Source organism: Mytilus edulis, chromosome 5 (genome assembly GCF_963676685.1).
Source record: "Mytilus edulis chromosome 5, xbMytEdul2.2, whole genome shotgun sequence".
Taxonomy (NCBI): Eukaryota; Metazoa; Mollusca; class Bivalvia; order Mytilida; family Mytilidae; genus Mytilus; species Mytilus edulis.
In genome coordinates, this window is record NC_092348.1 from 18,365,838 (window position 1) to 18,437,926 (window position 72,089).

General features: G+C 30.7%; 1 protein-coding gene across 3 annotated transcripts; it reads right to left on the reverse strand.

The window, feature by feature from the left end:
• Nucleotides 1–663: 663 nt before the first annotated feature.
• Nucleotides 664–41,125, reverse strand: LOC139523135 (uncharacterized). Of its 3 annotated transcripts, none has more exons than XM_071316935.1 (8): nt 40,949–41,125; nt 15,115–15,252; nt 10,475–10,623; nt 5,246–5,358; nt 4,147–4,350; nt 3,036–3,129; nt 1,933–2,035; nt 664–852 (listed from the first exon to the last, which is right to left on the reverse strand). In XM_071316935.1, the coding sequence occupies exons 2-7, from the start codon at nt 15,249–15,251 to the stop codon at nt 1,938–1,940; spliced, it is 795 nt and encodes a 264-aa protein (XP_071173036.1). In that variant the 5' UTR covers nt 15,252; nt 40,949–41,125; the 3' UTR covers nt 664–852; nt 1,933–1,937. The 3 variants fall into 3 exon arrangements, with proteins under 3 accessions (XP_071173036.1, XP_071173039.1, XP_071173037.1); XM_071316938.1 differs by lacking the exon at nt 40,949–41,125 and adding an exon at nt 20,248–20,497; XM_071316936.1 differs by lacking the exon at nt 40,949–41,125 and adding an exon at nt 20,118–20,237.
• Nucleotides 41,126–72,089: the final 30,964 nt, after the last annotated feature.

Genomic DNA, 72,089 nt, shown 5'->3' on the forward strand with positions numbered 1-72,089 from the left:
CAACAGAATCACTGATTTTCTATATCGTTTTCTCTGTTTAGTTTAGGCGAGGATAACAATTAATATTGTCTACATTTCAGAACAAATTTCTTCTGCATACGTGTTCAGAAGTTTTCGTGTATTGTCTGTTTTGATATTTTACTTGTACACAGCTACTTTAGTACAAGTAATCTTGATGTACAGTTCTAAAGATGCATATCAAATGTACATCTGTAAAGCTGTATATAAACTGTATATCTCTTTAGCTGTATATTAACTGTACATCTGTAAAACTGTATATAAACTGTACATTTATAAAGCTGTATATAAACTGCAACAATGTACATTAACTACATTTTTTTTAAATCTGTGTAAGCTAAAAATATAGATTCTGCCACTGCATATTGTGTTAAACGAAATATATCCACAGTTTATATACAGCTTTACAGAGTTGCAGTTTATATACAGCTTTACATATGTATAGTTTATATTCAGCTTTACAGATGTATAGTTTATATACAGCTTTACAGCTGTACAGTTTATATACAGCTTTACAGATGTACAGTATATATACAGCTATAAAAATGCACATTTGATATGCATCTTTACAACTGTACATCAAGATTACTTGTACTAATGAAGTAGCTGTGTATGTTATTAAAATTAAGAAAAACAAATAACATAGAAGTCTAAGCTTTATTTTTAAATGATAAATAACTTCAGATTTTTAAATTAAACACAGTAAAGTACCAGTTCATATATCACGTTATTCAGATGATCTTTAAACGATCATCAAATATCTTAAAGTTTGATATGTACTTCAATTTCCAATCCAATCAGTAATTTCATTCGTGTGCTCACTTCACTTTCCATCTGCAAAGATACATGTTTATAACATAAACAACAAATAATGCATGAAACTTTTTTAAATGGATTTGTTCTAAGATATTGATGCTTCCTCCATGAAGTTTTCACAGAATATTTTTTTCATGATAGTTGTCATATTACACCATGACCCGATGAAGGTCAAATTTCACACGTACGCGGACAGTAGAGAAATGAGTTTAAGCTATAGAAACAGTGTATTTGTATAAGTGCAGATTACCTTTGATAAAAAGTTGTTTGACGGTTTTATCGGATTTTTAACGAGGTGGTCATAATGCATTTGTTTAGTGTATGTTTAATGCAATTCATAATACCAAACATTAATAATATTCTGCAATATTTAAGCAAATATTGCCATTTAAATTTTGGTGGTGTTTAAGCTTTGGCCGACTATATATATATATATCCAAAAACATATACTTGCATTTAGCCCGTTTAGCTGTCATTTGTTTTAAACAGTTCGTAAAAAAGACATAAACATTTATTTGGTAGGCTCCGATGAAACAATCAAGAGCATGTCTTACACTAGAGCAGACTCAGTGATTGATATATACTTGGGAGGTGGGGCTTATTCATCGATGAAATTGTATGATTTCGATTACCCAAATTTTTGGGTCATGCATTCCTAACATTTACATATCATTTACGTATATCGCTATATATCAACTGTAGTATTTGCTTCATTTGTTTTAATATTTTGCAGATGACGATATATCTGTAAGGACCAACTGTTAAAATAATATGTCTATGAAGAAATAACATAAATATTGTGTTGAACACTGAATTATTGAAGAGCGGGATATTTGAAAGTGTGCACCGATTTTTTTTTGAAGTTATTTAGAATAGACGGTAAAAATACTGCGGCCGTTCCATACATTTTAATTGTAAATTATTTAACTCATTATTTAAGGAGTAAATCGTGAACAAAACGTTGATAACGTCACGGTCAAATAACAAACGTATGTCTTTGAGCTGCTCAACAAAAAACTGTCAGCCTATCAGAAGACGCGTTTCATCCAATATTAAATTATTATTCAAGATACATGTAATTCTAATTTGTTTGTCTACCTGAATTACAACGTCCCATAACTTGTCGAATTATCTGTAATTAGTGTTGTAACGTCTCCACTTGATTTGTAACTGACCAGCGTATTGATACTATGTCTCGAATCTATAAAAAGGCAAGGCTTGGATAAAGTTGTTCAAATTGTCAAATTTTGAGTTAACTAATAAATAAGTAGTTAGATAATATACTTTACCGTGCATTGCTTTTATTAATTAATCATTTTTGTAAACTTGCTCGAAATACTCAAGTTATTTCGCAATCTAGACTTCATTTGATGAAATGCATCAAAAACATGTAGTTCGTTACTTTTTCCATAAATTGTCATCGCAGTATTAAGAATTTTCACTGGTAGTTAGCAATATAAACATTGCTATTTGTTATATAATATAGTGTGAAAGTTTGCATGAGAAAAGTGAGATGCTAGCTAAAAAAAACAACAACAAAACCCATTTGAATGCATGAATGTTGTTTTTGGATTGCTGTTCCATTGACGTGTACCCTAAGTAAATTTGCTTACAATATTATCTTTTTTAAACTTTCTTTTGGTTATAAAACGAAATTCGTTGAATATGGTGTATTTCAAGGCATTTCTGTTGTTTCTTATATTTATTGTTCGTTTATTGTTTTGCTTTTTTTTTTCTTATGTTAAGCTGTTACACCAATGACCTAATCAAGGATGAAGGGAGGTGGTATGGCACCAACATACTTCCGCTACATTCTTTATGTGCCTATCCCTAGTCAGGAGCATACCAATCAGTGGTTGTTGTTTGTTGCTGTATATCCTATTTGTTTGTCATTAATTATTTTGTACTTAAATCGGGCCGTTCATTTTCTACTTTTAATTGTTTAACATTTGTATCTGAATCTACCATATGGATGTATCTCATTGTTCAAGGGCGATTAGTGACCAATAGTTAGTAATTTCTGTGTTATTTGGTATCTTCTGGAATGTTATCACATTGGCAATCATAAATAAACTCACAAAAGTACACATCAGTGACACTCGAATCAAAAAATTTAAAGAGACCAAATTATGTGCGAAGTTGAAGAGCATTTTGGACCAAAAGTACCACATTTTTTTTAAATTACCAACATTGCCGCTTACCACTTTGTCCTAACATATGACCATAACCTCTGTACGGTGACGTGTCAGCAATCAAACTGTATCGCGTATCTTTACAGCTAAGCTTTCTGTGTAACTAAAAAAGAAAGTTCGATATAAACAATAATTCTGATTCAAATAAAGTATACGTATGCTCTATTCATATAACAATACGTATGTTCATAAGTGTGGTATCTTGTGGTCATAATTTTTCTATATTACTTGATTTATTTCACTTGACTAGGCATAGTTTAACGGCTCGCTTATTAAAGACAAGTCCATCTATAGACAGGAGTTTCGGGATAAACTCATCAATGAGGTTTCCAGTTATTCGTCCCATATCATACACTCGGTTCTTTTGTATATCCGTTGAGGGACACTGATAGGTGATTTGAAATCAATAATAATTATAACAGGAATCATCCTAATCGCATACATCTTCAAATAGACTATCCTTATTTAAATTGAAACGTGAGCTCCGCCAGATCAGTTGACATAACACTAGTAATACTCGTACTCATGCTTGTACTCAGAAATAAAACAATACGCATACTTGGTTTGATGTTTCGAGCAAACAATTTTTATCTGAGTTCTGAGTAAAGTTTCATGACTGAAAGGCCTTGACTGAAAGGCCTGTTATGTATATCAATAAGATATTATCACATATGTTTAAATTTATATCATTGAAAAAGTATAAAATTATGCCTTTAATTTGTTTTATCAAACGTTAGAGTCTGTGTATTAAATAACTTTGAATAAGGAATTAAATACCTATTTTTGAAAATATTTCAGATGATTGTTATTATACAAATCGGAAACGTATGACAGAATTAATAATTCTTTTTTAGTAAACAACAGAAAAAGTAAAATCACAAAACGGTTTATATAAATGTGAAAATAAATATTTTTACAATTTCAGTCAAAATATCTGAAGTCCTAAAATAAAATGGATGTGTCTGTTGTAACGGGTGAATGTGATACGGATATACTTTTAGAATATTCTACACATAATCCCTTAAAAAACGAACAACTTAGGGTACTTTCACACATAGTTTGGAAGTCCCTCTAGTACATTTTGAAAACAACTAAGTTATGATCCGAAATAAGTACTTACGAAATACCAAGGAGCAGACAGTAACCAACATGGTCCGAAAAACAACCACCATCTCGGACTACAGTCAAAACAATGCATATATGGTTTATAATTTGTTAATGTTATTCTACAGTTTTTTGTTTTAGTTGTTTGAAAATCATCACAACCGGAGAGAACTTCATTGTGCTGTAAATACCAGGCTTCTACTATATCTGATAGGTCAATCTGTGAAGAAGAAAGAAAAAACTAGTTAAAATTTAAGAAATAACCATACACGAAAATGTTGCCATACGTTACAACGAGATAGCAATCCAAAGCCAAAATACGAATTACAATGACGTCGCTTTCATGGTCCTGACAAATGTGAACTGTTGTAGTGATGGTTCTATCCTAATATGTTTACTTTCTTAAGTGTGTCGTTTTCTTTTTAGATTTGATGGCGCGACAATTAGATTTATGTTTATCTTTTTGTTGTTTCATATTTAGTGTCTTACATGAATAGAGGTATTTAACTGATCAATATTTGTTCACTGGACATGGTTATATCTGTTTTTGCCACTTTTCTGGACTTGCTATCTCTTACTGGGTTTAACCCTAAAATCTTAAGATGTATAGTGCATCTTTACCCGGTGATGTTAATCACATCGACCCCTTAGTGCGTTTTGGGCTCATGCGATTCATTACATATTGTGTTCGCTCTTAGGCTTTTCTTCAGGTAAATTCCGATTACTGTGGATTCATTTATTTTCGTTGATACCAATTTTCGTGGATTGATGAAAACTTGCATATTCGTAGATATGTAAATTCGTTGTTTTGGCAAATTATGCATACATTCCTTTAGAAAATCTGTATTTCGTTGATCATTTAAATTCGTGGTTCCTTTATCCCCACGAAATCCACGAAAATTGGTATCCAACGAATATTAATGAATCCACAGTATGACATTTTATTCGACAGAGATGTATCTATATTGGTAATTACATGATTATAGAGTAACTGACGTTGATAGATTATATTTTTAAAAGTAAGTCAAGGCCTTGCAATTTAAGAAACGAAAACAATTACAACGAAATCTTTAAAACAGAAGACATAAATGAATGATACGAATTTTACCAGTAACCTCTACACTGTAGTTCCATCCAGTGTCGATATTAATTCTGGCATCGGTGAACACTTTATCAAACTGGTTCTGGACTTTGGAATTCTTTGTGTTTATAATAACTGCATAGTCACCTGCAAAATGATAAAGACAAAATGGTGTGGAAACAAATTCTTATGAATAATCAAAATAGACTTCAATTCAGTTATGTTCAATAAAGAAGTATATGTAGTACATAAGGATACGATTGTACGCAATAATTTACAAGAACACGGGTCCAATAAATGCATCTTGCGTTGTTACGATACATCATCATAGGGACATATAAATAAGTATCAATTATAAAGTAGTTATTTTTAAAACACATTAGTTCCGTACAATAATCAGCTGCCATTCACAATATGCAGCTTTTGCGCCAAGCAGCATCTATCTAATATGAAGATAATCATTTATTTAATTGTTATATATTATGTTTTTTATTATAGAAACAGTATTGTTTTCCAACCCAAACATAATGACAATAACCGGGTCTTAGATGATAAGGCCGGGTCAAAATCAATGAGGCCGTACCTAGCGTATTTGACGCAACAATACTGGAATAAACAATTAGTTTTATAAAGAACTCAGCAAAGTCATTAAGGCAAATTGCAGACCGATAATTATAAAGATCATACATAAGACTTCACAGGAAATGGGATAATCAAACGTTTTAACCGAGGAACGAATATAGTAAAATGATATATAAGTACGGTGAACAGCTCTGTTACGTCGATAGCATTACAAGTTTTTTTTAAATCAAAGTACACGGTTATGTTTTGGTTCATTAACATTTCACATGCTTGTATTTTCTATCACTTTGATTTCCTTGCTAGAGAGTTCCTGCTTGTAACATGTACAAATAGTCTCAAGCGGGACATTCCCTTTTGAAAATTTTACGGAAACTTATCAAGAATTGGTTGACCGTTAGGGAATATATTTTTCAAAAATGAAGAATGATATGTTCCAATTGGTAACCACATTCTCGACTACATTTACCACATTGTTAATAACTGGGTCCGAATAAGGCTTTGACGGGTTTGTACTTAAAAGAGCATCACGACGTGTGAAACAGGACAAGCTTACCTTTCCAGAGCACCTGGGGTCAACCAAGGTTTTCAGAGGAGTTCGTATTACCCAGTTTTCATTTTGTTTTCTGTGTTGTGTATATGTTAAATGTATTATTGTTTGTCTTTTCTTCTGTTTCGATTTTAGCGTTGGCATTTTCAGTTTGTTTTCTACTTATGAATTTAAAGATCCGTTTTGTATCTTTCGCCTCTTTTGACTTCAAAAACGATAACATGTGTTTTGTTTACGTGGAATCCACAAAAAGTGAACTCAAACACAATTTGAATAATTCTTTGATCGACAAAATGATTGTTTCTAGACAAAAACATGCGGAACATGCCACAGAGATATTCCAACTCAAAGTCGAAGATAATTTGACAACTGAATGAAAAAGAACGAGAGAGAAAAAAGAAACAATCTACAAAACACAACACGGAAAACTGAAACCTGAACAACGCAAACTCCACCAAAGTCCAGAGTGATGTCAAGTGTTCCTAGTCAAATGTGATTTGTTTTTATTGATTGCGAGATATTGGCTGTTTTTGCTAAAAAAAAAATTGACTTCATGTCCCAATCAATAGAAAGACAATCACACAGGACTTCGGTGGGTTTGTGTTGGTCTGTTGTTTTGTTAGTTGTCTATGTTACTTTTTAGTCGTTTGTTGATGCACTGTTACATGAATTTGTTCATTTTTTAAAGTCAAATGGCACTATATGAATTCCCTGTCATTATTTTATGCTCATACAAATATCATAAAACTAACTACAATTATTTTTACTGTTTTAATGTATTAAAAAAAATAAACATTGGTGTTGAACATCACTACCATTTTGTGTAACTAAACACCTGTTACATTTTTGTTTGCCGATTTCCTAGATTTATTTACCGTTCACTGTTTCTCTAAAACCACATTAACGGCTGTATTCAGGATATACACTTTTTCAATTAGTATAAATTGACAGAGAAGATGCTACTTGTTGTCTATACTACATTACTAAAGTACGTCTGTATTTATAGTTCCATTAGATTTATTACGTTTAGTCATTTCCACATTTATACGGAGATATATTTATTATTCAATTACTTTGGTCTCTAAAAGGATTACTTCAAGTCTGCTTTTGTGTGATAATCACATATTCTCGTATGATAGAAATACGAATTATTTGCTATGTGGAAATAATTCATTATCCTTTGTTTATTCAACTGACAATCAAAATTTAATCTCTGCATGATTTATACATAGTCTATAACGTAAGTCCTAGGATAATTGGCAGCCCAAATTAAGTGGAAACATCTCGTCAATGAGAAAATCGTTTAATATTATGCTAGTATTAATAAACCCTTAAATAGAGATTAAACAAAATTTATCAAGTTTTGTATGCACTGGTTAATAAATGACAATATAAAAGCAATCAAGCTTCTATAACAAGCAATAATTAAATGAATTAAAGGTGACACGGTGTCAACGTCAATGAAACAGCAACCTAACAAAAAAAAAATACATATACAATTAGAGAAGACATATGTCTGTACAATATGTCAGGCTATACCTCATCCCAGTTCTCCTAAAGATGATATTAAAGAAACGAGAAACAATTAACGATCTGCCATCACCAGCCTTCTTTAAATAACGAAAACAAAACATTTAGATAAACAACAACTATTTAAGAGATTCCTGACTCCGGCACATGAAAATGCAGCTTTGAATTTCTTTAGGTTTATAACATAAAAGCTTTATTTATAATTGTAGACTGTATTAAAAGAGATCGATGCTAGTAAGATGATCAATAAAACGAAAGAAACTATCATTCATTATTTAGAATGCAATCATCACTGTGACTTTAAGATTTCAAATTGATGGTTATATTTCATAGGAGCTTAAAACATATAGTTTTCTTATCATATAATATCTATGGTTTTAAAGACAAGAGGGAGTATGTCGGTTTTAATCTTATCGAATTGCGATATTTGAAGACAAAAAAACATTATCTTTCGAGTCGCTTTACATGGAAAATAATCACATTGAAATAATTAAAAAAAACAACTATATTTTGATAAATTTTCGGATCACATAAGCTTACACTTGGGTCAAATAGAATACGATTAGATAAAAAAAGAAAATTTCACCAAAATCATTTTGAAGGCGGGTATAAAATATGTGACGAGATTGTAAATTTTAACATTAAAACGAAAACAATCCGAAAATAGTGTGATGTTTGGTATTTTTGTGATTTTACTTTTTGCAAAAATATTATTTTCTCGTTGTTGTCGCATGTATTTCATTTGATGAATGGCCAAATCAATTTTTAAAGTAAAGGTAATAAACATTTCAAATAAGATGCATAAAATCAGGCCAAGTCATTTCATGCTTGTTAACATCAAGATACCGTATGCTTAGGCAGTTATTAACTGGTTCTATAGACACTTTTGATCGTTATGTGCGTCCTCAAAATTGTATTCTTATAATTGACCGACTTTTAAAAAGTCGTAATTTTTTCGCTTAGTAAAAAAATTTCGAGCTCATAATGTATACTGGTATTTTTTCTTTATTTTCTTTACATAACCAAGATATATGTAACTATACTGCCGAACGATTATCTGGAATATAAATATTGTCAATTTATAATGTAGATATTTGGAGTGACAAAGCGAAACTCTATTAAAAGTTAGAGGCACCAGTAGATTACCGATGTTAAAATCTCATCAACTCAATCAGAAGATATAAATCAATGCTGAAACATCAACAGAGATACTCGCACGAAGCCTGACGGCGCAAGAATGGGTTCGTATACACGGTAAGCGTTTTCTGCAGCGCATTTATTAATCAAATAACAATTAGGAATAGGATAAGTGTAGTTAAATAAGCAGATTAGAAAATGATTTTGGTATCTGAAGATAGTGAAAATATGTTAAGAATGATTTCAGTTGGAGATATCGTATCGGTCAACAAATTAATACTTATAATGGCTGAAATTTGTTTTTAGTAATGATAATCGTATTCCTAAGGAGCACTCTTTATGACAGATATACACACATATTAATGAAGTCCGTAAAGTATCAACAGTCATTAGCGTAACGTATGAATAGTTATAAACCATCCAATGGACCGTTTTGTTTTAACTGTTTTCTTTCTGTTTTTTTTTTTAGAATTTTGACAATTGGAAAGTTGAAGTTCAAATTCTTCAATTTGTGTCAATATCGAGGGAAACACAAGATATGAAGCAGACCATTTTTCTTTCAGAAGTATTATTAATTACTGCACCGTATTCACTGGGATATGGCAGATGCAAGCATCCATTTAAATATTTATCATGTGAAGCCACTGTAAGAAGACAGTTATAAGTTGACAAGAGGGTGAGGGTACAGCTAGCACAGTTGGTCAAATGAAAGTAGAGACAAACATCTACCGAAATGGGAAAAAAATAAAGTGTTTTCAAAAAAACAATTAGACATCATAATGATGTAAAATGCAGAAAACTTTAAGCAACGACTATGACTACCTTTTTCGGAAAAAAGCAACTTATATATGCATATGTAATTTGTACGACGACAAATGTTGGACTGGTTATTTAAATCCGTCTTTTAGTGTGCATTGATTATTAATTTTTGTCTTATGCCTGCACCGCTTGCCAAATACATTTTGTGTTTACCCTTTTCTTTATATCTGATTTGCATTTTTAAAATTACATTTTAACCTAAAATGATTTCAACCGTAACACGATTGAATTGCTCATTTATGGAGAGCAGATCTAGAGATAAAAGGAACATAACAATTATTGTTTGAAAAGACACACATACATATGGAACACCAGAATTTATAACATTAATATATGATGTAATGTTTATATGGCTAGTATTGATTCACCAAATCTAGGAAAAAAAACTTCACAAAACATATGTATTCGCTTATCGCAAGTCATGAACCTCAAGCTCTTGGTAGTCTTGTGCATTTTTATATTCAAGTTAATTTTTGCGTGTTGGTGCCCATTATAATGAACTAATATATAACAAATATATAAATGTGAGTACAAAAGAGAATTTATCCTTACCGTTCTTAGAAGATAAAACCGACTATGTAAACACCAAACAACACATAAACCATTACAACATGAATGTAGCGTAGCTGTGGTAATTATTATATGTACCTTCCCATATGGTCACACTATCACTAGCGTATCTGCTGCCAACTTGTGTATGTATGAGAGTCACCCTTAAGATAATATATTTACTAAGCAGTAAACTACTAATGTCTTCTAAATCAGATTTTGTGGAAACTCTAAATACAGCACCATTTCTTTAAATATATAAGATAGAAGTTCATTATTAGATTTATATTCATGTATTAAATAAGTTAGAATTACTAAATCAATGATACATGTTCATATCACTATCTATACAAGTTGAACTGCAACTTAACTAACTATAATAATTTAAATAGTTTACAATTGATATGAACTTCGTATCACGTTTTTCTGCAGTAATTAGTATACGTTTTGAAGCAATAAAACAGATGACAGACATTAAAAAAACAAACAAAAACAAGCAAACAAACAAAATAACCAAATTGACCACAGTAAAACAGTCATAACAGACATTCTTATTATCCAACATTGCAATTTACCATGAATGGAAAATAGTTAATAAATAAAATTTATCATTTGAATAAACAAATATAGTAAAAAGCGAAGTTACCATTATGCATAAAGACAAATCTAAAACTAAGAAAAATGTTTCATATAGAGTCGGTGCCTAAATTATGTTTTAAATTTTGTACTTCTGTAGTCTAGTAGTGACATTTTTTTCAAGATTGAAGGTAAATTAAAATATTGTTACATTTTAATATTATTAATTTGCTTTAAAGCAAACACACTAAGATGTGATTGAAGTTGTTATCGTCCTTCCCTACGCCTATATCACCTTGCTCTGTCGCTCCGTAATTAGTTTATCAAGACCCCAAAACGAGACCAGCCATTATCAGCGACGTCGCAATGTGAGAGGAAAACCTACCAGCGACGTCACAATGCGAGAGGAGACGTTATCAAGTTTGCTTTTCGACAAGCGTAAAACTGTCTTAGGAAGAGAGAAAAGACCAGAAATATAGAACGATAATCAGATAATCACGTTTTCTACGTATAGATATCGTAAAATATCAGCCGCGAGCCACAATGTAAACCTTTTTGGCGAGTGAGCGCAGCGAACGAGCTAAAAATTTCACATTGTGTCCAGCGGCTGATATTTTACTATATCAATGTGTAGAAAACCCGATGATCTATGCTTATCACGAAATGCAATTTCCGTCATGCACTTTGAAATAATACCTTTTATTGATACAAAACTTCATAGAAGATGATATTTATAAACTAGCGTAAACAAAGTCAGGATAATAAGTTATTGAAATTGTGTATTTATGGTTTGTGTATTAATTCGGCAAATTGCAATAATTAGATATGCTTCAATGTATACAATTATAAAGCAGAAAGAAACCATGTTAGTAGGACGAAAGATGTTAGAAGGACAGTCAAACTCATAGATTGAAAATAAACTGACAACACCATGGCCAAAAATAAAAAGACAAACAGACAAATAATAATACCAAAGACTGTCCAATGTTTGGATTTGAGCGTTCCTGATGAGGGTTATTCAAATAAAGATCGTATTGTTATTCGTTTACTTTTCTACATTGGCTAAAGGTATAGGGGAGGGTTGAGATCTCATAAACATGTTTAACCCCGCCGCAATTTTGCGCCTGTCCCAGGTCAGGAGCATCTGGCCTTTGTTAGTCTTGTATGATTTTTAATTTTAGTTTCTTGTGTATAATTCGGAGTTAAGTATGACGTCCATTATCACTGTACTAGTATACATATTTTTAGGGGCCAGCTGAAGGACACCTACGTGTGCGGGAATTCTCGCTACATTGAAGACCCACTGGTGGCCTTCGACTGTTGTCTGCTCTATGGTCGGGTTGTTGTCGCTTTGATACATTCCCCATTTCCTTTCTCAATTTTATCGTTGATCAAATTCATTTTAGATATTGTTTTTTTGATTTATTTGCTTATGAAATGATGGCTTTCTCTTATAGTATATTTATAAAGAGTTATTTTTCTTAAAATGTTTAGTTGCGTGCTTTCTATATTTGTATACAAGAAAGATGAAATGTATTGACAGAATTATTGTAATATTTTCAAGTAACTTTTATATATATCTGGTACTTAAACGATGTTAGGTCAATACATATGACATCTTGTACAATTATGTTTTTGGTTGCTTTAAAAGAACATACCTACAAGCAAACAATTACATGTAATAATCCATAATCCTTTATTTCAAGCAGTAGATGTAGCCGAAATAACAATCATTTTGTAATTACTATTGATTTATGTGAAGAAAAGAAAAAATGAAATGTTGTAAATAATCCGCTATCAGTTCATATAAGTTCTTGTTCAATTATTATTCATTTTTCTCGTTTTCTGATATCTAATCTAAGATTATATCAAATCATATTATAAAAATAAGTCAGTGATATGAATTGTATGTTTCAAAATAATTTTTCGTTATATTTATAATCCGAGTATTGCTTTAAGTTTTTAAAAATATGTTGCATTAAGGTGTCTTCAATTGAACGCAATATGGTTTTATTCCGTATAAACCAAAAAACTTGTATGCGCATCAAAATGTAATCTACGTCATTTAATCTCTGGACGATACATGTTTTATTAGCAATTATATCACAAGACATTCTTCATTTATATGCATAGTTGTAAATATATGGGACAATGCACGAATGTGAAGCTGTACTAAAGCACATTATGTGCAGGATTCAGATTCATTATTTAACTGACAAATATTTAATTCGTAGTATTTCAAACTTATTAACATACCGGGCCTGCATATTGGAAACGAATGACTCGTATTTCGTCAAAATGATACTCATCAATGGCGCCCGCATTAGAATGGTTGAAAGGCAAATTAATACGAAGTTGAACAGCATTTAAAACAAAAATTTCAAACAAATATCATAATAAAATACCACTTTTAGTTTAAACATATTTTATTTGTTAAAGTACAAATTGGATAAGACACAAGTCAAACAGACTTATGAAGTCCTCTCCATTTAACATTTATAGCAATAAAATACAAAAATATATGTATGAGCATGCATGTATAGAATGGTATATCTATTTAGTAAATATATATATAAATATGGATCAAAAGACGGATAATTGAAGAAAAGAAAACAATAATAATACAGAAAAAAAATTAAAAAATAAAAATATATAAATCATTATTTAGAAAACAGAAACACAAAAAAAACAAAAAAAAACAAAAAAAAACAAATAATAATAATAAAAAAAAAACAAAAAACAAAAAAAACAAAAAACAAAAAAAAAAAACAAAAAAAAAAAAACGAAAAAATAAAAAGGACAAAAAAGGAGAAAAGAACTTTAGATGATGATGTGTGTGCAATCATGGTTTGCTACCTAGACAATTTGAAATCTTTCCGAACTTTTAATAAACTCAAAGACATTTTTGAAAATGGTTTGGTTTTGCTCTAGAGAAAGAAGACAACTACCCGAGGTAAGTAGTTCTATGTTAATTTTACAATCATTTGGAAGCCAGCGCAGACTTTCATACATTTATACCACTATGGAGACATAATGCGAGATTTCGAACTGTTCTGTTATATATGTCAACTTTTTCTAAACATTAATTTAAAGAATGTTAGCATTTCAGGTATATTTCATGTCAACAAAAATAGCCCAATTTTGGGCTAATGATACCTGTCGGGATGAAACTTTCACCAGCAGTGGCATAGACTCAGTGGTTATTAAAAATCATCAAAATACCAGGCTCATAATTTTGAACGTGCGACACAAAATTCGTCGTCATAAGACTCATCATGTGCATCACACCATAATTTATAAGAACTTGAAACACCAGTATAGTCAGATGATTTTTGATTTGAGAATAGTGTTCTATTTGCTATTGAAATATATTTAAGAACTTCTGGATCCGTGAAAGATGATATAATGTTTATCCTGTGGACGCATCCAGTTTGACGTTTGAAGTGTTTGTAAATGTTTTTTCTCATTGTTTGTACATTCAGGATGAATTTCTGCGTTTAAAACATCGATAGACAACTTTCTTGTCTTATTGTTTTGCCCAGTTGTCTATATTTGAAATAGAATATTAAGATTAAAAAACAAAACAAAACACATTATGAAGCCATGGTTGAAATATATTATATATTTTCGCTGTGTTTTCACGTAGTTTTAATTGATATGCTATTTTATATTAAATCTTGTGTCACATGTATGCATAAACAAATTTGCTGTTTATTAACGTCTCGAGCATAGCAGAATGGAATCATATTGTCGTGATTGTGATATGCGTGTTCTAAAATTTTAAAATCGTAGTCCTACTGTTCTGGAACCTTTTTTTGTTTTTTAAACATATTTAGAATATATTTTTTTTCTTTAGTTTCTAAGGACTTTGAATCTTGATTTCTGAAATACAATAATTACATCGAAATGCTGCAGTGTTAATGATCTTTCAGTTCTCCTACGTTGTCATGTTCTGCTGAAAGTCTATCTGCTATTTATTTAACACAACCAGGAAACATGGCTGGAAAATTGATATTCAGTTTCCTCGTTATTGTCCAAATAATTAACTTGTTCAACATTTACGATGTTTGAAATTAATGCATGGGTAAATAAAACTTTAAAATGCATGTAATTGATTAACTAATAGCACGAAAGTTTTGCTTGTTTATGCTAAAGTAACGTACTTATCTGATTTTATCCTGTGTTTTATGTCCGGTGTTTCTTTGGATAAATCTAGTCTACCGTCGCGATCACACCAGGCCCTAGTTGTATTGCACGTTAGGTAGTCACACCATGGAATTATTTCTATAGCATGTTCCATTCTGAAAATGAAGAGTTCTGTTTTCATGATAAGTTATGCAATATTAAATATACATTGATAATACGGATCGGCTGAGAACTTAACTTAGCAACAAACAAAGTGATAGAAACTTTCCAGTTGATATATTCAGTTCTAAGTAGCCACATTTCAACAGTGCGTGCATATGAATAATCTATCTTCAAGGGGTCAAATTGAAAAAAAAGACTTTCCTTTTGGAAGATCGTTTCAGTATTTCGTTGTGCAAAAGGACCATAAATAAGTGGTAAAATAATATCCATAGCCCCATCCCCTTTTCCTCGATTTTGACATTAACTAAAGCGACTTTAAACTTACATCTAACCTGCCATGACAAATAACAACCGTTTAAATTACTTAAAAAGTGTTAAGTTACCGTTCCAAAAGCACCTGCAATCGTCAAGGTTTGTTTGTGGGGTTTGTGTAGCTGAAACTTCTCTTTGTAGTTTTTGGAAAACTGTTGGGTGCTTTTCGGCGATTATATTATAAGTCTTGATGATGAATTTTAGGAAAACAACACAAATTAAAAACAGCCTTATACAAAATACATTTCAATAGTATAAGACGCTATAATATGTATGCAGCAAAATCATGTTAACTGTACTATTGCAATTCATATATATATATATATATTGGTAGATTCTTATAGACTATATATATATATATATCTATATATATGTATTTGCAGTTGTTTCTTATTATCAAAAGCAAGAAATTATAAGCACTTAATCACCTATAAAAGGTTTCATTTCTAAGGCAACAACAAACACTTCTATCTGACAAACCATTGTCTTGTGAACATCTCGGGACGGCTTGGGAAATTGATTACGTTTAGACAATTTAAAGTGGTTAATTCAAAGTAGTGACTTTACCAAACATTCTGCAATTTGCCTGTAGCATGTTTTTCTTCTATGTATTTAACATAGCAAGAATCGACACCGAGTGCTAGCAAGATAGAAGAAAGAATACTAGTTTGACAACATGATCTGCACTGTTATTCTGGATGTGGGTCGTTCTCTATATCATAGAAAAGAAAGTATAGTATGTTAACGCAATAATTATTAACACAAAGGCAAACCAGCAAACAATACAACCGAGAACAAAGGGAAAATTCATTAACTGTTGTTCAGCATCAAGATACACTGAATTTTTAATAAGAAGAAAATTAAATTTTGCACTTCACTTCAATAACAAGACTGAAATTGCCACTTTTATTATTTGCTAGAAATTGATGATGTTTAGCACATCAATGTAGAGTAATGATAAACTATATCGATTGCATCGGACAATGAAATGAACAATGAGGAGAAAATTAAAACTCGCACTTTAATAAAACTACAAGACTGTCGTTACCACCTTTATTTTTTGCTAGACATTGATAATGTAAAAAACGTGCATTTCAGCACAGCAATTTGGAGTGAAGATGACAAATACCGACTTCATCGAAAAAGAACATGTAAAACACGTGTTGGTTGGAAGTAGCAAAGATACATGTATAAATAAGATGATGTGGTTTGAGTGTGAAATAAACAATTCTCCATCTATACAACGATTATTCAAAAGTAAACAATTATATGTAAAAGTACGACCTTCAACAGGGAGCCTTGGCTCACACCGTTCATACTGATTTGATTAAAATATGACAACGGCATACTTTGTAACATAATGTTAATTTATGTTGTCACTGTGAATAAATAGATTAGACAATCATATAGGGGTTAAGATTATAACACACTGTCAATTGCAGTTCCCCTATTTTTGACACGTTTACCTATTATTTATGTTTGTTGTGTTACACATAATTGTCACTATAAACATGAATTTAATGCGATTATCATACAAAACAGACGTTTGGCTAGCTGTAAAACCAGGTTTAATCAACTATTGTTTACACAAAGATGTCTGTACCAAGTCAGAAATACTTTTTTTTTTCATATAAAAAAGAAGATGTGGTATGTTTGCCAATGAAACAATTCTCCACAAGTGACACAGAAAATAATAGAAGGGGGCAGGATATACAGTATATGAAATAGAACATGAATATGAAAATGGAATAAGTAGACAGCTCCTCACAAGCAAAAAAATTAACTATAAAAATATAATGGCATACACTACAGCACGCGGACACATTCTCATAGTTCGGTATATTTGTTATTTTACTTTAAGGAAATATATATATTTTTTACAATTTCTTTGTAACGAAAATTAAGTACGATACAAGATACAAAACAATTTATGTGGGAAGCACCACCTAGCTAGTGATACAATCCGTACTGTATGTTCTAAGTTTTATGCCAGGAGACAATAGAAACAAGTCTTCTTACTAGATACATCATGTACATTTAAACATAATTTCTACAATAAAATATATTACAACAAGGAAACATGATTCATGAACTTATTTGAAACCATATGTAGTTTACGAGCATGAGACGTGTATTCTTGGGAAATGAAAACCTATCTTGTAAAACAACAATTAACATTACTGCTTCCTTTAAATATTGTTTGATATTTGTAAGAAGTTCACTGATAAATAATTGCAATATAAAATCATCAAATGTCATGTAATGGAAGAAAACGAGTTGCTGTAAAATTTCAATGAATTGCTATTTTTGGAAATTTATCTCATTTAAACGAACGAAGTTTATTCAGCAACGCAATATGTGTAGTTTTATTTAAAAATCAAAACTGAGATGATGACTGTCATTGAGACAACATTATAACGACCAAAAATATACAAATACTTTTAAAGTACAAAAAAAGTGAAAAGATTTTTCAAAAGGAATAAATTGAAAATATCGACCGCAAAGCATAATCAGAAGTTTGAAATTGTGCACAGCGCCATGGACATATTATAATGAACCGTATTATGACAAATATACATATCCATTAGATATAGTTAACCGCATTTTCCAAATTAAAGATGAATTATATACAGTTTTTCATTTTACCAATCCCTGACACACCACGGTGTGTTATACGAATAGAAAAAACTTAAAATATGCATTATCCATTACATAACTTGAAAAAGAAAATGAAAGTTGTAAGTTAAAAACCGAATATAGATTAATAAGATAAAAGACTATCAAAATAGGCTGAACTTGTGAGTCGAATTAATAAATTGTCGTTATGTCGTTATGACTCATTCTCGAAAATAAAATAAAGTTCAAACATAAAACTGATAAAAAACTCAATATAAGATATTTTCTCATATAATGCTTCAAATGAATGGTTCTGTGTTCATTAACCGTGAGTTCTTTATGTGTCTGTCTTTAGATATTAAAATTTAGTTGTAATGTGACCCTTTTTTATTTTGTTTCTTGGCTTAAAATCTACAGAGATTGCTTAAAGGTTCCAAATCTGAAATCCTTTTTCTTAAATTTCCTCATTTGAATTTAGCATTGTTGTTTAGATACATAACGCCAAATCGCTCAAACAATATCAGCATATTGTGAATGTTGTGTGCATTGAACAATGTAACCTACGTGTATTTGAGTTGTCGTATATCATGTATATATTTAAACACAAGTTAGACCGTTTCCAGACATCCAGATGTGTTTGTTGACGATGCTACCTCGTTGATGTATACACCGTATCTACTGTTATGCACCGCCTGTATTGGAAGCAACTTGTCATCGAGCTTGCTCTGCTTGCAAAAGGTTGAATTTTCTGATACATAGCTGTGTAAAACTGATGTGCAGAAAATGAATACATTTGCAGCTTCTGTGAATATCAGGATTGTGAGCACTTTTTGATTCATTAAATGCTTAGTCTTGTATTTAATTTTTATACGGTTAGAACATATTTGTAACGTCTATAATCGAAACATAACGGCGAGGTTTACTTTTATAAATAATACCAAATAAGACGTTTTCTTATTTTTCGTTCATCACTTTCAATTAGTTGGGTTTGTTTTTATTAGTCTACAGACATTAATAACAACTCGGCTGTATTTCACTTTTATAAGAAAATTCAAACCAGATAATTTCAACTTCCAATTATTGGTGTGTCCGGAGTGTAACTGATTATTACAATCATGTGTGCAACATTTTTGCAGTTGATAGTAAACTTGAAAGCTGCAGAGACACCAACAAAAAGAGTTTAAACAAGCTTTTTTGCAACAGAATGCCGAACTTGATTGTTATTTCTCGATAAACTACAGTTTGAGTTAATTATAGATACAAGGGAACACACAATGAAAACAACATTGTGAAAAATTTCAGTTCAAATCCCAAATTTAGATGATAATGTTTTTGTCATAATATTAAAAAAAAATTTCTATAAAGAACGTAACAAAAGGAGATCATGAAACATGTATATCGCATGCAGAAGCAAGTGTTTTATGTTTTTAGGACGGTTTCTTCTTCAAACATATCTAGGTATTATTTGCTTTAATAACGATTGATTGTATACAAATTAAAATTATGTATTTTAGTCATAACAAAATACATTCAACCTTCTGCGTTTGAATCACAATGAAAGAAGTATAAAGTTGTTGAAAAGACATGCAAATTACTAACAGGCAAATCGATGTTCAACCTCGACAGGAAAATGACTAAAAAAAATTGTAACAAAATAATATGCAACTTTTGTTAAAATCAGGGCTTCTCCAAAAGCATATAAAACTGTTTACAATATTAAATCAATTTTTGAAAGTAATATTTAATAATGCCAGTATAGTTCAACTATAACGTTTCTTGTAAGCTATGGATTAAACCACTGATATCGTGTTAATGGTTGGTTTATTACTTTACGAGAAATTAACTCATTAAAGATTGAAGTTCAAACTTTGGCGAGGAAATATTAAAAAAAACAAGTAATTTCAAATGAAAATATTAAAAAAAGTATTACCTTAATGATTTATGTCCTGAGTAAAATAATGTAATAATATTCCAAAAACTTTACACAACATTACTCTACCAGAATTCCTGAAAGAGACTTCGAATCAATAACACAATTTATCTTATAATCTGACAAATACCTGGTGTTTTCAATTAGTACATTTAAATCCTCACTGCATGTTAGCTGAATCAGTTCAATTGTGTGATTAACAATGTTAAATTTTGTAACGAACAATTCGACTGTAAAATTGATTTATTCAGGAAAAAGCATAACATGGCGAGCCAGACTGTTTGAGTGTTCATAAACAATTATGTTATTCGTTAAAGAAATAAACACTTTTCTCCAATCATCATTGTCTTACTGGATGTTGTTTGTTGTAATAAAGCACACGCTTGCAATGACGATTTTGAACGATAACGAACATCTATAAACCAGCTGTTATTTTGTTTTATGTAGATCAATATCAATTCCTAGTCGTAGAAACGATATAACATTTTTATACCAATGCATCATAAATGTCAAAATATATATTCGATTAAAAAACAAGATAGAACATGTATTCTAGCTCATTTTAGCAAGATTGTGAAATACAAATACATATTATGCAAGATCTATCATTTTAAGAGCATTGACTTTTTTCTGTATGTATGTCTGTTAGAGAATAAATCAAATCAAACTATAAGTACTTTCTGTCATAAAAAACGCTTGAGTTGTTTGATCTATCTTGCAATAATTGGACCCAACATTGCAAGTGGAGGAAAATATGTAATCTCTACGTAAAAGACAAGAGTAAAAGACTAATGTCAATAAATCTGAAGTATTATTACGAAATTCGGATGACGGTGTTCGAAGAAAATAAGTCCTGGCATATATTGAAGATGGTACCTTAAGAGAGAAAACAATACAGAATTAATTTAACTGCATCAATCAAGATGTAATATGGTACATAGCAAAAAAGAAGAATGCAATTGACAACCATGTGAGTAACTAAAAACAATAATTTGGAAAAGAGCAGACAAAACGATAGCCTAAAGAAGAAAAAACATTTACATTGTTTTACGACTGTCATACAATTGGAGGTTTCGCTACCTATAAAACAAGGTGTAATTCACTATTTTCTACATATGGAAATGCCTGTTCGAAGTCAAGCTTACGATAGTAATTTTGTATTTGTTTGAAGAGTCTGATTTTCTGATTTTGTCATTTGATAGGGAACTTTACCTTACCTTGAAGTTGTTTTGTTTATTATCTTATTTTTACATAAAAAAAAACACAAATTGAGAAGTACATCATGTACACGTTCAACCAAAACCTAAAAGTGTGGAACATGATCTGCCTTCCCTTCCGGAGCACATGAGATCACAACCAAAATAAATCGATTCATTCAATACGAAATCAAACCCTGTTGGATCGGAATAATCTAGTTAAAAGAGAGGTTAAGCAATTCCCCAACCTCTTCCTTTACCATTTATACTACTCTTAAAAACTACTATGATAGCATTCATAGGACAATAAAGAGAAAATGACATAGTTATGAATTATACCATACATCTAATACATGCGAACAATGTTATTAACGTTGAATAAAATTGACCAATACAAAATAGAAAATAAGTGTTTATTTTTTAAATTCGGTGACTAGAAAATACTAGTCTTAGAACGAAAAGAGTTAATAATATTTATCTTGTGATTAAGCGATGTTCAATTCTCACTAATTAAGAGTTCTATAAATATCGCATTTTTTTTGTCTGTCCTCACTGTGTAAAATCAACTAGATCTTCAAAGCTGACAAAAGATCGTGTTTACTGATAAAACCATAATAGGTTAATAAAAATCAAACTGAAAATTTCTCAGAAGCTAATGTCATTTGAGTTGAATTTCATTTCATTTTACAACTTTGATTAAGTTGATTCGCAAATCAAGCAGTCGAATAGTTTGACTTACGTGTGACGGTAACAAGTCATGCAAATGTGATTCGTTAATAAATAACAATAACGGTATAAATTTCATATTCCGCAGAAAATGATTTTTTTTATTTGTTTTGTAACAATTCGAGATCGACTGCTAAATTACAAAATGTGAAAATATTTCCGGAAAGAATACTAGGAAGGTAAAACCACATAAATATTGAGATACTTATGTCTTTCGTACGAATTTGTTTTCAAATGTTCTTTAATTCAGGTCTGGAGCTGGCATGTCAGTTAACTGCTAGTAGTCTGTTGTTATTTATGTATTATTGTCATTTTATTTATTTTCTTTTGTTACATCTTTTGACATCAGACTCGGACTTCTCTTGAACTGAATTTTAATGTGCGTATTGTTATTCTTTTACTTTTCTACATTGGCTAGAGGTATAGGGGGAGGGTTGAGATCTCATAAACATGTTTAACCCCGCCGCAATTTTGCGCCTGTCCCAAGTCAGGAGCCTCTGGCCTTTGTTAGTCTTGTATGATTTTAATTTTTAGTTTCTTGTGTATAATTCGGAGTTTAGTATGACGTCCATTATCACTGTACTATTATGCATATTTTAGGGGCCAGCTGAAGGACACCTATGGGTGCGGAAATTCTCGCTACATTGAAGACCCATTGGTTGCCTTCGGCTGTTGTTTGCTCTATGGTCGGGTGGTTGTCGCTTTGACATATTCACCATTTCCTTTCTCAATTTTATTTAAAAATAACAAAAATGATGCTGAAAAAAATACAGAATTCCCAGAGTAATTCAAAAGGATGTATAGAAAGTCGATGAAACCTTACCGAACCAAACGATTACCAATATCAACCAATGAAACGACTGAAAACAACTGTTATAGTTGTGTTTTAGTACAGGTATTTTCACAATAAAACCGCTAAAATTCAATTCTGTATATAAATTTCAAACATATGAGTTACAATTTGTCATGTTTTGTTCGTATATATCATGACACTTATTGTTAACAAAATGTCAAACATCCACATCTCTGTATATAATTTTTTTTTTTTTACGTATTGTTGTTCAAAACGTGTTGAAAAGGTTAAATAATAAAGAATAACATGTAATGAACATTTTAAGCTTTAGTGAGTATCACAGGCTAATAAGATACTGTCAGTATGTCTGCTGAATTAATTACATTTATTTTCTTTCTTGATGCCTAGTGTACCATAGACATTTTATTAATCTGCATTTCTATTTCTTACAAATTGTAATCAATGATATTATTGAAGCGTGATTTTACTCCGATTGATACAATGAACGTCAATTATAATTAAGTATATACGTTCTGCTGAACCATAATATATTGACTAAAAAGTCGGATAGAAATTGAAAAAATACGATTACAAATAATCGGTATGTATTTCATATCACTGCAAAGTAATTCTTGACGGAATAAATTGGAATTGTGGCGTTAGCTGTGTCGTTTTATATTACTGATCTTGATCATTGACTTACAGTAATAGATAGGAGCAAAGCTTACGGAATCTATCAATTGCCAATTCCAAATACACTTCAGATTACAACTCGTCTCTTTTTTATCATCCTTTCTTTCTTTTGATAATATTGAAACAAATTTATAAAATTGAAACAATAAATTACAAATATAAATAAAGGCAACAGTAGTATACCGCTGTTCAAAATTCGTAAATCTATGGACAAAAAAAAACAAAATTGGGGTAACAAACTAAAACTGAGGGAAACACATTAAATATAAGAGTAAAACAACGACATAGCATTAAAATGTAACATACACAGAAACAGACTAAGCATTAGACACAGTCCGATGAGAATAACAAATATAACATCAAAACCAAATACATGAATTTGGGATAGAATAGTACCGTGACACGTCTTATAGTAATATGAATTCACACTCAAATATAAGAGAAAACTAACGACACAACGGAAACACAACGTTAAAATGTTACACACACAGAAACGAACCATAATATACATTTTTCTGACTTGGTACAGGACATTTTTAAAGATAAAAATGAAAAATATTTAAAGAAAAAATTTTCAAGACTATTTTAACCAGTGAATACGTCAACATGCCAAGGTATATATCGGTCTTTGTTGTTCGAATATATGTATCTCTTTTTTGATTTTTCAACAATATACTTGTGACAAAATATGATTTCTGTTATAGAAGTGAAAACTATGAATAGTGAACATACGTTTAATGTTTTTATACCTTCTGTAATTCTTGTATACCAATTATGCGTATTTGATATTGTGGATTGTTATATTATTTACGTATGAACATGTTAAATTTACGGAAACGGATTTGTTTTAGTCTTGAAAGTTCTTAGTTTCGTTTCAAACACAAGTTCTTATTATTTCTAATCTTTACTTAAGATCATCATAGTTTGCAATGCAAGTAATAATGATAAACGGTTTTACCGGGCCACGTCCACTGTAGTTTTGTCCATCTGATGAGTTAAGCCTTTTTCAACTGATTTTTATAGTTCGTTTTTATGTTGTACTGTTATACCACTGTCCCAGGTTAGGGAGAGGGTTGGGATCCCGCTAACATGTTTAACCCAGACACATTATTTATGTATGTGCCTGTCCCAAGTCAGGAGCCTGTAATTCAGTGGTTGTCGTTTGTTTATGTGTTACATATTTGTTTTTCGTTCATTTTTTTACATAAATAAGGCCGTTAGTTTTCTCGTTTGAATTGTTTTACATTGTCTTATCGGGGCCTTTTATAGCTCACTATGTGGTATGGCCTTTGCTCATTGTTAAAGGCCGTACGGTGACCTATAGTTGTTAATGTCTGTGTTATTTTGGTCTTTTGTGGATAGTTGTCTCATTGGCAATCATACCACATCTTCTTTTTTATATTATATGTATACAGATAGAAACCCATAAATAATTTGCCCACAATTTGCAGAATGTTCTACTATATAACATTTTTCGAAATTTGGAAATCTTCTCCTTCATTTCCGCTTTACTACATCATTATTGTTTTGCTTTCAGTTATAATTGGTGAGATAAAAGGGCGTTTTAGTCTTAGTGACATATATTAACCTCTTCACAAAACGTGTCAGGTGCGTAATTTTAATTGAATGGAGTTGTTTGTTTTCATGCCGAATGTTGGTGGTTAAATCTGGGATCTTCTGCTTCTACCACTTACAAATGGCTCCCACGAAACAATTGGAACTGCTGAAAGTGGCGTTTAACAGCAAACATACACATTCTCATCATCATCTTGTTCATACATGAGAAACCAGATTTGAAACTCTATACGTCTAAAAGGCACTCATGTAAATGTAAAAGTAAATTTGAAGCATGTTAAAGTATTTTTATCCTTTATAAAACTTCATCATAACAAGGAATATCATATTTACTGATGCAAACAATGTGTGCCTACAAATGAATCTCCATACACTTGATAGTCTCTTAGGAACATAAATATATTCAAGCAAACGTCATCAGTATTTAGAAAAAAATTACATATTATATTTTAGAGAGATAATGTCATAAACCTGTTATATTGCCGAGGTTATACATTAGGAAACTGTATAACTTTTTCACTTTAAAAAGATACAATGTTTAACAAGACAAAAGCTAAAAGTACAATGCAAAAAGTAACACCACAAAAAAACTCTTGAGTGCATATCTTTTAAAATGACTCCCTTAGGAACAATAAATATATTAAAGCAAACGTCATCAATATTTAGAAAAAAATACATATATTTTAGTGAGTTAAACCTGTTAAATTGCCAAAGTTATAAACTAGGTCACTGTATAACTCTTGCATTGAAACAGATAAACAATTTGATACGACGAACACCAAAAACTACAATGCAAAAGTTACATCACAAAAATATTAAGCTTTGAGGATAATACATAACGGACAATCCCTAATAAAATGGTATCATCAAAAGCTCAAATCAACAAACGAATAGATAACAACTGTCATATTCCTGTCATATTCTAGACTTGGTACAGGCATTTTCATAAGTAGTAAATGGTGGTAATGTTACTATTTGTATAGTGTCATATATAAAAGTTAAATAATAGTTCTTAAACAATTTGTTTATAGTTATTATTGTTTACAATTCTGGTTTGTGCTGATTAAATTTTATGCATGTTGTTAGATTCTCAAATAACAAGAAAAAATATAAATATATCAATTTGAAGGAATGGTGGATAGCTGTGTATGTATAAGTTGAAAAAAGTAAAAACACAAAAATACTGAACTCCGAGGAATATTCAAAAAGGAAAATCCAAAATCAAAAGGCAAAATCAAAAGTCCAAAAACATCAAACGAATGGATAACAACTGTCATATTCCTGACTTGGTACAGGCATTCTCTAATGTAGAAAATGGTGGATTGAACCTGGTTTTATAGCTAGCTAAACCTCTCACTCTCACTATGACAGTCGTATCAAATTCCATTACATTGTCAACGATGCATGAGCAAAACAAACATATTCAAAGAGTAAAAAATGCTCTTTGATATGCATTTGACCTTGGTGAAGAGGTCATTATTACAGCTATTTATAGAATATGCTCACGTGATTCTTTTGTTGAGTTTTGTTTGTTAAAGTCTATTGTATATACTCCCGTAGAAGTCTCTGATAGTTTTACGGGACAATCTTAGCTATCAATGGACACATAAATAGAAAACTGCCCACAACTTTTTTTAATCTTGAAACATGTATTTCACAAATATTTTACTCAACAAGTATTGATTTTGAAAAGGAAAGAAAAATTTATTGTTTAAAAGGACATTTGTTTTAAATTCGGATTAATGTCAAAAATGCATGCATAAGTGAGAAATATTCATACGATAAATGGTTTAAAGTAAATCGACAATTTGCATTTAATCAATCAGAACTAATTTAAATAATGTGAAGTATCAAAATCTCTTTTTGAACTTCACCATTTATCACGATACTAATGCTCATACATTTGTACTTTGTCACTTCTCAATGAAAAGCTGTCTACATCAATCAGCGATTCACACCAATAATAGAATATATGAGAGATATTCTATATTGACAATCGATTTAACTGTCGTCATTTGTGGTGAAAAGTTGATTTGGTTCTAATCAGAACATAATTTGGTAATCTGATAAAGATAAGCCCTCTCCGCTAAATATTTTCTACTTTCCATGCATAGCACACTTGTTCATGTTGTTGTCAAAGAATGAAACAAAACTGAATACTTAAAAATAAAAATTTGTCGATATTTATTTCTTTTAATAAAAGATTTAGATTTTTTTAAACAGATACGAAAATTGTGTAATGAGAATGTTTTAATTATGTTTTAGGTTCTTAGTTCAGTTGAAACAAACACATAACGTGACAAACATGGTAAACATAATCTTCATATACATGTGTACTTTGCCGGTGTATATACAGAGCGGCAATAGTAGTATACGTTGGTCAATATTCATATTTCGTTCTGCTCTTTGGTGGAACTTTGTTTTTAAGACACATTCCCTATATCCATTTTCAATTTTATCAATCAATTTATCTAAAACAAATCCGGTTCACCAATCAAAACAAAGGAAACACATAAAAAAATAAGAGGGACAAAATATCAACAGTTATCTAAAATATACCACATTGCTTTTTCTGTGCTAACACTATATGATCAAGTAACAGACTATAAACGACATTCACAGTTGTCTGCCAATTATTGTTAACATCAATAGAAGAAGTGTATTAAACCGGCTGTAATACTTGCGAAATTTAAAAAAGTGTACAGATATAGTTTCCAGCTAAAGAGAATGGACAATGAAATACACCATCCGTTCGAGTGTTTGCATTAGTAGTATTTGACTAAACCTGTGGTTCTGAAATTATTTTCGTGAGTAAGGTATCAAGTTAATACTCTTCCTTTATTTGCGTTGATGCCATACCTTCGGTAATTTGTTTAAACATATTTCCGTTTGATGTGTTTGAGCTTTTGATTTTGCGATTTGAAAAGGATTTTTCCGTTTTTAATTTTTCTCAGAATTCTGTAAATATGTGATTTACCTTCAAAAATCACATTTTAATTTAATTCAATGTACGAATACCACCAATTTTACTAAATCTTTCTTTATTCAGTATTCATGAACGCTTATACACATGGTTAGATTTTAATCCTATAAGAACGCTAAGGCAGTAGTATTTTAAGGCTACCAAATTAGATTGCTATAGACGACAACAAGTGATTTGTGTCAATTGCAAATGATTCTATTTATGGGGTTTAAATCAAACATTTGTTCTAAAATCTCACACATCTTGAATCTTATCAAAATTGCAAGAACTGTCAAGCAATCCACATTTCAGATCTTGAAATGTATCTTAGATATGAGCCAAGGCTATTAAAAATTAATAAGATGTCTCGTATACATTGTTGTAATTTTTGTAGAATGTCTAATTTTGACTATGTGTACGAAGGTCACTTAAGGGTAAATGAGTCAATTTTAACATAAAAAATTTAAAGTTCCAGACAAAAGTACTGCTCATAAGTCCCTAGACAAAAGTACTATTCATAAATCCTCCGTTACCGGTTTCTATAATAAAGGATAGATTTGAAACTTATACTTCGTAGGTGATTAACGGCTTACTTCCAGTGTGTATTGCATTTATTGTACAAAACTCACATTCAGTTAACAAAAAGACAATTTGATGGATTGGAAATTATTAACAACTCAGCAGATATTGTCCATTTTTATTTCGTCAGGTATCAATTTTCAGACAATCACATTAAAAATGCATTAACATATCGAATAAAACAACATTACATAGTACATATTTCAGTTTTCGAATCATAAAGCACTATGATGTATCCAATCGATTTTCCCAATCTGACAAAGGACATGAATTGTTCCACAATTATTATTTCTTTTAGTGTTTTCAGTTAGCTTATTAATATTTATTATATTGTCCCATCAAATTATGTTATTCCTAAGTTTACTTGTTCATGGCATTATGATGTATGTTCTGCAAACAACAAAATAACATATCACAGAGGAGAACATACATCTGTTTTGAATAGAAATATTAATCTTTTTAATAAACGGTAGCTCTCATCGATTGTAAATTTTATAGAATCAAAATCTTTAAAAAAAAAATCACGGCTTTGAAAAGTGAAAAGAAATAAAAATCTGATATATAAGTTACAATGCTGATACGATAAAAACCGATCTTGTTCGAAATTTCTAGAAAATTATCTAGTAAAGACAATAAACTAAAAAAAAGACTATTTGGTAGAGCGTGACATATAAAAAGTTTTTAGTCAATTTATACATGTAGACGAGAACAAAAACCCAATCATGTGTACTTGTAAATTTTAGTTAGAACTTTGGAATTATACCTAAATTTGTGTTGCGTCTTGTTATCCATCATTCCGTAAAAATCTGCTTTTCAAAACAAGATCAGACAGATAAATGAAAACATGTTGAATAATATATATTTACGTTTTCAATTATGTCAGCTGCAATTACTAACGTTTGTCAATATAGATTTCTTATTGATCATTTCAAAAGATCAAGCAATAGAGAAGATCAAAACAATAATTTACTCTTTGAAATTAAGTCGTGTCCAGGAAATATTGTTAAGCCAAAGGTATTGTTATATGCTGGTTGCTTTGTGATCAAAGACATACAAAGACAAAGCTGATGAAACTGTCTGTCTTTTTAACCAGTTAGTTAAAGTGCGCTAATCAAATATTAAAATGAAATGTTTTCCCTCATTTTAATGAAAACATAGTTTTAAAAGAGTACAAACATCATACGTTGTGACCTCGAATTGGAATATCCAACGGCAATAGGTAATAAACAGCTTCAAGGAAGATTCGCATAGCAACTGGTTCAATCAAGACCTTTATCATTGACAATTATTTCTCAGTAGCCTTTTGTGATATCTACACATATTGTTACCATTGTTTGGATTCGTGTAACAATCGCTTAGCTGCAATCCAGACGTTTTAGCTCTACTGATGTTGTTACAACATCACAAAGTTATGTTGTATAAAACACAAATAACAGATAAGCTATACGCAATTTTTTGTTGTAAGAATTTTAATATTTTGATTAACATTTTTAAACAAAATCATAGAATGAATATGGTGTAAGAGAAAAGATCATCGTTTACAAAATTTTAACTTTATTTTTCCTGCTTCTGTTTAATATTGAGACGTTTTATTTAAAAATAAGACTTTTTTCATGATGATTGGTTTTCTTGTTGTTGTATGTCTATACATTCTGACATATGCAATACAATTGAGAATGGAAATGGGGAATGTGTCAAAGAGACAACAACCCGACCAAATAAAAAACAACAGCAGAGGGTCACCAACAGGTCTTCAATGTAGCGGGAAATTCCCGCACCCGGAGGCGTCCTTCAGCTGGCCCCTAAACAAATATATACTAGTCCAGTGATAATGAACGCCATACTAATTTCCAAATTGTACACAAGAAACTAAAATTAAAAGTGTATCAAGCATATCCATTGTGATTTCAAATCATCTTTTGCTAAAAGACAGAATCGTGAAATCACATTCATTATGATGAAAGTAGACTTAATTTTTCGATATTTATTGCACTGAAATCAAATAGTAGTAGCTCTTTCTCTGCATATATAAACAGGAAGTGCAGTTTTTAATTTCTTTTGTCCCATACGATCATACTCGTGCCAGAATAGTTCACGCTGGTGATAGCATATATACTGTCGTTACATTTGTTTTAATGATATATTACGCATTTTATACCATACATAGCATTGCGTACCGTTTGTATCTTATTTTTCTGTATCCTTTTAAATGTTTTGCTTCTAAATTTAGTGTGGCTTTCAATATTTGATGCGTTATTGGTAAGCGACGGTTACATCGTTTTTATCAGGGTTTCAGTTCTGATTCAGTAGTTTACAAATTTATACTTCAGTTTTTGTGATAACAAATGTTGTTTCTATTTATTTATTTTATGTCATTGTCATAGTCTCATACTAAATAAACTTTTAAATTTCTTGATAAATAATATACCAATAAACACTGGCACTTTAAATTTGCAAAACATTCATAAAATTATATAGTCCCATTGGATAATTTAATATATTTATTATAGATAAACATTTCAACAGGACTAGGCCAACGTCATATTAATTCAGTTTTGACGATAGTCTGTAAATTCAAAAAAAAAATGTTATCGCTATTGTTGATTTAACGCAATGCTTATCAGTTTTCAAGTACGTATCTGTCATGTTAAGAAGCATATGGCACACAAGACATTTATGCAATGTGAAAAGCTTTTATGGATTCAAATGTAATTGCATTTTCTCGAGGATGAGTTGTAGCATTAAATTTTCTAAACGTAGACATCAGCAAAGCGGCATTCAGATGTGATAATTCGTTTTAAGTTACTTGACTCTAATCAATGTCACTTGACGTCAATAGCATTGCATTGCTGTGATCAATTCATCAGTGATTTGCAGTGTTCTTCTGTATCAGTGGTTTCGCCAAATGTCGTTTAGCTCTAAATAAAATCAAACGGAAGCTATTATTTTCGTTACGACTTAGGTAGAATTCACTGCCGTTTACCGAAGCAGCACAAATAGGTCTCAATAGTAATAAGCAAAAGACTAATAAGATCTGTTTTTGATTTTATCAATACTTGTGTGATTTTTTTATTATCTTTTTTATTGTAATAATTTTTTTATCATTTAACAACAATATTGAAAACACTTTAAACAATTATTCTATTGAAAAAGCTATCAATTGAAGGTCCCGGTTCGAACATATATCTTTGTACCAAAAGATAAAGTAATATTTAGGTAGATAAACTGCTTAATTAAATTTGTTAAAAAAAAAAAAAAAAAACACATTATGAATAAATTCCTATTATACGTACTTGTATCATTATAATTGATTGATAATTTGATTGATGTTTTATGTTACTTTCATCATTAAAACACTATTTCATTATCATTGTGGTCAGTTTTCATTGGTGAACGGAGCCGGAGTGCCGAGTGAGAACAATTAATCTACAGAAGGAACCGACAATTGGTGTCAAAGCCATCTGTCACGTGTATGAATTTATCTCAAAACCTCAGTGGTGACAGGCTAGGAAACAGTAGTTCAACAATTTAGACCACCCAGCCACCGAGGTCCTTTGTATCATTATAATATATAATCATTGTTTTTTATCATGATAAACCTTATGTTCAAACAATTTTACTCGACTCTGGATACAGTTATGAAACTCGCAAATTTAAACATTTGTTAAATCATTTATCATCTCTATAAGTATATGTCGAAGAATTTGAATTCGCGGCTCAAATCATGGAAATAAAAGAATTCTCTTACATGTACATGGGACGTCTGTGTGTTTTTTAATGAAAAAAAATCTCAAGAATAACGAGTTACTCACGGCTACAACAAATCAATCAATGACACTTAAAATAATTTTTGTTAAAAGGGCTATAAAGCCAATTAAGTACCCCGTAATTTTGGATGGTTTTGAAAAATACAGCTATTCCAAGGGTAGAAAATCCGTAAGAGACCCCAGGAGGAAGCCACCACCTGCAATATTCATAGATACCAGGATCAAAATTGTGTAAGCAAGACGCGCATTTTGTCTTCAAAATACTCATCGGTGACGCTCGAGAGAAAAAAGAATATAACAAATATGGGAATACGTCATTGAGACAAACACTTTTAGTTTTACTTCTAGTGGAGACAAAATGACGCTGATATATATTCATTCACCTTTTTTAATTTTTCCCGATACAGAATTAATGTACATTAGCTTTAACACCTCAATACATACTGATCATAATTTTGTTCCGTGTAATTGTCATCCATTCATTTCCTTGAAATAATGTAACTTGTTTTAATTGCGTACATGTTTGTTACTGATTTGTAATATCATCATATTTTTGAGATATCATCCAACGTTATTGATACACCAACAATTCGTTTTGATTCTAAAAGTTCTTTTGAATGTATTTACAATATTAAGTATCAATTTTATATTGTGAGCAAATATATGAAATGCTAATTTACGGTAGTGACTGTACTTTAGTTGGACTGGTTGTTTTGGTATAAAATGTAGCGAAACAATTTCCTTTTTTATGTTTTGTTTTGTAAGGGTGTTGTCTGTTTTCCCTGGATTGGTCGTGTTCTTGTTGATTTCTCGGTAACTTCTTACTTTTGATAAACTAAAGCAGTCCGTTTATTTTCTAAGAACTTTTCTATACCCATTGTTTGTTTTGTTTTCTGTTGCAAAATTATAAACATTGAACTTGTTCTCTTTCTTTCAAAATTCGAAACAATACTGATCAAAGTAAATTTATGTGATTGACTGACGCTTTGTAGTATAATCATTATACATATTTTATTATATATCGATATATAAATTGTGATCAAAGTATTACACAGATGAAAGCAACAAAAGTTATGCAAATATAAGCATTGTCTTTAGCATATGTTTTATATTTTTGGTTTGCAATAAAAAGCCCTGTGTAGTAAACACATCGTTGAGTAATCTTTACATCAATTAAAATTATTTTGTTTTCAAGTAAATAACAAAAATTGAGTGTCTTATTAACATAACATAGAGATAAAGATATTCTATTATTATGAGATATCCTTACTATGCTTTATATATATATATTTACTCTTTAGAATCTGCACACGAATCAGTAATTGGATTGACTTTTAATTAAGGATGTTTGCTAGTCTTTTTCAAAATATGAAGCTTTTTAAACGACTCTTGTAAATTGATAGTATATAATTAACCCATTTCTCTGACGTCAGTCTATTGTTCTAACGGTGGATTATTTTTCAAGAATCTGCTGACCACCATGTTAACTTAAGCTAAAGTATATCATAACTTTTAACTTACGAGATTTTATCCTCTCAAAAACGAGTGACTAATACAGGTTCGAACTCGCGCGTTTTTTCGACAGTTAAGTCTGTAGTCTATGCATGATACCACTAGACCACGAGTTCTGATATAAATATTTATCTAAATATCACTTTTATAGGGTATATCTGTCAATGCATGTCAATAAACTGTATTTCTGTCTTTTTGTTATGTAATGAAATATATATACACTATAAAACCAAGGAATTGTAGATATTACTTACTAGTACAATTCCTTGATAAAATAAACATCCATGTACACATTACAATTATCACTTTTAAGGTACAAGGACTTTCCCTTTTCATCATATTTTGGTTTTATGATTTTAATGATATCATACTGTGATCGCTTAGTTAATCTTTGTTTGATTATAAATGGTCCAAATATACATCACCATTTAACTGACTCGTATGTGAATAAAGTGTGATTTACTACGACTGTAAAACTACTTCTTTGACGGTGAAACCAGAAACAAAATCGTCAACTTTAGAGTAAAAATGAAATATAGATACCTCTAAGATTAAAAACAATATTTTGGTAGAGAAAAAAACATTACAAAAAAAAAATCATTCCGAGTACTAGGCTTGAACTTGGCACTGTTAATATCACATTTTTTTTTCTTTCGGTGCCAACGATTAGACGATCACGGCTATGAACAGCTTACATAACACATTGCAAAATTTACATAATTATATATGTACATTTGAAGCAAAAGCAATTCTGCTTGGATTTTAGGATGCGTACCACAAATTATACTATACTAGTTAATTAACTGATTGACGATGGATGACAAATGCAATAACGTTAAAAAAATCAAAACAAAATGAGAGGGAACCAGTTTAAACAAAATGTATATATAATATTTCATTTATGACCAATCATAGTATCTATTCTATCAACAAGTGGTGTCTAGTGAAGTGGTGTTATTGTGAATTGTACACTTCATTTAGTTTTAAATTGTTTATAGTAAATTTGAATGTGTTTTGTAAATTCAATCTAAAGGGCCATTGGTTTGATCATTAGGTTGCTAAATACTATATATGTAAATATTAAAGCTTTCTTAATGTTAGTAATTAAATAAATTTAACTTTCCAAAAAAGATTTTAAAAAATCCATATACTAGTTATATGTTTTTTTGAATGAATTATAATTACTAAAATCTAATCAATAACAATTATTTGTTATGATTCAACATTGAATGAAATAATCATTTACAAATACAAAAACTGGTAATAAAAAGGGAAGATAACTACACATTTAAGTTAAATTGAACTTATATTAAGTTAAATATAAATGTGAACCGTGTGGATCTAGTCAGTTCCAGCTATTAGACAATAAAAAAGACAAAATACGACATTATTTTCATGAAATTCAGTTGATTTATTGTCAGATCATGAAACAGATAGTCGTTTTACTAGAAATGGGTTAAGCTAGAGAATTGATAAGAAGTAGTGGATTCGAAAACGATAATCAACTCGCGACTAAAGTCGCTCGTTGATTATCGTTTACGAATCCACTACTTCTTATCAATTCTCTAAAGTCGCTCGTTGATTATCGTTTACGAATCCACTACTTCTTATCAATTCTCTACTACATAAACGAAGTAAAAAAGCAACAAAAAAATAACGGTTCTCGTGATTTTTTAAGAGTTATAAGCCATTGGAAATTTTAAACTTTTGTTGCATTCAACGTTTGCACCTTTTTTGTTTATGAAATTATGAAATAAAACAAGGATTTTACATGATTTTCAAATATGCCTTTTAAAACCATATGCAATAAAATTATGAGAAAGGCACACGTTTCATGAAAAAGGAAATGACAAAACATGCAAGCAAGTGCCTTGGTTGTCAAAAATAAAACTTCATGGGATGTATCAAACACAGTAAAATAAACTCAAAATTAAGGTAGCACAATACAAAGATTTTTTTATTTTCAATCACTAACCTTTAAAATGATGTAACTTTCTTATGAATGCATATAAAGTAATAAGAGAGGTATATATATATATATAGATAAAAGATTAATCTTTTAAAGGGATGCAGTATTGTTATTATGCAATTATTATGTAATCAATTAATATGTAATTAGTTGCAAAATCTCGGTCAGTTCACTTGAATGAATTTAGCTCTATCATCTCTTCACCTATACAGAAAATTTTAACGAAATCTTAATCAACACATCATGGGCTTCAAAAGGGTGTCTCAAATTGTCCCTATGGTATTTCATTCTCTCATAAATCTCTAATTAGTGTAAGCATCCTAACTACATAAAAGAAGATAATGTTCAATTAGGTGTAAAATTTGTTCTATACATTCTATTTTAAATCTTAGACACCCTTTTGTAGATAATGGCCATAGGAACAACATATAAAAAATCAACCCTCTAGGAATACCTATACAGAAGCTAATTTCAATTGAAAGTGAAAATTTGGTGAAAAATATTTTGGACACATTTAACATTATAATTGGTTACATAACTGTTGTATAAAACTAACATTACATTACGTTGAAAGAGTTATCTGTTAGCTATCCATACATACCACTTTTATAAATTTTCAAGCATTATTAAGAAATAAACAGCCTTTTAAAACTTGGAAGTTGGAGTTATAAAATCTTTATATTGTGCTACCTTATTATGACCATAAACATGATAAACGAAGAAGAAATGAAGAAAACAAAAACAACACGAATACATGATTTAAGGTAGCACTTGTTCATGTTTAAGTGCTTTGCTCCGTTATACGAGGAGTGTAGAAACAGATAACACTCTTAAATACACGGACCTCATATTAAACCAAAACTATTTCCTATCATTGCCATTGTGTACCCCATTTTGTTTTGAGTGTTATATACATTTGTATTTGCCATCTTCAAAGGTCCACAAATACCAGTGTGTTACATAAATAGCAATTTCGTACCGTATTGTCCAACTTCATTGATATCGCTTCGTTCGATAAAAAATACAGACTGTATTACTAATGCTTTGATATAAATTTAAATGCTGAATAACTTTATTATATAAACACAAATTAAATATTTATAATTTTAGTGGAATTTGGGAACATGTTTTCAGATGGCTTTTAAAATGTTTGATATTTGATCGAGTAGTTTGATTGCAATCATCCTCTATATATCAACCTTTGATTTTCTAAAGAACTGATCCAATTTCCAAGATGATAATTTTATATTATTCACATTAAAAATATTTAATGAATAACTCATATAAAGATATTTGTATGCTCATTGGAAATTAAAGATTATTAAAATGTTATCAAGACCATGAATTATTGAAATAATGTGTTAATCTCATTGACAAAAATATCTGAATTACCATGAGATAGATGTTTCATCAAAAATACAGGGTATGCGATCCATTTTTGCCAGACCATTTTGATACCTTCTCAATCATCATTTGTAGGTTTGCATGTACATGTACATGTAGAGCTCGTTCAATAGCGTTCGTTGACGATGTGATCTTAAGAATGGCAAATCTAACCAGATAATTATGACCAACTATATTTACAGCATGAATAAAGGGATACCTTGTATAAGTAAATCATCAATTAGACACCGATCTTGAATAAAATGAGAGCATAAACATGGAGATTAGACATAATCGATTGTTTCGGCCAAAATAGTCTCATTTTCGTAATATTTTATAATCCATATCACATGATACAATATTATATTTTATTATAAATTGTCTATAAAAAAAATCATATGTGGGTACACATCAACAAGACAGCAACCCATCGACAAATTAATCAAAATATATTCTTAGGAATACAGAGTTGCTGTAACAATAAACATGCATCCTTAATTTTATCATGTCAAATTATAAATCGTTCACAATCTATTATCACCTAGATCTTTATCTAAGCTAACAGTTTAAACTATTACAAAAGAAAACTCATACGGTTGATAAATTTGACGTAAATGTAGTTTGCAAATTGTATGATACGAAATGTCGAGTATATTGAATACAAAACAGTTGTTTTTTGTATGTCAAGAAATAGCATACAGAAAAAGTCTTTATATATGGTACATATTGTTTTATATATACACTACTTGCATATAGAACGAAATGGCACACTTATCAGTTTTCAATATATATATATATATATAAAACATATAAAGAACTTCTCGTGGTACGAAATAATTATGGCATGCAATTGCTTTTTGCAATGGTCCAGACTGATAACGGTACAACCCTACCATAATTCGCTCATTGTACAAATAATGAATATAAAAAGGTGTCATATAAGTAAAATTTGTATTTTAGCGTATTGAAAATAAGCACTTTAAGTTTTACTGGAATCAGGCGGTAGGTTGCATTAATAAGAATATGATACAAACTTCAAACCATGTCTAAGATTTATATTGTCTTGTTCTTTTAGGGAATACTAACTTGGTTTGTTTACACCTATTAAAATATCGTACTTCATTTGTCTTTATACCTTTTATAATTAACGACTAAGTTATTGTTGTTGGTTACAAATGCAACTACCCAACATTTCCATAATTAGACTGTTATAATACCTTCAGACATAGAACTCACTTAATTGACTCAATACAATTCTGTTTTATATAGACTACGCTAAATGACAAACTGTAAGGTTGATCTTTTAATTAAATAAATTCATTTGTTTCATAAAATTGTCTTTCAAAGGGCAGTTTTGGATGAGTCATTTATTTCTGTAAAGTCGGGAGTGGTAGCTGTCTTAATTGGTCGTTGTGAGACAAACATGGTTAAAACAAAAAAGCCCAATGCATTAAAATTGTTTTGAAGTGTCATCCATTTTTTCCATTAGCTTCAAGTATGATTTTAACTTACATCATGTTTTAAGGAATAATGCATCATGCATTTTGTCTCATGCATAAGACTAAATTTCTAAAGTGAAATCACTTGTATAGGTATAAAATTATCTATAAATAAATAACCGACTTTATAAAAACAATGTATAATTACGCTGATTATTGATTTTATTTTGGGTCCTCTTTAAACTGAAATTAAAACTTGTATGACAATTTTTAAATAGGCATTGTTCTCTGCAAGTTAACAAAAAAAATGGGGAAATTTGTGAAGAGAATTTCAAAGTAAATTTAAATGGATCTTTTTTCTAACTTGCATGAAAGATCTGTATCTATACCAGTTCTTAAAAATCATTTCAGCTTTAAAATAGATTCAAAATTTGGAAAAAAACAGAATGTCTATGATAATCTTAATACATTAACTGGATGAATGTAATGTAAGCTGTTTTAATATTTATTTCACGATAAAACAAATGTGTATTTTTCAAGTGCAACTTGCATAAAACGGATATAAAACAGATTTTGATAGATATAAACCATTAAACTACTCCATTTGTTTCTAAACAAATTTGGTCATGTTTTGGTTATAAAGCTATTCAACTGTTTCGGTTTTTATACATCCTTGATTTTTAAATCTTGACTTTGAGAGTAACAAAATTTACAAACGTAGGTGCATGTGTTAGTCAGAAAAGCATGAAACTTATAACGTGTTGTTTTTATTTTTTATCACTAAAAATATAATACCGTAATTTTCAACCTTTAAATTGGTTATCCGAGTACACCAGAATTTAAAATCTTTTCGATCGCAGGTGCGTATATATTGTAGACTAAAAGTCAACCGCATAATATGTTTCTCTAACGATTTGAACCATAATGATTAGTACAATTTTTTATGTATATGGCGAGAAATTTATCAACGAGCTAGAGCTGAACATCAGCATACACACAATAATCAGAACTGTTATAGATGCTTACGGAATTGATGAAACATCTTCTTACAAACTGCTTCATAGGTTTCGAAAAAAGGTAATACGTTGCAACTTAGTAACGTTTTCGTCTTAAACATACATATTTATATAGATAATTTGACTCTAGAAGTTATGTTTGCAAAAAAAAAACCAAATAGTTACTGTATTGGCAAAGGAGGGACAAAAGATACCAGAGGGCCATTCCAGCTCATAGTAGAGGGTTATTTGTTATGACACATCATTATAAAGGCATTAACTAGAATTCAGATATTTGTAAAATCATCAAATACATAAATGGTTTATCAAAACATTGTAGAATTATCATTGATTATGATATATGTATTGGTATTGCAACACAAAAAAGCGGAAATGAATTTTGCGAAACGATTACGTAATAAAGATACATTTCTCTTCTTAATTACACTGAATACTTATTCACCTTATCTCATCAGAGCGTGATAGACATAAGAGAGATAGCCCTTACACATGCATTTGATCTTAAGTTGATAAGAGTAGTTTCAAGAATACTTCAAATATACTAAATTTTGTTTTTTAAAAACTTTCTTATCAATTGTGATTTAAAGGAAGGGTAATGCAGTGCTGAAACCATAAAAAATGCATATAAAAAAGATGATTTGGTTATATTTCAAATGAGATCTCATGTCGAGGACCAATATTTGTATACACAAACATCTTTTGATGGTTAAATTTGTTTCCTGGACGACACATATACACCGACTTCATAAGATATCTGAGCGAGAAAAACATATAGTTCCCTTCAACACATCAGTGTCTATCAAATAAGGCTATTCAACCCCTGATTTTTTTCTGCAGTCCTTTCGTGTCTTTCGTGAAGAAGTTTGTATTATTATATAGGCGTGAGTGACGAAAAAGAATTTAACTAATATACCATGCAAATCTGGTAAGATGTCCTTTTTCTATAAAATTTAATTTCAAGATCATACAAGCGAATTTAAGATAATTAGTATTTAATCATTTTTTCTACTAGACTTTCAAGAGAGAAAATCATGCTTTGTTATCATTAACCATGGAAAAATTTGTTGTCCATACAAAATGACTTCAAATCTTACAACTTCCTATAGTCAAGGAGAAAAAACTCCAGTTGAAGTGACAGTTAATCTCAAACAATATATAACATGCAATAACAGATTTGTGAATTAACAAAAATGTATATATTGATTAAATAAGTTAACTTACGTTGATTTCAAAAGTTGATAGCTTCTTTAGCCAATATGCAGTTTTACAGCGATCGCTTAACTTTCATAGCAGCATTTTCCTAAAATTTGTCAATTGATTTTTCAACGTGTTGATCACTGTGGTCTTACTACACTAACATTCATAGGACTGTCTGTAAGTTAATTACCAAAACATCTTTGAACTAAATACGTAATGCTTTTATCTAATTAACTGTGCATTTATCTAAATAACTTCACCTGTTTCTATTGATGAACAGATGCACATTAATGAGAAGTATTGACATAAAAGCATTTTTCAAAGATAGTGTACACTATTTATACATTTCTTATCAGCTTAATCACTTTCTACCATTACGGTAACGATAAATATGTGCATAGAGGAACAGAAAAGCTAAAGTACATGGAAATCCAGTATACACATAAGCGTAAAGTAATACAAACTACTGTAACTATCCGATTCTAATGGTTTACTGTTTCTTTTAATATAGTGATTGATTAAAACAAAGTTACTACAAGTGGATATGATAGCAGCAATCACAGCGTCTGCCTTAGTTATATATATAGTAAGATTAGAAGAATAGTGGCCGTGTTTGTCCTTCAATAATTTGAACACCATTTGCCCGTAACAAATGTACAAAAGATGATAAGCTGTTGATATTTAAATATGACAGACTTAGAATCCGCAGGATGCATTCTAACTACAATATGAGAAATTCTACCTATCATATTATTAAGTGATTTGTTTTGTCATTCAGGTAATTGTATACTCATCTTATATTGCACATTTCCGATCTTTGAGATTGCAAAAGATTATCTGAACACTTCTGATTTACAATTTGTTTATGTACCACAAAGACACTTGGTCTACAAACACTAAACAATTCCTAAATTTGAAAAGTTGATAAATTTTAATTGTTTCGATCTTTGATTAAGTGTAAGAATATCATCTTTCCAAATTGTTTAAATTTGAGAGAAATTTAAATAATTTCAGCAAATAATAAACACAAATGAATAATATCAAAAGGCTCTGGTAGTGGCTCTTAACTTTTTTTTTATTTTTCTTGTAAAAGACGTTGACAGAACTTCTTTTTGTAACCAATGTAATCAATATGGCTGCGTGCATAACATAAACCGGCTTTACTTTGAAAATATTTCATAGCTTGACCTTCATCGTTAAATTGAATAATACACACAACACATTCATTTGAATAATAACTAGATATTGTTGTAGTTTATTACTTGCGACTTGCGTCGACCAAAATATATATTAATGTCAATTTAACGACACAAAATACAGTTGATGTGTGATATAGTTTACAAGTGCGAAAATGAAATAAATTATCTTCCTTTTTTAAGAATTATAATGATTAAGGAATTTATTGGTGTGTACATTAGATCAGGTCAATCACTTACAAACATATCATACAAGTCATTCGAACTTTTAACATTTTGTTTTTTATCTTTTTCCATCCAAATCTGTGTTTTTACTAAATTGTTAGATGATATTCTTTTTTATTTATTTAAATTCATTTTGAGTTTTTTTAAGACATTGTACACATCACACATGTATTGCTGTTCAACTTATAGTTCCATTACGGTATTTAACATCGACCTAATATTCGAACGTTGCTGCAAGTTCTAGATGACCCCTAGTATATTTGTTTTTATGTGGCCCCTAGTGACTTGAATTATTTTCAAAATGTTAACCACACTTTTGAACAATAAGGAATATAATGTTTCAGGTAGATCTTGTTTTCCTCTCTTGAATTTCTTGAGTTCATTAACAATAGTTGGCGATCTTTGTATACTAGCATAACAGAATGCTATTTTTTGTATTTTTGCCTATATTACAAACAAGATTTTAATTTGACTCTTCTTCTGTATAAAACATATTCTTCAGTTTTGAATAGATCCAAGGTTTTACATTTCTTCTATTCCTTACGTAAATATCGAACATTTTGTTTGAATTTTTCTTTCTGGAAATTTATATAATCGAAACGTATGCACTTCAAGAAGTATTTGCTGAGTTTGCAAATCAACTTAACGCTGAAAGAATTAATGTTTACAAAATAACATAACAAAATATTCATGTCGTGTTTAAGTTGAAAATTAATATTTATTATATAACATATATGGTTTTTAAGTTTTATTCGAAAGTAGAGTTTATCATAGTTTATAGGTTAACGCTCAAATTGGATTCCATCGCGGATTCTATGAACACCAAATAACCGTATGGATTTGCAAAATATCTGAAATACACAGAGATGAAAAAAGAACCTTGTATATACAACACTTGATATGCAATAACTAATTAGGTGTGTTCGATGATAAATTATGGAAAGAAAAAAAAAACCAGCTTCATCCATTTAGTAGACAAAGGTCTTATACTTGAGGGAAAAAAATGAAAAGAACATTAAGCAAAATAGTTTAATAAAATTATCATTAATAAACCGATAGAAAATAAAAACTGGAGTTATGTAGCAGAAGTTAGTATGTTTTTGGAGATAAAGCCGGCAATTATCACTATCGAACCTTTATTACATGATGATACATTGAAATTAGCTTAAGGAAATATATATCGAAATGGGATTTATATCTGCAGAAACATTAATGATTCAATGTATAGAGAAAATAATGTCAGGAAAGTACCATAATGTACCGATTGTATATTACAATATGTTCAATTCTTTGGGCTATATATATATATATATATATATATATATATATATATATGGCTATTATCTGTGCATTTAGAATAAAGCATACTTTGTTTTGTCTAGATAGCAAACAACGACTGCACGTTAAAAAAAAAACAAACAAATATCGTTGATTTATTTCAGTGTTTTGGCTTTTTGAGTTTACCTTTGGGATGACTTAAAAACACACTTTTACTGAGCATATATAAAGGCAATAGTAGTATACCGCTGTTCAAAATTCAGAAATATATATATATGTAACATCAAGATAGTCAGATTAGATACAGACTTGTGTTGTTCATACCTAAACAACTGAAAGTACTTGATTAGTTCTAATTTTAATTGTTTATTATTGTCAGCTGTCAGAATGTTTTAGTTTGGAAACGAAGTAATTGTTTACATACATTTATGGTTGTCTTCCTATGTTATTTTTTATCGTCTTGTAACTTAATCATAATTTTGTTAGATTATTTGTAATCTAATATATATGTTCTGTTTTAGTTCACAGAAGACAGCTTTTTACGTATTTTTTCAATGTCGATGATTAAACTTATTAAGGCTAACTAAACTGTAATCAATGTTCTGTGGCGTCAGCTCGATTGCATCGCAGTGATTCGTTTATCAATATATTTAATCGAAATTTATTCACTATTATTTTTCAGTTTGACTGTTTGACTGATGGTTTAACAAAATTCCCATAGGCGTTACAAAAAAATCATAAAATGTAAATCTGAACCATTCTAAGGCATCTTTCAAATCATTGAGCATTTGTTCAGTATATTTCAAAAGCCGTATTATATTTACGCATATAATAAGTTGATAAAATAATGTAACATATGTGTTAAATATAATACACATCTAACTCCTGGTAATTGTCAGTATTTTTGGGATTTTACTTTTTTCTATTGACTCACTGTACGTTCAATTGATTATATTTTAAAGGGTGTTAAACATTTTGAAAATCGAAATTTGGAAGTTATATCCGTGAGGGGCATACTTATCCTGAAATACAAATGGAGGCCCAATTGGAGTACAATGTAAACATGTACGTTATCGTCAAACTCAACATTAATATTATCATATTACACAAGCATGACAAAACAATAGTATGTGTTGCTTTCTCCGCTTGACCACAAACAAAACGTATTAAAATACTACGATTATGCGTTTGTGTCATATAGTGTTTGGTTTATATATAGACATGTTTCAAAGTGGTATTCGACTATGACCTTTAAATTTTGTATCGACCCAGTGTTTGTTATAAAACATATCATGTAAACCATCAGACCTATATATTATTTTTTAATTTTTCCTCGTAAATTTCACGTTTTAGATCAAGTATCACTGTATCGATATCGAACAAAAAAAAAATTGACAAACATTTTTCTTCTTCGCAGAACTTACAATTGAGAGCAGATTTTCCTTTACAATCTCTTTTTTAACAATTTGAAGGTTTCATTTTAAGGACATACAAAAGCTTTGATATCCTGGAGATCGATGGTTGTGTTGGATCTTTTTAATGCTTTTAAATTCTGTTTGAATCGCTAGGGACTATAAAAGATAATACCATATTTGAATTGAAATGACATGAATAATGTTCGAATATATGCATGCCATGAACGGCACGATATCTGTTGAGTTCAAATATGATCTCCCATGAGAGTGTTTAGTACCAAGTCACAGAAGTCTCGTTTAAATCAATATTCCTATTACATATACGTCTATACTACTGTACAATCTATATATTGCACATCTATCATATCTGTATTATTGAAATATAGAAGAAATGATTTTGAGTTAATAAACATAAATTTTCTGATTATTTCTCGACCTAGATAACGTAAGGAAAGAGATCAACTTATTTAAAAAGTAACATGTTGTTTGGTATACCCTCTACATGTGGTTGTTGATGCTTTTAGTATATGTTTGTTTAAATGTAAAAAAAATAGTTTTTCCGAGGCTTGAACTTGCGATCATTTATATATCCGGAATACATAACACCAGAAATCTACTATTATTATTGTAAAAATATATATGTATATATATTAAGATATTTGATTTGATTTGCTTATTAATTTCTTGATGTGCTTTGTTTTTGTTTTCGACATTTAACATGGTTAACAAACAAACATTATATTGATTTAAGACTTTCATGAATATCTATTAGTACGCATCCCTGTACTTAGATAATCAAAGTTAGCTATTTTATAAATAAATTGACATATAACGTATTAATGTCTTTTCTTATGGATTGATATAATTATCCTTTATGATCCAATCACCTACAATCTGAGATCGTACAATGTCATTTGTATTGCGTTAGTAATGCATCTACTGAATTGGATAAAGAATGATTCGCACTGGTAGTACAGTTGTCTTAATTTTGTTTTGTAGTAAAGTACCAGTGACTGCACTCATTCCAGATAATAATTTACATATTTACGTGACAAAGTTTCCTAATGAATACATTTTTCAATACCCATAGGAAACATTTGTTTGCAACAGTTCTAGAAAATGCGCTTGATCATTTTGAAGCATGCACAAAAGAAAACGTGTGTTAGCAAAACACAGAATAATTCAGTTTCCGAACGGCAAGATTACCAATATCATTGAATACTTGGCGATCATTTACGTTATATGTTATGTAATTGTTTATTTGTAAAGTTTCCCATCTCATCAACATGGTTGAATTTTAAATGTACCAACTATTACTGAAAGCTTGTCCTAAACCCATAGCAACTAATCAAAAAAACTAAGTTCAAATAAAAAAAACAAACTTGAAAATATTATTAAACTATGATCACGAGTAATGCGCTCTTCGGATTAATAGTTGCAGATTTGGTGCAATCACTGTGATATATAAAATTATTAGATAAACTTCTAGTCATATAATGACAATAGATTTGAAGAAGAACAACTTTGATTATTAAATCAACTTAACATTGACAAGATTAATTCTTTTTCCTGTAGTTATTTTGTATTGTTTGTATACTTGTTTTACCACGTGACTGTTCTTGAAGTTTGAATAGTTGTTCATTCTTAAGACATTATAACAGGTTTTTTTTCTTCGAAAGACATCAAAGACTTTAAACACTGGGCATTATTCAAAATAATATAACGATACCAACCGAGTTGATCAAATAACCGCATTTTAAGAATTATTTGATTTTCTATGGTATTTTTTTCCTCTAAATGAAAGTAATCAAAGGCTTATCGTTTCACAGAAAAGATTTGTTTACTTGCAGTTCATTTGATATCTTATTACAAACGTTATATTAAGAAAAATGTTTTTTTTTATCTGATTGATTAGAAGTTGTAAACCAGTTTAACAATTACAGTCGAATTAATGTTTTTTCCGTAGGTTCGAACAGTTTAGATTATAACGTTGCAGTGTATTGATAGTGATGTTAATCCTTACTAATTTGTTAAATTCAACAGTGAAATTTCGAACATTGTACATGAAGTAAAACATGTATGAATATCTTTTAAAAAAAAGCCGAACTCAAAAATGGAAAGTCTGTTCGCAGATAGAAAAATCAAAAGTTCGTTTTTGGTGTTTGAGCTTTTAATTTTGTCATTTGATGAGAGACTTTCCGATTTGAATATTATAAGAATTCGGTAGTCGTGTTATTTTCAAATAACAAATGACGATAGAAAAGGTTCTATTTTTAATTTATCATCAAATTAAAATAAAATGAATATTATATTGCAGGCTATAAAAGTGAGCAATACATAAAAATTATGAGAAATAATTTCTTTTACATAATAACCTTTTCCATATTTATACATTTTCGATTGAAAAATGTCAAGTGTAGTATTGGAATCCTTTGCTCATGATCCCTTACAGAAATAGTCGGATATAAAACTTCGTATTTAGGAAGGATCCAGGGCTTCGTAAATATAGCAAATCAAGCTCAGGCTTGTGTATACATAGTATGTTTATGATATCTGCTGTCTGTCTTAAAAATGTTTTCTATCAAATAAAAAGAAAAATGTACATTCAAAGTACCTACTGCATATTTGTTTGCAGGGAAAATACAATTAAAATGTGTAAGTGCATCAGAGCAACATAAAATGTTTTAAACTTTCCTGCAAATAATCCAATGATATTGAAAGTAATTGAAATATAGTTGATAGCTACTTGCCAAAAATAGTTCATTACTATCAAATAAATGACATTTAACATTTGCTCAATAACAAATTACATTAAATTACTATTCAATGGCAATGAAGTTTTGTTATAAATTCAAATTCAATAACACTAGGTCTGATGATTAGGCCACGATTGCTATTGTCTAATCATTTCTTCAAAGGGTTTTCATATCAACGTTTTCAAAAAACTTAATCATTATTTCTTAAAAAGGTGCATCCAAAGTTATTATTAAAATCATACTATGAAGTTTAATATTTGTAAAGGCGGTTACGGTGAAAAATCTGTAACGAAAAGAAGTGAGTATATGAATACTAATAAGATAAGGGTCTGGGGCCTGTTTATCGAAACTATCCTAAGTTCCGTCCTAAGAATTTCTTAGGACAGAATTTAGGATAAAGTTAGGACCGACTTACGACACGTCTCAGCATGCACATCGAAGCTATCTTAGGAATATCTTAGCTAGGACGTCCTAACCAATATCCTAAGTATTGACGGAAAAGAGAAAACAAATAAAATATGGTAAAAAATAAATATGATATCATATTTTATCAATAGATTTTTTTTTAAATATGGTTAATAAAACCTAATTATAAGTTTTAGATTAAAGGAAACAAATAATTATTGTATAATTGTACATTTAAACTGTATAAAACAAAACAGAAGACAAAAATAATAACTATACGCATCTTATATTTAATAAACTATAATTGTAAACTAGATATATAATCGGTAAAAATCATTAAATGTTTTTGAGTGAGTTGAATTCGAAGTGTCACGGTTTCATTATTTACAGTTGAAAGGCAAATCTCGTGCATACATACTGAGATATTTCAACTATTTTACTACTGCTAAAAATTAATACGTGTGAAAATGTACAAAAGACGAAATTCGAATATCCTAACGTTAGGACCATCCTAAGACCATCTTAAGACACCTAAATTGGTATCCTAAAGTTAGGACAATTCCTGGGATTTTCCTAAGTTGAGACATGTTTGATAAACCCACTTAGGACTAAGATGTGTCCTAAGTTGGTCTTAGGACACGTCCTTATCTTTAGAGAGCTTCGATAAACAGGCCCCTGGTTCACTTTTAAATCTTGATATCAGCATATTGCTTATTATCAATTGGTATATATATCTCGTTGCTTGTTTGAGAGCAAAATACCCTTTTAAACAAATGTATCAGTTTCTCATTTTGGACATCTACCAACTACATTTAGTGTGTTGTATGGTAAGTATGCAGCTGTGTGTGCTTCTGGTCGTGACTTTAGAACATTGTATAACATTTGTTTATAGTGATGGTGAAAAAAAGGTAACTTAGACCCATGCTTAATCATAGTTGATAGTATCAAAATGTTCGTATGTTGACTATTCTTGAGTCTATTAATGGTTCCTTTGAGTGAAGTGTTATATCATTGGACGCATCACTTATTATTTAATCATAGTAAATTATAAGCATTCCTCAAAGTGATGATACCGTGTTTGGTGTTATGTGTGTCGTTATTATTGGGAATGGGTTTCGGGAATATGACAATTATTTTCCAGTTGTTTGATTTGTGTTTGAGCTTTTGAATTAGACATTTGATAAAACTTTAAAATACTGATGAATTCAGTTCAGAATTTTGCTAGACACTGGGCTAAATGTGAAAGAGAAGACGTAGATACCCTTTCTGGATGGGTTTATTGGCTGTGAACATATATTGAACATAATATTTACATTATTCTTCGCAAATTATACGGATGCCATCATGAGTTGGTTGACCATAAGGGAATATGTGTTGCTCAGTTGCCGTCGGATATGTTTACGATACCCGTTCTCTTTTTCCTCAAATGTGACCTACCGAAATTGACATCATCAGCCAACAGTGAGCAATACGACGCGGGCCGTATGTGGATCGAGCCTGCTAATCCCTTTCAAAGCACCAACCTTTGTTTTGTTTAAAAAGGGGTAAATGTTGCTCTTGCTGTAGGTTTAAGTGTTTTAATATTTGTGCTTTTTATCATACCCACGAAACATAGTTCTGCAGGGTTAAATAATGTTGACCTGTCTGTATGTCCGTTCAGTCTTGTACTTGTCATTGAAACTCCTCTGCAAAGACTTTGTTGATAACAAGGACATACTATGTAGATGCGCATATCGACAGGAAATTAGGATACGATTTTATTTTACAAAATGGCATATAAACTCAAAAATTCGGCTGTAAGAAACTACTGCAACAGATTTTTTCTTCGCAACTTCTACGAATCCAAAAAAAAACAGAGGATCCGAGATCACCCCTGGTTTTTGGTTGAGTTCGTGTTGCTCAGTGTCTAATTTTCTTTGTAGCTTGTAATGTTCATCTTTTGTCGTTTTCTTTTTTTATAAAGGGGTTGTCAGTTTGTTTTTGACTTACGAGTATACCCTTATCTTTCGTAGCTCTTTTCGTCATGTTTCTTGCTAGATTGAGTGTGAACAAACCTAACATAAAATAACACTTTTTCGCCATTTTGATTTGTCTCTATATGCACCATTGTTTAATCACAATAAGCGTTTATATAACTTCACAGTACAGTACCCTAACACCAAGTCAAAGCAAGCCGAATGACATCCTGCAAGTATTCTCGTGTATATTTGGAATAACGTTAGATTCATTTCTGTAAAAATAAACTACCTGTTAGCACAAACCTATTATGATCAAAGTACAACACAGTATGTCTACTCACAAAAGCTTCAGCTTGATTTCGATGATGCAATTTGAAGAGACACGAAAGGATTTATTTAGCTGAAGTAATAAGTGGTGTTGGTAGAATAAAATGAAGCCGTTCATCAATCAACAAAACGACACATCAACAGTTTATTTCATTTCCATTATCTTTTCATAAATTGAAAATCAATAATGTCATATTCGTATAACGTATAGCATTATAAAAGAATATGACTGGTTAATCAACTCCCATTGTATACATTATAAAAGTGATTTTTCATGTCTATCCATGTACTATATTGTGTTACCTTTTGTAACTACACATAATGTGCATTATATTAAAGGACTTTTATTGTCAAGATTTGTCAATGTGTAATTTGATTTAGAATTTGACTTGTCATAGTCTGAAAGGGGTATATTATTTCATTAAATATAGTTTAGTCTTGATTTCTGCTGTGTTACTTGTGTGTGTTTCGATTTCCCTTTCGTATTTTGTTTTGTCTTTGTTTGTTTATCGTTTCCCTTCTTTTCGAAACACACAACATGAATGCCAGAAATTTAAAAAATGTGTATGCCTGACTTCATCTTCAAAAGACTCACCAATTATACTCGAATAAAATAATTAAAATTTCGAAGTTAAAGAGCATTAAGGATCAATAATTTCTAAAGTTTTTCCAGATACAACTTTACTCATCTATTCCTCGGGTGGAAAATCCTAATTGTTTAAAAGATAATAGTTTTTTTTTTTTTTTTTTAAATTTGATTTTTTTCTTTCTGTTTTACTAACGTATCTAATAAAAAAAAAAAAAGAATTACCGAAAGTTGAGGAATATAGAGTTGTTAAAGTTAAGCAATGAACTTCCAACAATTTGAGTCCAAGGTCAAAGTTGTGGATGAAACAGACATTTGTTTTGTTTATTGAACTTTTATCAGCACTTGTAAATGGTTGTAATCTTATTTATATGCCATGCATATCAAATCTTAAAAACTCTTTGCTTGTATTACAATGAATTATAACTGCAATCTGGGTCCCATACAGAGTTCAAAGTGAGGTCAGTACTGCTTAGCAACTACCATTATAAAATAGAAAAAGAACCTAGCAACCATACGTATTTGTACTCAGGTCATGATGATCACACTAGTTTAAGTCAGTTGACGATCAAAGATATACTTGTCATTGGAGTTCTATATGCAACTATACATAAATAATGAAAAATCATAGCAACCTTGTTTTGGTTTTGGTTTTAGAAAAATTCTGAAATCACCAAGGGCAACCATCAAAATTCTTATAAACCATTATAAATTGCATTCCAGAACCAAGTAACCTATATTTAGAGAGTAAATAGATACCTATACAAACAAATCATTGCATGAAAATACCTTTATGACAAGTTATCTCCTACAAAACATTCTTTAACATTTAAAAAAATAATCTGGTTACCATGACATCATTTCAAAATATACAAATTGAAATATGTTTTAAAAAAATGCTTAAAGTACTGAAAATACTTAGAATTGTAATATCCGAAAGATATTTTATATCTGACCTATTGTTTTACTTATTTTGATCAATATTTTTTTTTCTTAAACTCGGAAGTGTAAATGGGCTACCATAGAAAACTTAAAATCAATTGGATACTCTACTGTAGCCATCTACTTACTGATTTCACTTTCCCCATTCACATGAATTAATTCAGGTATTAGAAACAGATGACTATTGAAGATATTTCTTTACTAATTATATCATATTAGATTCACATAGAATAAAAATAGTTAACATGGTAACAATCAGTTTATATAGTATAGCACTTATAATAATGAAAAATGTGACAGTTTTTACTATAAAATCTAGAGTGAATTCAATATGTTTTTTACTTTATGCTTTAGTTGGTCCTTTAATTACTTTTCCTCAGCAGCTTCAACATCTTCTAACGTTGACTTTCTTTCCTGCTGACATAATCTGGAAAAATGGGAACTGATTTGTTGACAAGATAACATTTTTTGTCGGCTGAAGTTTCCATGTAATCATAGTTCTTCTGCAGCAATGAAAGGGTCAACTTTTTTCCCTGATGTTTTACCGATATTAATTTATCAACCATATATTTCTTTTGATTTTCATTGAATTTGGTTGGAGCCTTTGATTCTTTTAAAGCCCATCCTAAATCCAGAGTCACTGCATTTGAAATTGTTGATCTACTCTCCTGATTGATATATACTGTTTTTTTGGTGGAAATAAACCCTGAATTTTGGTAGCGTACACTTTTTTCGCCTTTTCATTTAATGACTGATGATTTGGCCCATCAAATCCACAATCTCCAGAAGCATATGATCATCCAATGCTTTTGTGTTTGAGAAAATCCTTGAACAAGTATCAAAAGGACACTTTTTGTGGCTCTTCTTTGCTGGCTGCTGATGTTTTCCTGAAATATAAATGAGTGAAAATGAATTAAAACCCTGTTTTGACAAAAAAAAATCTGCAAATGTAAGGGTTCAAAGTACTCTATTTGTCTGTCTGTATGTCAATTAGTCAGTCTGGCAAATCAGTTTTCCACGCTTTTTTTTTTCATGCTTGAAGATATAATTTATTTGATATTTGGTATAAATTTTAATTATGACAAATTGCAGATTAATCTAATTTAAATACTGTCTGATTTTGTCTTTATAGGTTTCCAAGAATTAACGTCGCTGTTAAAAATGAAACGGTAAAAATACTTACGGAAGAAATGTTTTAAAACAAAATGTGAAAGAGGCTAAGGAATAAATCTGATTCACACGGAATCTTTATTTTCTTGCAATCCAAAATCCACCACAGAGTGAAACAGTTGGCCAATTCACCCTTAACTCTGTAAATTATCAGGAAAACTACATGTTACATTAATCATTTCTTTTAATGACAGTTCCGTGTTTACCAAAAAGGTCACTGTGGATAAATATGACCTTGTACCGATTTTTAATATGACTTAACATTGTCTAGACCGATAATGACGAACAATTAATAAAACTGAAGCGTAGTATTGAATATGAGGGCTATCACAAATTTGAACGGGTAAATCTAGCTAATATGCAGGCAACAGTTCAGTACCACATCATTATGAATATAAATCATCTGTGTTAAAATTAAACATGATTCTTATCTTAGTTTTGTGACAATAAATTTAAATTGACATGCATAGTTGCAGACATAAGATGTGCTCCTTGCAGTCTGGTAATACTTTTTACCAGTAAGTGACTAACATAAAGAAAAGTATATCAATATATAATAAAATTTCGTACAGAAAAATAAACAACTAAAATGAGAAGAAACTAAATACCAACATGTTAACAAAACTTGACAAAACTTACAAGATGCTGAACTCTGATATTGGCCGTAGCAGAATTATAAGATCCTCCACACTCAAATTTGAAAATGAAGACCTAATTATATTCAATGACATGAAAGAATTGCAAATGAATACATCTATTACTTAATATAATGTTTCATTTATGACGAAACACAATGAGATGATTTTTTAAATACTTCATTATTAGTTATTCACGACGAAAGAAAAGATTTTATGTAGTAGACAGATATTGGAAGGGATAAAAGTAGTAGTTCAAAAAAAGAGAAATACAAAACTCGTAAGTCGAGATCAACGGACAACATCACTGAAAACAACGAATGAGGACATAACTACAAATAAGTTCACAAAACTGTACAAGTTAGGTCAGAAAATTGACACCAAAATTTTAATAACACAGTCAAAAATAATTGTCGTGAATATCATCTAAATATATCGAATTGAATTCCAGTAATGAGGGGTTATTTATAGCAAATATTGAGCATACATTAAGAGTGCATCAAGAGTCAATAAGGATAATGCTTGAAGGTTTATTTGAATTAGTCGAGCAAAACATTTCCAACAGCACCTGCATATGCTGTGTATATATACATGTAGGACTCGAAGATGCAATGGGGACACTGATGTGCGATATTATGCGGTCCTTTCGCCATCATTAATCGATTTTTCGTTACGTTGTGTTAAATACCTACCTCCATAACGCATTTGTTACTCTGTTATCATGGTTACATATCCCACATGCCTAATGAAAGTATTACATTATTCCCAGTTGTGTTAAGTTGCTGGCTTTACGCGAACTTTATAATGTGAAGTGTTAAATGCAAAGACAAGTAATTCTTCAATACGATTAACTTGTTGAAACAGTTGGAGTTGTTTGTTAGGAATTCATTCGATTCCGTTTGTTTCACTTCCGTCTTTTTCCGCTTTCAAATAGGCCTTAACAAATCTGAAATTATCTAAGAAATAATAAAATTGAGAAAGGAAATTGGGAATGTGTCAAAGCGACAACAACCCGACCATAGAGCAGACAACAGCCGAAGGCCATCAACGGGTTTTCAATGTAGCGAGAAACTCCCGCACCCGGAGGCGTCCTTCAGCTGTCCCCTTAAAAAAATGTATACTAGCACAGTGATAATGGACGTCATACTAAACTCCGAATTATACACAAGAAACTAAAATTAAAAATCACACAAGACTTACAAAGGCCAGAGGCTTCTGACTTGGAACAGGCGCAAAATTGCGGCGGGGTTAAACATGTTTATGAGAAGTATACCAAATTTTAAATAATTCATTAGCGGAATCAACGCTCTTATCACACCATAGATTGAGCACTATGAATATGGATAACATTTGTTTCATCTGACCCCCCCCCCATATAGATGCATTGAAGCATTTCAGTTCTACTTGATATTAAAATGAAGGCATTTGCCGTATACCGCTAATCAATAGTCATAACATGATTAACCTGAAACAAATCCGGGTCACAAACCACAACTGAGGGAAACACATCAACTATAAAAAGAAAAAAAAACACGAAACAACAACAACCCGGAATAGCTACAAAAACAAACGCCAACATTCAAACGGAATATTACATAACACCTGCCATACTACTGTTTTGGAAAATTCTAGTTTGAATCTGGTTGTATAGCTAGCCAAACCTCCCGCCTATGTGGCAATGTTGAAAATGTCGCTAAAATAACAACTTTACGTGATAGGAACAGCACAAATAAATGCAATACATTATGTAACACTGAGGACAGGGAAATACCTAAATAAATAATGTAATATTATAGTTACGCATGTAAACAACAGAATAACAACGAACACTTTAATCTAATTCACGACAGTACACAAATTAGACAAAATAAGACTATGAACTGTGCGTCACACGAATGAATCAACGTCAAAAATGTTACGTCAAAGGTAAGTTTCAAAAAATTGAATATAACATTGGGATTAAGTTGGTAAGGTATTTGGTGTATGTCTTACAATTACAAGAAAATTGATATATATAATGACTATAGTAATAATGTTATGAATTGTATTTCTAATTATGCCGGTTTTTCTTCTAAATCAAACAGTTTAGATAAATCCTGTGCATGAAGTTGCTTTTACATATCGATGAAAGGGGTGATTAATTGTCTTCACTTTTACATACATGAGGGGGAAAAAGAATTACAACAACACATTAAACATCTATAGAAAATAAAATAAACTATGTGCTTTTGATCCAGATGGTGGACAATTTATAACTATGGAGTATACGCAAGCATATGCACAATGATGTGTGTTTTTACCATTCATACACACTACAAACCATTAAAGTCTGAAATGGCCTATATCTGTACTCGACTGTACTGATTTTTACTCGACCAGTCTGAATTGGTCTGACTTTTACTTGACATTACTCGACCCCAGTCTGAACCATACTTGACTGTACTGAATCGTACTTGACCCTTATCTTTGCCGTTGAAAATAGTCTGAACTATTACTCGACCAGTCTGAAACAGTCTTAACCCATTCTTGACATGTACTCGACCTATTTTTCCAGTCTAAACCATACTTAACCAAAGGTCTGAACAATACTCGACCAGCCTGAACCATACTAGACCAAAAACTCTCTACTTTTTTAACTGTTTAAATAAATTTCTTTTTAACTGACATATATAACATCAACCAACAAAATTTTTAAAAGATTTTAACCTTATAAATGAAATATATCTCTGATTATATTTAGGATAAAAAATATATTATATATAACTTATACCAAAAAGGGATAAAATTAAATAAATGAATAAAATTATTTTTCTGATTAGTGGTGAAATAAAAAGTATAAACCTCTGCTTTGGGCAATCTCATAAATAAGATCACACCTGGTCAGAGGTATTAAATTCTAAATAACATTGATTCAACATTGCAACATCCTGTTTAAATTAAATAACAAGGCCTTTCGAATATACATGTATGTACTAGATCAGTAATACACGAATTTTAGAAAATAGGGCTTTCTTTTTACCTGTAAAACACACATATACTGAGTTAATTAGAACATATTAAAGTTCTTTATGTATGCCATGTTAATTTGACAAAAAATCCTTAAATTAATTTAAAAATCTTTTTACTGTTACTTTGGAATACATTTCTTTTTTTAAAAAGGTTATCAAGGATTTGTATAGTAAATATAAATCCTTGGCTTAAGTTAATGGTGAAAATAGTCCAATTACCATAAAATACTTCCGAAATATTCATAAAATGTGAATAATATTGAAAATATTAGTCACAATTCATTTTTTTAGATTATTTGATCAGCTTGTTTTATTTATATTTTAAAAGTTGATATATATCATTATGTAAGTGTTGATTAATATTGAGTTGAAGTTATACTATGATTGATTATTGTGAAATTTTAATTTCAATACTGTATTGAATACATTTTTAATTTCAAGTTGTTGTTTAAATTTAATTTTTATAAAAAAAAATTCCTAAATTGATAAAATTCAGTTAATAGATACAAAGAATAGGTCTAGTTTGGTTAAGACTTGGTCAAGTATGGTTCAGACTAGGTCGAGTATGGTTCAGACTAGGTCGAGTACGGTTCAGACTAGGTCGAGTACGGTTCAGACTAGGTCGAGTACAGTTCAGACTCGTATAAAACGGTTAAGTACTGGTCAAGTACACATTCAGACTGTTAAGTATAGTTCAGACTACAGTCGAGTATTATCAAGTAAATCTCAGACTAATTCAGACTGGTCGAGTAAAAATCAGTACAGTCGAGTACAGATATAGGCCATTTCAGACTTTTAATGGTTTGTAGTAATGCCAATATTTATCATAAATATGTCATTGTTTATTGGCAATTTATTTCAGTAATATGACAAAATGACCTGGTGATGCTTCGCTTGAGTGATTGATGAGAATCTAAATCGATATTGAGTCAGTTATTACTTACGTTATTAATGAATCTTTTCTTTTGGAAATTAAAAATGTATGAGTGCTAGCTAGATTACCAATATGAGAATTATCTCTCTCTACGCAAACACTACATTCAAGTTCATTGTATTTTTATGAAAGAAATGAGAATAAAAATGAATTATAGATTACACATTGTTGCAAATACCAAACGACAAAAGGATATAACCGTCCATAAATCACGGGATTAATCAACAAGAAACCAGTTATTAAAACATGAGATCTTGATCGGGACATAGTCACAGAGGGTCTAGCTAAACTGGTGGTATCCGTCTTGTTGTCCAAGAAAGGTGATGAAATATGACATAACTTAACACTCTATGACTTGTTATATTTTTCAAAATTTGAATATCGAAAAAGGAAACCGAATAAGGAAATGCAAACCGAATAAGGAAAAAGAAACCGAATAAGGAAATGAAAATCGAAAAAGGAAAGAGAACGAAAAAGGAAATGAAAAAAATGAGGAAAAAAAAATTTGAGGAAAAAAACTTGTAATATTTTTCAACATTCGAATATCGAAAAAGGAAAAAGGAAACAACTTGTGTCTGGTATGAATATATGCAAGGGCGGTGAGATGGTAGCAACGACGTATTGAACACACTATATAGTTTTAGTCATCTCTGAATCTCTGATATAGTGATACAATCAAATACATATCGAAATTATTCATCAGTATGGTGTACAAAGAATTTTAAATTAAAAACCGAACCAAGCTTCGATTATCTAAAACTTCCTTTTTTATATTGCATCTACAGTATATTCTGAATTAAATTGATGCATTAACTGTTGTAAACATTTGAAGATCAAGAAACCAGTTATTAAAACATGAGATCTTGATCGGGACATAGTCACAGAGGGTCTAGCTAAACTGGTGGTATCCGTCTTGTTGTCCAAGAAAGGTGATGAAATATGACATAACTTAACACTCTATGACTTGTTATATTTTTCAAAATTTGAATATCGAAAAAGGAAACCGAATAAGGAAATGCAAACCGAATAAGGAAAAAGAAACCGAATAAGGAAATGACAATATGAATACTGGCTGACTGACTGTTGTTTGTTAACTACATACAATATTACGTGAAAGATCTTGTTGTATAGCAATTTTCAAATATAATTACGATTTTCCTATTGCTTCATTGTTTGCAATGGTAAAATAGTACTGCATTATTATAGAAACATGAAGTATACAAAATACAGATGAATAAGAATCGATTGAGAAAAACAAAGCCTTGTTACAAATTAAAACTGAGGAAAACACATCAAATACAAGGGAAGAACAATGACACATCAGAAACACAGCACTAAAATGAAAACACACACAGAAGCGAACGATACTATAGCTATGCTAAAAGAGATCATGCAACGTTCCGTTTCGTCTTCTGCTCTAATCAATATAGCGCCAACTTACACAATGTCAACCTCTATCTTAAAAGTTAATTTATTTACTACAAAACTCAAGAATCCCCCTAGATTCCTATCACAGAATGTTAATTAGCTGAATCTGCTAACGTGTACACAGGATCATGACTCGTATGCATCAAGCTACTTCAGTTAATATATCAAATAGTTGTTCTAATTTATCGTTGGACATGTAGAAAAACCTGTCCGTTCGGAACAAATCTTAACCTAGCTATAGGTAGCTTCATACATAATGACCCTGTATTTTAATCAGATTGCAAAAAAGAAATTTAAAAGGTAAAAAAATGTATTATAAATTATATGTCCAAGGTACTTCTCTGCATTTATATTCAACAGGAGCGCTAAGAACGATTTTAAAAACCAGATATGTTTAAGTACCGACGCACGATAGTTGCTGTACAACTAAAAGGGACATAAAAGTAACTCCGAAATCACTCTAACGTCATTTTGACTGAGGGTGCTGGAAACTAAGTTTCTTAATAATTTCCAAACTTAAAGCGTTTTTAACAATGGAATTTTAGTACCGAAGCACTGACTACTGAGCTGTTGATAAATGTCTATGTGTAATAAAGGTTTATTTAAGTGAAATACTATAGTTTCGTGAGAATTTTATATAAACAAAAACTAGTATTCAGGCTTAAGGGTATTATAATGTTGTTTCTTCCTTACAAGGGTTTCATGAGAATGTTATATAAACAAAAACTAGGAGTCCGAATTAAGGGTATTACAATGTTGTTTCTTCCTTACCATTGGTAATCACGCTAGGTTTGATTGCCAATTAGACAAAGGGATGTGACTTCAATGACGTGTTCATTTCTTGTTTGATTGATTTATTAACATTTTAACTTGCACATGATAGTTTTTATTAGATTCCATAGATCATTTTATTTCGCTAAAGCCTGATTAAATTGCAATCAAAGGGACGATGTAGTTATTAGTGAAACGCATTTAACTTTTCTGTAAAAGACCAGCACTGTGACAGCAACATGATTGTAAAGAAACATGAAGAAATAACAGCATCGTTTTTTAAATACGTAACATTTGATTCTTTTTTGTTTAAATAAAAATGATTCAGCTTTTCAAATCTTTAGAGCGTTTATAAATAGGCTTGAGTTTTATATAATTTTGTCAGCTACTGCAAGAATATCTCAGGCTGAACATCTAAACAAAAAAAGCCATGCAACGGCCATACAGTTGGAATATCATTAGTAAAAGAATGGCGAAATATACCAAAGTTATATTCAAAATCATTAGTCAAAAATAAACGGACAACGCCATGGCAAAACAAATAACGAGAAGAAAAATATTAAAAGACAAACAACGGTACACAAACCACAACATAGAATATTAAAAGACAAACAACGGTACACAAACCACAACATAGAATATTAAAGACAAACAACGGTATACAAACCACAGAATAGCATACTAAAGACAAACAACGGTACACAAACCACAACATAGAATATTAAAGACAAACAACGGTATACAAACCACAACATAGAATATTAAAAGACAAACAACGGTACACAAACCACAACATAGAATATTAAAGACAAACAACGGTACACAAACCACAGAATAGCATACTAAAGACAAACAACGGTACACAAACCACAACATAGAATATTAAAGACAAACAACGGTATACAAACCACAACATAGAATATTAAAAGACAAACAACGGTATACAAACCACAACATAGAATATTAAAGACAAACAACGGTACACAAACCACAACATAGAATATTAAAGACAAACAACGGTTCACAAACCACAGAATAGCATACTAAAGACAAACAACGGTACACAAACCACAGCATAGAATATTAAAGACAAACAACGGTACACAAACCACAACATAGAATATTAAAGACAAACAACGGTACACAAACCACAACATAGAATATTAAAAGACAAACAACGGTACACAAACCACAACATAGAATATTAAAGACAAACAACGGTACACAAACCACAACATAGAATATTAAAAGACAAACAACGGTACACAAACCACAACATAGAATATTAAAGACAAACAACGGTACACAAACCACAACATAGAATATCAAAAGACAAACAACGGTACACAAACCACAACATAGCATATTAAAGACAAACAACGGTACACAAACCACAACATAGAATATTAAAAGACAAACAACGGTACACAAACCACAACATAGAATATTAAAGACAAACAACGGTACACAAACCACAACATAGAATATTAAAGACAAACAACGGTACACAAACCACAACATAGAATATTAAAAGACAAACAACGGTACACAAACCACAACATAGAATATTAAAAGACAAACAACGGTACACAAACCACAGCATAGAATATTAAAGACAAACAACGGTACACAAACCACAACATAGAATATTAAAAGACAAACAACGGTACACAAACCACAACATAGAATATTAAAGACAAACAACGGTACACAAACCACAACATAGAATATTAAAAGACAAACAACGTTACACAAACCACAACATAGAATATTAAAAGACAAACAACGGTACACAAACCACAGCATAGAATATTAAAAGACAAACAACGGTACACAAACCACAACATAGCATACTAAAGACAAACAACGGTACACAAACCACAACATAGAATATTAAAGACAAACAACGGTACACAAACCACAGCATAGAATATTAAAAGACAAACAACGGTACACAAACCACAACATAGCATACTAAAGACAAACAACGGTACACAAACCACAGAATAGCATATTAAAGACAAACAACGGTACACAAACCACAACATAGAATATTAAAAGACAAACAACGGTACACAAACCACAGCATAGAATATTAAAAGACAAACAACGGTACACAAACCACAACATAGCATACTAAAGACAAACAACGGTACACAAACCACAGAATAGCATATTAAAGACAAACAACGGTACACAAACCACAACATAGAATATTAAAGACAAACAACGGTATACAAACCACAACATAGAATATTAAAGACAAACAACGGTACACAAACCACAACATAGAATATTAAAAGACAAACAACGGTACACAAACCACAACATAGAATATTAAAAGACAAACAACGGTACACAAACCACAACATAGAATATTAAAGACAAACAACGGTACACAAACCACAACATAGAATATTAAAGACAAACAACGGTACACAAACCACAGCATAGAATATTAAAGACAAACAACGGTACACAAACCACAACATAGAATATTAAAAGACAAACAACGGTACACAAACCACAATATAGCATACTAAAGACAAACAACGGTACACAAACCACAACATAGAATATTAAAGACAAACAACTGTACACAAACCACAACATAGAATATTAAAGACAAACAACGGTACACAAACCACAACATAGAATATTAAAGACAAACAACGGTACACAAACCACAACATAGAATATTAAAAGACAAACAACGGTACACAAACCACAACATAGCATACTAAAGACAAACAACGGTACACAAACCACAACATAGAATATTAAAGACAAACAACGGTACACAAACCACAACATAGAATATTAAAGACAAACAACGGTACACAAACCACAACATAGAATATTAAAAGACAAACAACGGTACACAAACCACAGCATAGAATATTAAAAGACAAACAACGGTACACAAACCACAACCTAGAATATTAAAGACAAACAACGGTACACAAACCACAGAATAGCATATTAAAGACAAACAACGGTACACAAACCACAGCATAGAATATTAAAAGACAAACAACGGTACACAAACCACAACCTAGAATACTAAAGACAAACAACGGTACACAAACCACAGAATAGCATATTAAAGACAAACAACGGTACACAAACCACAACATAGAATATTAAAGACAAACAACGGTACACAAACCACAACATAGAATATTAAAGACAAACAACGGTACACAAACCACAACATAGAATATTAAAGACAAACAACGGTACACAAACCACAACATAGAATATTAAAGACAAACAACGGTACACAAACCACAACATAGAATATTAAAAGACAAACAACGGTACACAAACCACAACATAGCATACTAAAGACAAACAACGGTACACAAACCACAGAATAGCATATTAAAGACAAACAACGGTACACAAACCACAACATAGAATATTAAAGACAAACAACGGTACACAAACCACAACATAGCATACTAAAGACAAACAACGGTACACAAACCACAGAATAGCATATTAAAGACAAACAACGGTACACAAACCACAACATAGAATATTAAAGACAAACAACGGTATACAAACCACAACATAGAATATTAAAAGACAAACAACGGTACACAAACCACAACATAGAATATTAAAGACAAACAACGGTATACAAACCACAACATAGAATATTAAAGACAAACAACGGTACACAAACCACAACATAGAATATTAAAGACAAACAACGGTACACAAACCACAGCATAGAATATTAAAAGACAAACAACGGTACACAAACCACAGCATAGAATATCAAAAGACAAACAACGGTACACAAACCACAACATAGCATACTAAAGACAAACAACGGTACACAAACCACAACATAGAATATTAAAGACAAACAACGGTACACAAACCACAGCATAGAATATTAAAAGACAAACAACGGTACACAAACCACAACATAGCATACTAAAGACAAACAACGGTACACAAACCACAGAATAGCATATTAAAGACAAACAACGGTACACAAACCACAACATAGAATATTAAAAGACAAACAACGGTACACAAACCACAGCATAGAATATTAAAAGACAAACAACGGTACACAAACCACAACATAGCATACTAAAGACAAACAACGGTACACAAACCACAGAATAGCATATTAAAGACAAACAACGGTACACAAACCACAACATAGAATATTAAAGACAAACAACGGTATACAAACCACAACATAGAATATTAAAGACAAACAACGGTACACAAACCACAACATAGAATATTAAAAGACAAACAACGGTACACAAACCACAACATAGAATATTAAAAGACAAACAACGGTACACAAACCACAACATAGAATATTAAAGACAAACAACGGTACACAAACCACAACATAGAATATTAAAGACAAACAACGGTACACAAACCACAGCATAGAATATTAAAGACAAACAACGGTACACAAACCACAACATAGAATATTAAAAGACAAACAACGGTACACAAACCACAATATAGCATACTAAAGACAAACAACGGTACACAAACCACAACATAGAATATTAAAGACAAACAACTGTACACAAACCACAACATAGAATATTAAAGACAAACAACGGTACACAAACCACAACATAGAATATTAAAGACAAACAACGGTACACAAACCACAACATAGAATATTAAAAGACAAACAACGGTACACAAACCACAACATAGCATACTAAAGACAAACAACGGTACACAAACCACAACATAGAATATTAAAGACAAACAACGGTACACAAACCACAACATAGAATATTAAAGACAAACAACGGTACACAAACCACAACATAGAATATTAAAAGACAAACAACGGTACACAAACCACAGCATAGAATATTAAAAGACAAACAACGGTACACAAACCACAACCTAGAATATTAAAGACAAACAACGGTACACAAACCACAGAATAGCATATTAAAGACAAACAACGGTACACAAACCACAGCATAGAATATTAAAAGACAAACAACGGTACACAAACCACAACCTAGAATACTAAAGACAAACAACGGTACACAAACCACAGAATAGCATATTAAAGACAAACAACGGTACACAAACCACAACATAGAATATTAAAGACAAACAACGGTACACAAACCACAACATAGAATATTAAAGACAAACAACGGTACACAAACCACAACATAGAATATTAAAGACAAACAACGGTACACAAACCACAACATAGAATATTAAAGACAAACAACGGTACACAAACCACAACATAGAATATTAAAAGACAAACAACGGTACACAAACCACAACATAGCATACTAAAGACAAACAACGGTACACAAACCACAGAATAGCATATTAAAGACAAACAACGGTACACAAACCACAACATAGAATATTAAAGACAAACAACGGTACACAAACCACAACATAGCATACTAAAGACAAACAACGGTACACAAACCACAGAATAGCATATTAAAGACAAACAACGGTACACAAACCACAACATAGAATATTAAAGACAAACAACGGTATACAAACCACAACATAGAATATTAAAAGACAAACAACGGTACACAAACCACAACATAGAATATTAAAGACAAACAACGGTATACAAACCACAACATAGAATATTAAAGACAAACAACGGTACACAAACCACAACATAGAATATTAAAGACAAACAACGGTACACAAACCACAACATAGAATATTAAAGACAAACAACGGTACACAAACCACAGCATAGAATATTAAAGACAAACAACGGTACACAAACCACAACATAGAATATTAAAAGACAAACAACGGTACACAAACCACAACATAGCATACTAAAGACAAACAATGGTACACAAACCACAACATAGAATATTAAAGACAAACAACGGTACACAAACCACAACATAGAATATTAAAGACAAACAACGGTACACAAACCACAACATAGAATATTAAAAGACAAACAACGGTAAACAAACCACAACATAGAATATTAAAAGACAAACAACGGTACACAAACCACAACATAGCATACTAAAGACAAACAACGGTACACAAACCACAGCATAGAATATTAAAAGACAAACAACGGTACACAAACCACAACCTAGCATACTAAAGACAAACAACGGTACACAAACCACAGAATAGCATATTAAAGACAAACAACGGTACACAAACCACAACATAGAATATTAAAGACAAACAACGGTACACAAACCACAACATAGAATATTAAAGACAAACAACGGTACACAAACCACAACATAGAATATTAAAGACAAACAACGGTACACAAACCACAACATAGAATATTAAAAGACAAACAACGGTACACAAACCACAGAATAGCATATTAAAGACAAACAACGGTACACAAACCACAACATAGAATATTAAAGACAAACAACGGTACACAAACCACAACATAGAATATTAAAGACAAACAACGGTACACAAACCACAACATAGAATATTAAAAGACAAACAACGGTACACAAACCACAGAATAGCATATTAAAGACAAACAACGGTACACAAACCACAACATAGAATATTAAAGACAAACAACGGTACACAAACCACAACATAGAATATTAAAAGACAAACAACGGTACACAAACCACAACATAGAATATTAAAAGACAAACAACGGTACACAAACCACAACATAGAATATTAAAGACAAACAACGGTACACAAACCACAACATAGAATATTAAAGACAAACAACGGTACACAAACCACAGCATAGAATATTAAAGACAAACAACGGTACACAAACCACAACATAGAATATTAAAAGACAAACAACGGTACACAAACCACAATATAGCATACTAAAGACAAACAACGGTACACAAACCACAACATAGAATATTAAAGACAAACAACGGTACACAAACCACAACATAGAATATTAAAGACAAACAACGGTACACAAACCACAACATAGAATATTAAAAGACAAACAACGGTACACAAACCACAACATAGAATATTAAAAGACAAACAACGGTACACAAACCACAACATAGCATACTAAAGACAAACAACGCTACACAAACCACAGAATAGCATATTAAAGACAAACAACGGTACACAAACCACAACATAGAATATTAAAAGACAAACAACGGTACACAAACCACAACATAGCATACTAAAGACAAACAACGGTACACAAACCACAACATAGAATATTAAAGACAAACAACGGTACACAAACCACAACATAGAATATTAAAAGACAAACAACGGTATACAAACCACAACATAGAATATTAAAAGACAAACAACGGTATACAAACCACAACATAGAATATTAAAAGACAAACAACGGTACACAAACCACAGCATAGAATATTAAAGACAAACAACGGTATACAAACCACAACATAGAATATTAAAAGACAAACAACGGTACACAAACCACAACATAGAATATTAAAAGACAAACAACGGTACACAAACCACAACATAGAATATTAAAAGACAAACAACGGTACACAAACCACAACATAGCATACTAAAGACAAACAACGGTACACAAACCACAACATAGAATATTAAAGACAAACAACGGAACACAAACCACAACATAGAATATTAAAAGACAAACAACGGTACACAAACCACAACATAGAATATTAAAGACAAACAACGGTACACAAACCACAACATAGAATATTAAAGACAAACAACGGTACACAAACCACAGCATAGAATATTAAAAGACAAACAACGGTACACAAACCACAACATAGAATATTAAAGACAAACAACGGTACACAAACCACAACATAGAATATTAAAGACAAACAACGGTACACAAACCACAGCATAGAATATTAAAAGACAAACAACGGTACACAAACCACAACATAGAATATTAAAGACAAACAACGGTACACAAACCACAACATAGAATATTAAAGACAAACAACGGTACACAAACCACAACATAGCATATTAAAGACAAACAACGGTACACAAACCACAACATAGAATATTAAAGACAAACAACGGTACACAAACCACAGCATAGAATATTAAAAGACAAACAACGGTACACAAACCACAACATAGAATATTAAAGACAAACAACGGTACACAAACCACAACATAGAATATTAAAGACAAACAACGGTACACAAACCACAACATAGCATATTAAAGACAAACAACGGTACACAAACCACAACATAGAATATTAAAGACAAACAACGGTACACAAACCACAACATAGAATATTAAAGACAAACAACGGTACACAAACCACAACATAGCATATTAAAGACAAACAACGGTACACAAACCACAACATAGAATATTAAAGACAAACAACGGTACACAAACCACAGCATAGAATATTAAAAGACAAACAACGGTACACAAACCACAACATAGAATATTAAAGACAAACAACGGTACACAAACCACAACATAGAATATTAAAGACAAACAACGGTACACAAACCACAGCATAGAATATTAAAAGACAAACAACGGTACACAAACCACAACATAGAATATTAAAGACAAACAACGGTACACAAACCACAACATAGAATATTAAAGACAAACAACGGTACACAAACCACAACATAGCATATTAAAGACAAACAACGGTACACAAACCACAACATAGAATATTAAAGACAAACAACGGTACACAAACCACAGCATAGAATATTAAAGACAAACAACGGTACACAAACCACAACATAGAATATTAAAAGACAAACAACGGTACACAAACCACAATATAGCATACTAAAGACAAACAACGGTACACAAACCACAACATAGAATATTAAAGACAAACAACGGTACACAAACCACAACATAGAATATTAAAGACAAACAACGGTACACAAACCACAACATAGAATATTAAAAGACAAACAACGGTACACAAACCACAACATAGAATATTAAAAGACAAACAACGGTACACAAACCACAACATAGCATACTAAAGACAAACAACGCTACACAAACCACAGAATAGCATATTAAAGACAAACAACGGTACACAAACCACAACATAGAATATTAAAAGACAAACAACGGTACACAAACCACAACATAGCATACTAAAGACAAACAACGGTACACAAACCACAACATAGAATATTAAAGACAAACAACGGTACACAAACCACAACATAGAATATTAAAAGACAAACAACGGTATACAAACCACAACATAGAATATTAAAAGACAAACAACGGTATACAAACCACAACATAGAATATTAAAAGACAAACAACGGTACACAAACCACAGCATAGAATATTAAAGACAAACAACGGTATACAAACCACAACATAGAATATTAAAAGACAAACAACGGTACACAAACCACAACATAGAATATTAAAAGACAAACAACGGTACACAAACCACAACATAGAATATTAAAAGACAAACAACGGTACACAAACCACAACATAGCATACTAAAGACAAACAACGGTACACAAACCACAACATAGAATATTAAAGACAAACAACGGAACACAAACCACAACATAGAATATTAAAAGACAAACAACGGTACACAAACCACAACATAGAATATTAAAGACAAACAACGGTACACAAACCACAACATAGAATATTAAAGACAAACAACGGTACACAAACCACAGCATAGAATATTAAAAGACAAACAACGGTACACAAACCACAACATAGAATATTAAAGACAAACAACGGTACACAAACCACAACATAGAATATTAAAGACAAACAACGGTACACAAACCACAGCATAGAATATTAAAAGACAAACAACGGTACACAAACCACAACATAGAATATTAAAGACAAACAACGGTACACAAACCACAACATAGAATATTAAAGACAAACAACGGTACACAAACCACAACATAGCATATTAAAGACAAACAACGGTACACAAACCACAACATAGAATATTAAAGACAAACAACGGTACACAAACCACAACATAGCATATTAAAAGACAAACAACGGTACACAAACCACAACATAGAATATTAAAGACAAACAACGGTACACAAACCACAACATAGAATATTAAAGACAAACAACGGTACACAAACCACAGCATAGAATATTAAAAGACAAACAACGGTACACAAACCACAACATAGAATATTAAAGACAAACAACGGTACACAAACCACAACATAGAATATTAAAGACAAACAACGGTACACAAACCACAGCATAGAATATTAAAAGACAAACAACGGTACACAAACCACAACATAGAATATTAAAGACAAACAACGGTACACAAACCACAACATAGAATATTAAAGACAAACAACGGTACACAAACCACAACATAGCATATTAAAGACAAACAACGGTACACAAACCACAACATAGAATATTAAAGACAAACAACGGTACACAAACCACAACATAGCATATTAAAAGACAAACAACGGTACACAAACCACAACATAGAATATTAAAGACTGAGAAAAACCATTGCTTTTTTGTTGAATCAGTGTTAATAGTATATCACCAAGCAGTGATGTGTAATCGGTCAATTTATCTAGTGGCTGAACTAAATTCGCAAAAGTATTGTCTAAATTTAACTTTAATAATGCATTGTATCTGTCTCTTTATCATAATTTCTGCAAACGAGAGCACTCCAATGAAATAGCAACTCAACAACGCACATATATTCAAAAGACGTCTAGACTTGGTAGCCATCAAATAGATTCTATATCATAATTTATCAAAATAAACATGCATTTATCACGTATATATTACAAATACAATATTCAAAAAAAGAGATATTTCAAACTGATTTGAGTTTTACTTCTTTGTAAAAACTTCTTAATATTTCATAAGCAAAGGTGTAGATCAAAGACGTAATGCAAGATTCTTTGTAACATTATTTCACGGAAAGGTGATAACCATCATAACTGTGGTCGGTTCATACAGTCTATACCACAGTCATAAAATCATTTCTCTTCAAATTACTATTATTCAATCTAAACAATAATTTAGCAAATATTTTTTTCTATTTCCGTAGGATGTCAACAATTGCCTCGAAATTGTTTGGTTTTGCGTTGTGTATTCCTTTGACAATACTGAGAAAGCAAAAGTTGTAATAAGCGATAACAAAAGTAATACATATTCGTTAACTGAGTTTCCCGGTGCGATTTACAAACGGGAAGCAATCAAAGAAAATATTATTCCGTAAAGAGATAATTTTGTGACGAATTGATTTTCCAGAGCAATTACAGAACTGTTGTCTTGTTCCATTTGAATTGTAATAGATTGTTTTCAAGGATGTTTCTTTTAACTGGGATCAAATTCAAAAGCCAGAGATTTTAAAGATAATTGAGAAAGCGATAAGTTTGAAAACCGGTAACTCGATGAAACAAACAACTTAACGTTAATTCAAGTTTACAAAAAGAGAGACATTCTGATAAGGTCACAATATTTGGAATTTTTATACCATAATGGATAAGCTTAAAACCACATTACTAATCCTCGCTGTATCACATACACACATTACAGACAATTCAACTTGGATGACCAAAATTATATGAAATCATCATTTTATTTTAAAACAAAACAGTAACAATCCCTGATAAAATTATTACATTGGGACATGTACACAGCCTAAATGCTAATTACGACTGATTCTTCTCACAGTATGACGATCAGTGTTGGCTTATAGAGATATAGCGCAACAAATAATACCTTTAAAATATCTTCTATATATTCAGTTATGTCGTGAAAGCTATTATTAAAATAAAGTCATCGCAGAGCACTAGTCGGTTGGTTTTGATATCAGATGTAAAAAAAACGGCAAAACAGTTACAATTTTCATGTTCCTTAAATCTAAATTGAAATATAAAATTCCAACAATTGAATACTAATTTATATTTGATGCGTAATGCACTTTGCTCGAAAAAGAGCTGCAGGAGCTTCTTTGGTAGACAGGAAAAGTAGATATCAGTGTCCTTCAACTTCACATTTTTTTACTTACTATACTGAGTGCCAATGAAAACGCAACACTTTTGTTTTTCAAAAAAAACTTATAATTTTTATTTTATTTATATTAGAACTTTGTATAGTTGGTTGAAAATGACTTTTAAGAC

Bases quoted from the DNA above. Each gene is read 5' to 3' on its own strand.
- LOC139523135 (XM_071316935.1), bottom strand. From the start codon at position 15,251: ATGGAACATGCTATAGAAATAATTCCATGGTGTGACTACCTAACGTGC. The intron at 4,351-5,245 runs GTTACTGGTAAA...TCTTCTTCACAG, and splicing joins GATGGAACTACAGTGTAGAG to ATTGACCTATCAGATATAGT. The intron at 3,130-4,146 runs GTAAGTACTTAT...TTTCTTTTTTAG, and splicing joins TGTCTGCTCCTTGGTATTTC to TTACACAGAAAGCTTAGCTG.